Source organism: Sminthopsis crassicaudata, chromosome 3 (assembly GCF_048593235.1).
Source record: "Sminthopsis crassicaudata isolate SCR6 chromosome 3, ASM4859323v1, whole genome shotgun sequence".
NCBI lineage: Eukaryota > Metazoa > Chordata > Mammalia > Dasyuromorphia > Dasyuridae > Sminthopsis > Sminthopsis crassicaudata.
Window position 1 is genome coordinate 651,564,094 of NC_133619.1, and position 60,948 is coordinate 651,625,041.

Below are 60,948 nucleotides of genomic sequence, written 5' to 3' on the forward strand. Positions count from 1 at the left end.
TACCATAGGATGCATTAAGAGCTTTTGTCGCAAGGACTGCACTATCCCTTCCGGTTTTCCTTTTTAAAAAATTATTCCTTGCTATTAAACATTTTCATACAAGCTGGTATCCTGGGTCTTGCTGTGGGAGCGAGAACTCGTTAGGAGCAAATCATAAACCTTACCGGACGTAGCACCTTCTCCAAGGGGATGGATTTCTGCCAAGAGGAAAGTGGGAGCCCGGCCCCGAGGCTCGAGTCACAGCCATCTAGCCCCATAAACTTTGTAAGTTGAAGAGAAATTGTTTTTAGGTTCAAGTTACCTTCCTGATTACTATTCCTTTTTTTTTATCCTTTTTTATTAATTTTATAATTATAACATTTTTGACAGTACATATGCATAGGTAATTTTTTTTTATTCATTTTTCCAAATTATCCCCTCCCTCCCTCCACTCCCTCCCCCCATGGCAGGTAATCCCATACATTTTACATGTTTCAATATAACCTAGATACAATATATGTGTGTAAATACCATTTTCTTGTTGCACATTAAGTATTAGCTTCTAAAGGTATAAGTAACCTGGGTAGATAGAGAGTAGTGCTAACAATTTACATTCGCTTCCCAGTGTTCCTCCTCTGGGTGTAGTTATTTCTGTCCATCATTGATCAGCTGGAAGTGAGTTGGATCTTCTTTATGTTGAAGATTTCCACTTCCATCAGAATTCGTCCTCATACAGCATTGAAGTGTACAGTGATCTTCTGGTTCTGCTCATTTCACTCAGCATCACTTGATGTAAGTCTCTCCAGGCCTCACTCTATTCCTCCTGCTGGTCATTTCTTACAGAGCAATAATATTCCATAACCTTCATATACCACAATTTACCCAACCATTCTCCAACTGATGGACATCCATTCATCTTCCAGTTTCTAGCTACTACAAAAAGAGCTGCCACAAACATTTTGGCACGTACAGGTCCCTTTCCATTCTTTAGTATTTCTTTGGGATATAATCCCAATAACAGCAATGCTGGGTCAAAGGGTATGCACAGTTTGATAACTTTTTGGGCATAATTCCAGATTGCTCTCCAGAATGGTTGGATTCTTTCACAGCTCCACCAACAATGTATCAGTGTCCCAGTTTTCCCACATCCCCTCCAACATTCATCATTATCTTTTCCTGTCATCTTAGCCAATCTGGCAGGTGTGTTGTGGTATCTCAGAGTTGTCTTAATTTGCATTTCTCTGATCAGTAGTGATTTGGAACACTCTTTCATATGAGTGGAAATAGTTTCAATTTCATCATCTGAGAATTGTCTGTTCATATCCCTTGACCATTTATCAATTGGAGCATGGTTTGGTTTCCTATAAATCAGGGTCAGTTCTCTACATATTTTGGAGATGAGACCTTTGTCAGAACCTTTACTTTTAAAACTATTTTCCCAATTTGTTACTTCCCTTCTAATCTTGTTTGCATTAGTTTTGCTTGTACAGAAACTTTTTAGTTTGATGTAATCGAAATCTTCTATTTTGTGATCAATAATGATCTCTAATTCTCCTCTGGTCAGAAATTCCTGCCTCCTCCACAGGTCTGAGAGGTAGACTATCCTCTGTTCCTCTAATCTATTTATGATCTCATCTGATTACTATTCCTAAAGGGGGAAGGAGTACTGTGAGCCAGCTAAAGATAGCTATAGATATCAGTTTATATTAGGATATACACGGGTATATTTACACACACACACATCTGGGCTTTTGCTTCATTCTTCCCAAGACTTCCCTTCTCCAGGACAACCACTGACAGAGCTGGTCTGATTCATAAATACTTTCTAGTCAAACAGAACTGCTAGATGTTTCCTATAGCTGTATTCCTCTGTGTCTCTGTTTCTCTGTCTCTGTCTGTCTCTGTCTCTGTCTTTGTCTCTCTCTCTGTCTGTCTCTGTCTCTGTCTCTCTCCCTCCCCATAGGATTGGCCAGTATGGCTGCTGCCCGGGCTACAGCTTCTGGAAGCCCCAGGTGACAGCTGGGTGAAAGGGGCTGTCCAAGGCGGATGGGCAGCCCCGGGAGGGGCTTGTCAGCCCCCCTTCTCCAGGTACTTTCTGAACAGCCCCCCATACTCTTATGAGCATTCATATGTAGTGACCAATTAGCAAATAAACCCATTTGCTCAAGTCAACAGCGAACCAAATAAGAGAAAGTAAACAAGGGAGAATACATGTGGCCATACGCTTGTATACACACGCATACGCATGTACATATCACTAATGCAGAGGGAGAATAAATGCTCCTTTCCACTGAGAGGGAGATCTCCACCCAAGAGAAATTCCCCACAGTCTCTGGTGTGGTCAGCAGGGAGAGGGGCCGGCCTCATTACAGGGTCTTCTTTCTCAGGGCCATGAAGAACTGGTCAGGATTGAATGTTCAGGGTAATAGGGCAAGCTAAGGGTGAAGGTCTTCTCTCCAGCTAGATGATGCAGTAATGAACTATTTATATATTTTGTTTTTGTATCCCCGGCACTTAGCACAGTGCCCGGCACACATTAAGAGCTTAATAAATGTTTATTAATTTATTAATTTAGTGCAGTGGATAGAACACTGGGCCTGAATACAGAAGGATTCATCTTCTTGAGTTCAAATCTAGCCTCAGACAGCTACTAGCTATGGGAGCCTGGGCAAAACACTTAACCCTGCCTGAAAGAAGTTGGAAAAGGGGGGAGGTGAGGATTATCATGGATCACCTTCACCCTCTCACTCTTCTTTTGAAACACCCCACGTACCGATGTTAAAAGTGTGTTAGTATCCCCTCCTCAAACATTAATTAGAACTTTTATCAATTTGCCAATTTCTCGAGTATGGGGCAACACTTTAGTTTTGTTTTGTGTGCATTTATTTTATTTGTAATGATTTTGAGCATTCTTTCATGTAGTTTACACACACACACACACACACACACACACACACACACACATTTGCAGTTCTTTTGGAAACTTTTTTTTTTTCCCCTGAGGCACTTGCCCAGGGTCACACATCTAGGATGTGTTAAGTGTCTGAGATCAGATTTGAACTCAGGTCCTTCTGACTTCAGGGCTGGTGCTCTATCCACTGCGCCATCTAACTGCCCCTATATTCTTTTTTAATTAAAGCTTTTTAATTTCAAAACATGTGCATGGATCATTTTTCAACATTGACTCTTACCAAACCTTTCCCCCTCCCTCCCTCCCTCCTCCTCCTCCCCTAGATGGCAAGAAATCAAATACATGTTAAACATGTTAAAATATATGTAAATCCAATATATGCATACCGATTTATACAATTATTGTGTTGCACAAGAAAAGTCAGATCAAAAAGGAAAAAAAATGAGCAAGAAAATAAAATCAACAATAGAAGAGTGAGAATGCTATGTTGTGGACCACGGTTCTCTCTCTGGGTACAGCTGGCTCTCTTCATTACTGAACAATTGGAGCTGGTTTGGATCATCTCCTCGTTGAAGAGAGCCCCATCCATCAGGATTGTTGCCGTGTACAACGATCTCCTGGTCCTGCTCATGTCACTCAGCATCAGTTCCTGTCGGTCTCTCCAGGCCTTTCTGAAGCCATCCTGCTGGTCGTTTCTTATAGAACAATAATATTCCATAACATCATAGACCACAATTTATTCAGCCCTTCTCCGATTGACGGCATCCACTCAGTTTCCAGGAAAATTTAATATTCTTTAAATATATTCCCTGGCATGGTTTTGGGTCATCTCTGTTATGTTGTGGACACAAGACCATACTCAGATTCATTTAGTTGAGTGCTTCTTTATCTCGGCTCCATTAGCTTGATGTGTCCCCTTTTCACTTTTCTGTGCGATGGAGGAATCTGCTAACTTACAAGAGCACAGACAGACCCACCTAATCTGGGTCTGGGTCACTGCTCCCCCCCTCGGGAGCTTCCATCTGATTTGTTAGCCCAGCATGGATGGCCCTGAGATGGTTCCTTGCCTCTACCCTGGAGACTTTGACTACAGGTGCCGCTATACCTGGTCATGGGCCAGACACTGGGCTCCGGCCCTAGTGAATTTTAATGGCTGTGAATGTGATCTCCCTTGTAATTGCTATAAAGATCTTCTTGTCAGGCCAAATTAGGAAGGAGGAGACAAACTGAACAAATGAGTCATGATTTCTGTATCGGCGCTCTGGCCTTTTCTTTAGCAAGAGGTAAGTTTGGTGCCTTTTGCCACAGCCCAAGAAAGGGACCTGGAAGCTGGGGGAGTCTGAGTGTGGAGGTCCAAATGGCGGCTGGTGCAAGTTCGGAAGCTCCGAGCTAGCCCTGCCCCCTACGAAACGCACTTGCTTGGTGGACCCTTAGATTTGTCTACCTTTATGTCTCAGTGGCAACGGGAAGCAAGTGCTCTAGCAAGGAGAACATCCTAAAACAGCAGCCCCGTTCTCCCTTCTCTCTCCCCAAAGATCTGTGGTTAACAGTTAAAAATTTAACGAGTCAACAGGGCAAGATGGCAGGCAAAAATGCTAGCGGGCTCTTTGGCTGCACTAAAAATGTCAAAATTCCAGAATTGGAAAGGACCCCCACGGCGCTCCAATCTCCCCTGGATCTGTCCCCGAATGCTCCAATACACCCGGCAAATGGTCACACAGACTTTGCGCGGAGACCACCAATGGTGGACATTTTTGCGCGGAGACCACCAATGGTGGACATTTTTTCACTTTTCTTTTCCACAGTTACATGTAATTTTTTATACATTTCCATATGAATCAAGTGCAGAGAAAAATCAGAACCAAAGGGGAAAACTACAAGGAAAAGGAGTGAGCATAACCTGTGGGATTCACACTCATTCTCCACAGCCCGCCCTCTGCGTCTGGACGGCGTTTTCCATCCAGTTTCCCGGGCATGCCGTGGGTGGCCAGGCCGCTGAGGACCACCAGGCCTGTCCGGCGACCCTCCCCCGTCTCGCTGTTGCTGGGTACGTTTTCCTGGCTCTGCTAGTTTCACTCAGCATCAGTTCATGTGCATCTTTCCAGGTCTTTCTAAAATCACTCGTTCCTCATCTTTCACAGAACCACCTTCCATAACCTTCATGCACCAGCACGCATTGGGCCGTTCTCCAGCTGCTGGGCGGGCCTCCGGCTCCGGCTCCTGGCCACCGCACAGACATTCCTGCGCGTGTGGCTCCCTCTCTGTCCTCCAAGACTCTGGGCCCCGGGCCGGCAGAGCGGCCGCAGGGTCACAGGGCATGCAGAGTTGGGCAAGCCTTTGGACAGCGCCCCAAACTGCTCTCCACAGGTTGGATCAGTTCACAACTCCACCAACAAATCCCTTCCCACAGCTGTCCATATCTTGTCTACCTGATGGGTGAGAAGGGGTACTTCGGAGTGGTTTTAATTTACATTTTCCTCTATGGAGATAGATGGCGTTAATTTTTTATCTGAAAATTGTCCTTTGACCCTTTATCAATTGAGGAACGACTTGTCCATCTGACTCAGAAACACTGGCTCCATGGGCATTTATTAAGCACCTAGCATATACTCTGTGCACGTTTAAATCCAAGGAGACGGAGCACTCTGACCCCCTGAGTCCGTTCTCTCCCTCCTGAGGGGCGCTGGGAGACTACTGAGCACGTGCCAGGGGGAGCCCGCCCCCGCCGCCAGATGCCTCCGGCAGTGCCAGTGCCCACAGCCCCGAGGTCCGAGGCTGGGGTGGGGCTGCGGGAGATCGCGCCCGCGGCAGCTGCTCCGGAGGCCTGCAGGAGGCCCCGCGGCGGGTGACCGCTCTGCATCCACCCCCCTTCCCCTCCCCCTCCCTGGAGGCCCTGCGGCGCCGGTGCCCTGTCCGACCCTCTGGGCTCCCTTCCACGGGCCTGGAGCCCCTAGGGGGCGCTCTGTCCTTGCCCCCCAGGGTAACCCCGAAGGCGGCAGCTCCCACAGGGGGCGCTCTGTCCTTGCCCCCCAGGGTAACCCCGAAGGCAGCAGCTCCCACAGGGGGCGCTCTGTCCTTGCCCCCTAGGGTAACCCCCGTAGGCGGCAGCTCCCACAGGGGGCGCTCTGTCCTAGCCCCCCACCCCGGTAACCCCCGTAGGCGGCAGCTCCCACAGGGGGCGCTCTGTCCTTGCCCCCCAGGGTAACCCCTGTAGGCGGCAGCTCCCAGGGGGGGGGGCTCTGTCCTAGCCCCCCCAGGGTAACCCCGAAGGCGGCAGCTCCCACAGGGGGGCGCTCTGTCCTAGCCCCCCCAGGGTAACCCCCGTAGGCGGCAGCTCCCACTGGGGGCGCTCTGTCCTTGCCCCCCAGGGTAACCCCGAAGGCGGCAGCTCCCACAGGGGGCGCTCTGTCCTTGCCCCCCAGGGTAACCCCGAAGGTGGCAGCTCCCACAGGGGGGCGCTCTGTCCTTGCCCCCCAGGGTAACCCCGAAGGCGGCAGCTCCCACAGGGGGCGCTCTGTCCTTGCCCCCCAGGGTAACCCCGAAGGCGGCAGCTCCCACAGGGGGCGCTCTGTCCTAGCCCCCCCAGGGTAACCCCCGTAGGCGGCAGCTCCCACAGGGGGCGCTCTGTCCTAGCCCCCCCAGGGTAACCCCGAAGGCGGCAGCTCCCACAGGGGGGCGCTCTGTCCTAGCCCCCCCAGGGTAACCCCCGTAGGCGGCAGCTCCCACTGGGGGCGCTCTGTCCTTGCCCCCCAGGGTAACCCCGAAGGCGGCAGCTCCCACAGGGGGCGCTCTGTCCTTGCCCCCCAGGGTAACCCCGAAGGCGGCAGCTCCCACAGGGGGCGCTCTGTCCTAGCCCCCCCAGGGTAACCCCGAAGGCGGCAGCTCCCAGGGGGGGGGGCTCTGTCCTTGCCCCCCAGGGTAACCCCTGTAGGCGGCAGCTCCCAGGGGGGGGGGGCTCTGTCCTAGCCCCCCCAGGGTAACCCCGAAGGCGGCAGCTCCCACAGGGGGCGCTCTGTCCTTGCCCCCCAGGGTAACCCCGAAGGCGGCAGCTCCCACAGGGGGCGCTCTGTCCTTGCCCCCCAGGGTAACCCCGAAGGCGGCAGCTCCCACAGGGGGCGCTCTGTCCTTGCCCCCCAGGGTAACCCCGAAGGCAGCAGTCCCACAGGGGGCGCTCTGTCCTTGCCCCCCAGGGTAACCCCGAAGGCGGCAGCTCCCACTGGGGGCGCTCTGTCCTAGCCCCCCAGGGTAACCCCGAAGGCGGCAGCTCCCACTGGGGGCGCTCTGTCCTTGCCCCCCAGGGTAACCCCGAAGGCGGCAGCTCCCACTGGGGGCGCTCTGTCCTAGCCCCCCAGGGTAACCCCGAAGGCGGCAGCTCCCACAGGGGGCGCTCTGTCCTTGCCCCCCAGGGTAACCCCGAAGGCGGCAGCTCCCACAGGAGGCGCTCTGTCCTAGCCCCCCCAGGGTAACCCCGAAGGCGGCAGCTCCCACTGGGGGCGCTCTGTCCTAGCCCCCCAGGGTAACCCCGAAGGCGGCAGCTCCCACAGGGGGGCGCTCTGTCCTAGCCCCCCCAGGGTAACCCCCGTAGGCGGCAGCTCCCACAGGGGGCGCTCTGTCCTAGCCCCCCACCCCGGTAACCCCCGTAGGCGGCAGCTCCCACAGGGGGCGCTCTCAGGCGCGGAGGGGCTGCGGGGAGGCGGTTCTGGGCGGGACAGAGGCGTGACTCAGGCCCACTGGTGCTGTCTCCCGGGACCCTCCGGGGCGAGAGCGCCCACCCGCAGGCCACCGGCCGAGCGCCGGAAGGAGGGCGATCTCCCCGCTCCGGGCAGGTTGGGGGGGGGGGGGGGCCGGCTGATCGTCCCTTAGAAAGAATGACGTCACCGTCCCTGCTCCTCAGACTCAGGATGATCCGGTCCCCAGTCCAAGGCCCCGCCCCCGCAGCGTTTGTCTCCGCCTCGTTTAAGAGCGAGTTAGGAAAAGACCCTGCGCTGTGCAGACCGAACGGCCCGAGGTTCATCGGAAAAAATCTGGGAATCTTAGTGAACCACAAGCTCCTCCAGCCTCGGCGGCCGGACGGATCAGCCAAAGGCGCCAACGCTATCTGGGGTGAAGGGGGCCCCAGCCCGGAGAGACGGCCCATCCTCCCAGGTCTGCAGAACATTCGGTCCGCCTTCAGGAATGACAATGCGCAGGCGCAGGAGCTGGCCAGAGGTGCCCTGGCAAAGGGCCTCCAGTCCCTCCCCGGCGGGCACCGGTCCCTCCCCGGCGGGCACCGGTCCCTCCCCGGCGGGCACCGGTCCCTCCCGGCGGGCACCGGTCCCTCCCCGGCGGGCACCGGTCCCTCCCCGGCGGGCACCGGTCCCTCCCCGGCGGGCACCGGTCCCTCCCCGGCGGGCACCTGTCCCTCTCCGGCGGGCACCGGTCCCTCCCTGGCGGGCACCGGTCCCTCCCCGGCGGGCACCGGTCCCTCCCGGCGGGCACCGGTCCCTCCCCGGCGGGCACCGGTCCCTCCCGGCGGGCACCGGTCCCCACAAATTTTCAGGGGGCTAAGGGCCAGGCCGCCCCAGGCCAGCACAGCACAAACTACCGGCGGCCCACTGGCCTCTTTTATTGAACTTGGGCCTCTGTGGGCCGGGCTCAGAACTTGGAGGGGCCTGCTTGCGGATCCGACTCGTGAATGGGAGAAATCACGGGGAGCTCGGGATACAGATTTTTGGGCAGTGGGGACACGGTGGACTTCTTGAGACACTTGAACAGGCCGACCAGGATGGGCACGAGGGTCACAAAGGCCAGGCCAAAGGCCAGGATGACGGCCCACATCGGGTAGTGGAGCTGCAACATTGTGCCCTACGAAGGCAGACGTGGAGACAATCGCTGGGGTCCCGTGGGCCATGAAGACCCTGGGTGTGGATGGGGGCTTAGAAACACGGGCTTCTGGGAGAGGGGAGGTGATGAGGGAACGAGCATGCTGGGAACCTGGGCTGGGGGATGGGGAAAGAGTGTGCTGGGGAATCCAGGCTGGGGGATGGGGACAGCCCGTTCTGTGTCCTTGGAGGGGGCTGGGGACCCTCGGGGCTCACACTTTGCTTGTCCCAGGAGTTGTAGGTCTGCTCCTTCAGCACCAGCTCTATCATGCTGCACAGAGTCAGGATCACTATTCCCAGCAAGGTGAAGAAGCGCACCAAGTAATCGTGCATGAGGCTGACCCTGAAGCCTATGATGTCCTGCATTTCCTTGAAGAACCTGGGGGTCAAGCACAGGATGCTGAGGCAGGAAACTCTGGAAGCCCGGGGCTAGGGGCCAGCCTGGGGCTCCTCTCATCTTCCCAGCCCCCCCAGCCTGCTTCCCCCTGGCCCTGAAGGCTCAGCTCTTCCCAGCTTCCCCTTCTTTGGGGTCTCCCAGAGTCTCTGTGGCCCCTCCACACCGTCCCGGGGTCTCCCATGGCCTCTCTTGGTGCCCCGGGTCATTGTAATTCCCGGTCACCTCTTAGCACCGTAGAACCAGGCCACGCTAACGTTCTCAAAGAGGACCACGACAAAGAGAATCACAGAAACCACGAAATCATCAAAGAGGGTCAGGAGGTAGAGGCCGGAGCGCTGGGTGAAGAGGAGGCTGATCAGGAAGCCCAGGAAGCTGATGCTCACTGATGGGCAAGAGGGAGCCCCGTCATGTGTCAGGGTGACACAGTGGGAGGTCAGAGGTCAAAGAGGAAGGAAGATGGGGGAGTGGGGTCCAGCCAGGCATCAGAGAAAGTTTGGTCAGTGGGATGGGACTTCAGAGCCAGGGTCTCAGGGACGCTCACACTTTTTAAATTCTCCCCTCTATTCTACACCCATCTCATCTCACTACCCTGGCCCAGTCTCTCCTCCTCCAATCCAGCCTCAGATGAGATTGTCCCCTTCTGATGACATCATCCCCATCCTCTCCTCCTCCAATTCAGCCTCAGATGATATCATCCTTATCCTCTCCTCCTCCAATCCAGCCTCAGATGACATCATCCCCATCCTCTCCTCCTCCAATCCAGCCTCAGATGACATCATCCTTATCCTCTCCTCCTCCAATCCAGCCTCAGATGACATCATCCTTATCCTCTCCTCCTCCAATCCAGCCTCAGATGACATCATCCCCATCCTCTCCTCCTCCAATCCAGCCTCAGATGACATCATCCCCATCCTCTCCTCCTCCAATCCAGCCTCAGATGACATCCTTATCCTCTCCTCCTCCAATCCAGCCTCAGATGACATCATGCCCATCCTCTCCTCCTCCAATCCAGCCTCAGATGACATCATCCCCATCCTCTCCTCCTCCAATTCAGCCTCAGATGACATCCTTATCCTCTCCTCCTCCAATCCAGCCTCAGATGACATCATGCCCATCCTCTCCTCCTCCAATCCAGCCTCAGATGACATCATGCCCATCCTCTCCTCCTCCAATCCAGCCTCAGATGACATCATCCTTATCCTCTCCTCCTCCAATCCAGCCTCAGATGACATCATCCCCATCCTCTCCTCCTCCAATCCAGCCTCAGATGACATCATGCCCATCCTCTCCTCCTCCAATCCAGCCTCAGATGACATCATGCCCATCCTCTCCTCCTCCAATCCAGCCTCAGATGACATCATCCTTATCCTCTCCTCCTCCAATCCAGCCTCAGATGACATCATCCCCATCCTCTCCTCCTCCAATCCAGCCTCAGATGACATCATCCCCATCCTCTCCTCCTCCAATGCAGCCCAATGACTTGGTGACCTTCCTTGTCCCCAAGGATTCCGGCTCTCAACCCCATCCTTTCCAAAGTTCCAAACCAGCCGTGATCCTCAATACTCCATCTCAATCCCTCTGGCCCTCCAGGACCCCCAGATTTGGAGACCACTGCTCAACCTCAGCTCCATTTTTGGGAGAGTGAATTGTCTCTAATTTTGAGAATGACATTTGCAACAGGGGGATTCCTCTCTTGAGATGTTGGCCGGGGAGAGAGATGGGTTTGGCCCAGAAGATTTCTCCCCTTCACACGCTCCTTTTTCTGAGATTGAGCACCTAGTTTTTGCTTTGGAAAAGCGGAGATTTTATATGTAAGGGTGTCTCTGAGGGTGGGCAGCTAGGTGGCGCTGCAGTGGATTGAAATTGGGAAAACTCATCTTCATGAGTTCAAGTTCACCTCTCCCCCTGACATCTTTTTTTCCCCCCTCTTTTATTAATTTTATAATTATACATTTTTTGACAGTATATATGCATGACTAATTTTTTTTATAACATTATCCATTGTATTCATTTTTCCAGATTTCCCCCTCCCTCCCTCTACTCCCTCCCCTAGATGACAGGCAATCTCATACATTTTACATGTCTGACATCTTTTACTGACATCTCACTCTCCAGGTCATCCTTGACTCCTCATTCTCTCTCACCCCTACAGCCGAGTCCACAGCAATTCTCACAGCTGCCCCCTGGCCATTCTCTTAATTCAGACCTTCATCACCTTCTGCCTTAACCATCATGGTAGCCTCCTCAAGGCCTCCTTGTCACAAATATTCCTTCAGCCCATCCTCCACTCATTTGTCAAAGGGGTAGACATACAAGTATGCAAAGGGCCAGCTTGCCCAGCTGAGGGCGTCATCTTGGATGCAGTGTATTTTGGGTCCTGAGAGGCAATGGGGAGCTATGGAAGGTTTTGGAGCAGGGGAATGACCCAGTCAGACTTGGCCTTTAGGAGAATTACTTGGACAAGTCCCTGCATATGTACATCTAGAGTCCAGGCATTTGCAGGGGCTGTGCCCCCTGCCTGGCGTGCTCCGGCTTCCTCCGGGGCTCAGCGAAGGGGCCTCCCGCTGGCAGCCTTTCCCACTCCCTCTTTCCTCTTCCTCCTGCTTGCACATGGCTTCCCTGGTAGAATTATGAGCTCCTGGAGAGCGGGGATTGCTTAAGTGTCGTCTTTGTTTCCCCGCACCTGGCACAAGAGCCCACGTGGCGCAGGGTAGGGGTTTCATCCATGCTTCGTGGATTGAACCAGCCTACAGTTGGAGGTCAGAGGTCAAGGTGGAATGTGACACCTACTGGTGATGGTCCAAGAGGAGCTGCGAAGGCAGGGGAAGGTGTCCAGCAGGGGGACCCGGATAGCCTGCATCAGCGCCAGGGAAGTCGTCAGCCCCAGGCAGATGATCATCAGGAAGAAGACTGCCGACCAGATGGGGGTCGATGAGAACTCGTTTATCGCCTCAGCTAAGGCCACAAAGACCAGGGCGGGGCCTTCCTCCTCCTGTGGGCAGGGGAAGGCTGTGATGCCCAGACTGGTCCCTGGCCCCGCCTCTGCCTCCTCATTGGGGCATGAATGAGTGTGGCGGGGCCGCCCCAGCCTCAGCCCCCTCCCTCAGGACCCCCCCCCCAGCCCCGGCCCCACCAACATATATGAGTTCCTTGTCCACGTTGCAATCGGTCACGTGCTGCATAATCTTATCCCTCAGGGGTTTGTCAAGGTGGTAGAGCCACGAGGTGTAACTTTTGCTTGGCGTGTTCTGAATTTCTGGGGGGGGGTTCGCCTCTGGGGGCAGCTTCCCCATTTTGACCAGCTGCTCCAATTTCACAGTGTTCCTGTTTGGGAGGAGGGGGTCACTGTCTGGCTCTTCCCCTGGTCTTTCCTTCTCCGGGAAGTGCCTCAAACTGGCAGAGCCAGGAGGGCCCCGAGTGGGCATCTCTGCAGTCTCCGGGACAGGAAGGAATGGCAGGGCAGGGGCTGGCGCCTGGGCTGGGAGGGATGAGGCTGAATGGGGAGGGGTCCGCTGGAGCTGCCCTGGCTACTGGGGCTCCCCTCCCCCGCGGCTCCCCTCCCGGGGGCAGGGGTCCCAGCCACGCACTGGATGACACACTGGCGGATGGAGGTGGAGGCGCGGAAGCCCAGCATGCTGAACACCACCTGGGTGGCCAGCAGGCAGGCGGTCAGGCTGGCGAACACCAGGATGAAGGCGTCCTGGGCGCTGTTGCTGTTCCGGGTGGTGTAGGAGGCCAGGACCACGAGCGTGCCGAAGCCCAGCCCCAAGTTGAAGAACACCTGCGTCCCGGCCTCGTGCCACACCTTCACGGACGCCAAGGCGGACAGCTGCGGGGAGGGGGAGGGGCCAGGAGAGATGGGGGGCTGAAGTCTGCGGGGAGTCCGCCAGGAGGGGGAGGGGGGCCGGGGCCACCCCAGCCTGCCCCGTACCTCCCGGGGAGGGGCGAAGGGGAAGCCGCGGCGGAGCCGGGCCCAGTCTCCACAGGGACGGAACGGGATGGGGAAGTGGGGCCCCAGAGAGGGAGGCCCAGAGGGAGGCCGGGGCCCAGAGAGGGAGGCCGGGGCCCAGAGAGGGAGGCCCAGAGGGAAGCCGGGGCCCAGAGAGGGAGGCCCAGAGGGAGGCTCAGAGAGGGAGGCCCAGAGGGAAGCCAGGGCCCAGAGAGGGAGGCCCAGAGGGAGGCCGGGGCCCAGAGAGGGAGGCCGGGGCCCAGAGAGGGAGGCCCAGAGGGAGGCCGGGGCCCAGAGAGGGAGGCCGGGGCCCAGAGAGGGAGGCCGGGGCCCAGAGAGGGAGGCCCAGAGGGAGGCCGGGGCCCAGAGAGGGAGGCCGGGGTCCAGAGGGAGGCCAGGGCCCAGAGAGGGAGGCCAGGCCCAGAGAGGGAGGCCCAGAGAGGGAGGCCGGGTCCCAGAGAGGGAGGCCGGGCCCAGAGAGGGAGGCCGGGGCCAGAGAGGGAGGCCCGAGCCCCGCTGTCCCCAATGCCTCCCCCTGAGGGGCTCTGTGCGCCCACTCTCCAGCCCCGCCCGGCTGCTCACCCTGGTGAACATCAAGTGGCGGAGGCCGTAGATGGAGCCCTCCAGCAAGAAGCTCCGGATGAGGAAGCACAGCAGGACCAGGAAGGGGACTATCACCGAGAAGCTGAGGATCTGGGGGGGAGGGGCAGGGTCAGCCGCGGGCGCAGGCGGCGGAGCGCCCAGCGCTTTGCGCCCGGCCCCTTACCTTCCCCTGGCACTTCAGGCCCTGAACCGAGAGGAGCGTGACTGCCAGCCAGACCACCAGGATGCACAGCACCAGGCTGGGGACGAAGCCCTGGCTCTCCTCGATGCTGGCCGTGATCTCCAGGGTCCGACAGTACCAGAAATAGGCGGCCGGCTTGGTGCAGACGCAGCCAGGATCTGCGGGGGCTGGAGGGAGTGAGACGGAGCGGAGTGAGGGGGGAGGGGCAGGAGCGGAGTGAGGGGGGGCAGGAGCGGAGTGAGGGGGGGCAGGAGCGGAGTGAGGGGGGAGGGGCAGGAGCGGAGTGAGGGGGGAGGGGCAGGAGCGGAGTGAGGGGGGGGCAGGAGCGGAGTGAGGGGGGAGGGGCGGGACCGGAGTGAGGGGGGCAGGAGCGGAGTGAGGGGGGGCAGGAGCGGAGTGAGGGGGGGCAGGAGCGGAGTGAGGGGGGAGGGGCAGGACCGGAGTGAGGGGGGCAGGAGCGGGGTGAGGGGGGAGGGGCGGGAGCGGAGTGAGGGGGGCAGGAGCGGAGTGAGGGGGGGCAGGAGCGGAGTGAGGGGGGCAGGAGCGGAGTGAGGGGGGCAGGAGCGGAGTGGGGGTGGGGCAGGAGCGGAGTGAGGGGGGAGGGGCAGGAGCGGAGTGAGGGGGGGCAGGAGCGGAGTGAGGGGGGCAGGAGCGGAGTGAGGGGGGAGGGGCAGGAGCGGAGTGAGGGGGGGCAGGAGCGGAGCGAGGGGGGGCAGGAGCGGAGTGAGGGGGGGCAGGAGCGGAGTGAGGGGGGGCAGGAGCGGAGTGAGACCCCTCGGGGAGATGAGGGCACTCACGGGGCAGGCTGCTGTTCACTGCCGGGCACTGGCTCCAGGGCAGCGGGTACTGGAAGGAGTTGCTGAGGTAGAAGATGCCCCAGGCGATGAACATGTTATAGTAGACTATCATCAAGAAGCACACCTGGGGGAGGGGCAGCGGCTCAGCCTCGAGGGGCCCCCTCCCCCCCGCCGGAAGCCCGCCAGGGCCCCGGGCTCACCATGCTGCAGGCCAGGCCCACGCCCCACATCTTGGGGTGGATCTTCGTCCAGACGTTCACGCGAAGGTTCTGCCCCAAAGCCATCTCCAGGAACACCAAGGGGAAGCCCAGGGTGAAAAGCAGCAGCACGTAGGGGATCAGGAAGGCCCCTGGGCGGGCAGAGAGCGGCGGTCGGCGGCTCTTCCCTTGGTGGTCTCCTTCCCAGCCCTTGCTCTTCAGGGGCCCAAGCGGCTCTTCCCTCAACCCCCCCACTGGGGCCTGGGCATCCGCCTCTCCAGCCCCGCCCCCTTAAGGCCCCAGGGGTCTCTCTCCAGCCCCGCCCCCTCAAGGCCCCAGGGGTCTCTCTCCAGCCCCGCCCCCTCAAGGCCCCAGGGGTCTCCCTCTAGCCCCTCCCCCTCAAGGCCCCAGGGGTCTCTCTCCAGCCCCGCCCCCTTAAGGCCCCAGGGGTCTCTCTCCAGCCCCGCCCCCTCAAGGCCCCAGGGGTCTCCCTCTAGCCCCTCCCCCTCAAGGCTCCAGGGGTCTCTCTCCAGCCCCGCCCCCTCAAGGCCCCAGGGGTCTCTCTCCAGCCCCTCCCCCTCAAGGCCCCAGGGGTCTCCCTCCAGCCCCGCCCCCTCAAGGCCCCAGGGGTTTCCCTCCAGCCCCGCCCCCTCAAGGCCCCAGGGGTCTCCCTCCAGCCCCGCCCCTCAAGGCTCCAGGGGTCTCTCTCCAGCCCCGCCCCCTCAAGGCCCCAGGGGTTTCCCTCCAGCCCCTCCCCCTCAAGGCCCCAGGGGTCTCCCTCCAGCCCCGCCCCTCAAGGCCCCAGGGGTTTCCCTCCAGCCCCGCCCCCTCAAGGCCCCAGGGGTCTCCCTCCAGCCCCGCCCCTCAAGGCTCCAGGGGTCTCCCTCCAGCCCCGCCCCCTCAAGGCCCCAGGGGTCTCCCTCCAGCCCCTCCCCCTCAAGGCCCCAGGGGTCTCCCTCCAGCCCCGCCCCCTCAAGGCCCCAGGGGTCTCCCTCCAGCCCCGCCCCTCAAGGCCCCAGGGGTCTCTCTCCAGCCCCGCCCCCTCAAGGCCCCAGGGGTCTCCCTCCAGCCCCGCCCCCTCAAGGCCCCAGGGGTCTCTCTCCAGCCCCTCCCCCTCAAGGCCCCAGGGGTCTCTCTCCAGCCCCGCCCCCTCAAGGCCCCAGGGGTTTCCCTCCAGCCCCTCCCCCTCAAGGCCCCAGGGGTCTCCCTCCAGCCCCGCCCCTCAAGGCCCCAGGGGTCTCCCTCCAGCCCCGCCCCCTCAAGGCCCCAGGGGTCTCTCTCCAGCCCCGCCCCCTCAAGGCCCCAGGGGTCTCTCTCCAGCCCCGCCCCCTCAAGGCCCCAGGGGTCTCTCTCCAGCCCCTCCCCCTCAAGGCCCCAGGGGTCTCTCTCCAGCCCCGCCCCCTCAAGGCCCCAGGGGTTTCCCTCCAGCCCCTCCCCCTCAAGGCCCCAGGGGTCTCCCTCCAGCCCCGCCCCTCAAGGCCCCAGGGGTCTCCCTCCAGCCCCGCCCCCTCAAGGCCCCAGGGGTCTCCCTCCAGCCCCTCCCCCTCAAGGCCCCAGGGGTCTCTCTCCAGCCCCACCCTCCAAGGGCTCCAGCCCGGGAGACCCGGCCTCCTCAGCCTCTGCCCCAAGCCGGCCCTGGTCCCGCCGAGAGCCTCCAGCTCACCGCCGCCGTTCTTGTGGCACAGAGAAGGGAATCTCCAGATGGCGCCCAGTCCCACACAGCAGCCCACCTGCGCCATGACGTACTCGACTCTGTTGTTCCAGGTCTGCCTGTCGTCCAGGCCGTCCACCTCTAAACCGTGGGCCAGGGCTGAAGTGCCCGGCTCAGCCTCCATCCTATCAGAAGGGCCTGGAGGGAACATAGCCAGCGCCCACAGGCGGGTCCTCCAGATGCCCAGAAAGGGGCGGAGCTGCGGAGGACTCACACCGGGGACCCTTCTCCCACAGATGGCCACGGCCCCCAGTCGGGGCCCTGCTCCTCTTAGCTGGGAGAAAGCAGAGCCGAAGTCCTGCCTCTCCAAGGTGGGCGCCTTCTGTGCCCTTCAATCCCTGCACCCCAAAGGCTCTCAAAGGGCACTTGGAACCAAGGCCATCCCCAGCTGCACACTCCCGGTCAGGATCTAGAACTTGGAAACTAATGAGATGACCCCAGAATGGGGGGGGGGAACACCTCAAACATAAACACCTAGAAAGTGGGCCTGCAGAGTTCCCCTAGAACTAAAAAAACACTGACCTAGAACCCAGTCACCCATATAGCACCCAACACGGTCCTAAAACGAAAGAACCTGGAAACCTCTCCCTAAAATCTAAAGCCGACCCCTAGAAGCTAGGATCCAGTGTTCCCCAATCTCAAGAAAGTGTCGACCTAGGACCCCAAAGCAACTACTCCCTCCCACGAAACCCCAGACCTAGAATTAAGGACCTCGCCTCTGAGGAATTCCAAAGCCCTGACCTAGAACCTGAGAGCAGCACCCCCATTCTCCGGGCCACCTCTCAAATCTAGAATGGGGGCGGGTAAGGCTGCTCCAGACCACGGCTCGCCTGTGGCATCTGGGGGAGTCTTGGGTCTGGGCTAGACAGCCGATAATAGCATTTCTCCTGCAAAGCAGCAGAAGCTGAGACAGAGCTGGGGACCTCGAGCTACGGGGCGGGAGGGCCGGATCCAGCCCGTCTGCCCCAGTCCGGCGGCCCTCCCGCTGCTTGCTAAGGGAGGAGGGGAGAGGGGGGGAGAGAGGGAAAGCAGGGCATTCCTCGGACTGCTTACTCAATTGATTCACTCAAGATTATCTGACCTTTGGGATCAAATAAATTACCTTATACCCTATAACTACCCAAACACACACACATAATGATGTCAACCTTACATGTATGTTTATAATTACATGTGTAATCATGTGTCTAACCTTATATATAAAATAATCGTCACACTACCCTTAAATATGTGCCTTTACATGCTCTAACTCCACATGTCCCCTTGCCTACAGAAGTATCTCCCCTCACACACGTGTTATATATCTCCCCTGACATCTCTATCGGCCCTTGCCGCCCTATCCTGTTTTGCTCTCTAAAATAGCTTTTAGTGATATCTTTTGTTTTTTCCATTGTCCGGAGCCCCCCAACCCCCTCAACCCCCTTGCTCACTCCCCCTCAGAGACACATCCTGTCTGATTCACATTACAATGGGGTCTCTGAGCTGGCTTCCTCCAGATAAACCATTCTGTTGCCAATGGCGACTTCTTAGGGTGAGGGGTTATGTCCGAAATAACCACCCAGAATGCTCTTGGGAATCTGTGAGGAGTAAACGAGATCATACAGAACTTAGTATTTAATCAATGGCGTTTCCTTCTGCTTTGGCTCGGCGCTCTGGATGCAGTGCGTGGTCCTGGGTAAGTTACCCTCTCCGCCTCTGGAGATCACGGTAGCACGGAGGGTAAATCTCCGAATTATAGCTTAAGGAATATAAATGCTTCCCTCCAAGCTACATACTGTGAGCCCGGTTGGTGTGAGAGACAACTTTCCTCGCAGTGACTCGTGGACGGGAGGAGGTCCCCCCACCGCACACACCGCATGGCAATGGGCTTGTGTGGCTCACAGGGAGCCTCTTCTCCCCCAAACCCTCAAGGGAAACTTTAATTCCTGCCAGGAGAAGCAGGAGGATCAAGCCAAAGCCATTATTCTGCTCTTAGAGAGAATGGTACCATCCACTCCTCTGAAGTATGATTAGTCCGGGGGACACCATCAGGTTCAAGCTAACTCTTCACTGCTTCATTCATTACCGGGAGGAAGGAAGAGCCCAAGCTTTATAACAAAGACCTAAGCCCTTTCCCGTCAGACACCATTTCCACCATGAGCAGACATAACAGGTAGCCAAGAAAGCCCTTGGTCCAAATCAACGGTGCAACAGACAGGTAAACAACCTGGGTCCGGGGACTTGCCCAGAGTCACCCAGCAGGCAACTGTCTGGCACTCCCTGAGCCACATCATACCCACCAGATATCCAGCCACCGAACAGTATAATTCACGTACAAGTAAAAATGGGAGACGTGATCTAAAAAAATAAAAACTCAATTTCACGACAATGCAAAATAGCATTTAAATCAAGTGGAGTACTCTGTCTCTGAGGAGTCACAATATTTGTGCTTTTTCCTTGGTCGGTAGAATCACTACACTGATTCTAAATCATGAATCCCAACCCAGTCCCTTTTCCTCCCAGAGCGTTTCCTAACTTTTCTACCTGATCTGATAGGAAAGGCCGCTCGAATTTTTTGAAGGTCAGCCATCCCAAATGCCAAACGCGGTTGGGTATTCTTCAGGCTATACCTTAAAGTAGTCCGACTGCCTTCTTCAGTTCATCATTCAGACAAATATGGAAAGTCCCCACCCCACCCCCGCCCATGCCTCTAAGAACACTGGGCCAGGCTCCCTTAGATTCAGCAATCTTACTCCAAATTCTCTCTGGATACCGGATTTCCTACCATCAGTAGTCAAATGGGTTCCAGAGAAATCTAAGAGTTAAGACAAATTCGAGAATAGTGGTTCCAGTTGCATCCCAGGAGACCAGCTTAGCAGTAAAATCCCTCCAGAACAGGAGTTATTTTATCCATCTATCTACTCCTCCCCACAATACTTGAAAAGCCAAGCTAAGGACTGGGCAGAGAAATATCTGATTGCCTTTGTTGTGCATCCGAAGGAAAGCATCCCTTTTTGCTTTGGCAATTATACAATCCATCCCATCTTTCTGTTATTTGTGGAGGCGACTGGTTTTCTGGCATGCTGTTCCCGCAGTGATATGGGGGCCCTCTCCATGGGGGCACGCCGTCAGTTGGGAAACGTGCCTTTTTTGTCACAGTTTGCAAAGGGTTGGAGATTAAAAGCCGGTGAGAGAGCCAAGACTCAGGGAACAGATGATCCTTGCCCAGAATCTTTCTAGAAGCTGCCTCTGCCATATTAAGATGCATTTGGGGTTCTTTGTGAGGTAACATTTTTTGGAGAGAAGGGGAAATTTTCAGAGAAACCTTTGAAGACATGAATGAACTGATACAAAGCAAAGTGAGCCAAACACTATAGAATAATAACAACAGTGGAAAGAAAAGTGACTCAGACAGTCTTAGTGCTTCTGATCAATGAAAATATCAATTGGGATTCCAGAAGACTGATAACGCAGCGGCCTACCACCCATTCCCAGGCAGAGAGAGGATGGGCTCTCCAGGGGTAAAATGAAATGGAAATTTCCTGCCTCAGATGATGTGGGGATTTGTTTTAACAAAACTCTGTGTGTGTTTGTGTGTGTGTGTGTGTGTTTCCATTGGATGAGAAGTAAAAAGGAAATGTTAAAAACCAAAAGGAAAGAAAAAGTACATAATTGATACTTCATAAATGCTTGTTGACTGATTTTTGAGCTAGGAGAGAGTCACTGGAACAACTTTTTTTAAATGCCCAGAAGAGAAAAGAAAAAGACCAGAAGGAACCATGAAGGCAGCTAGCAGCTTCGGAGGTAACGTGTTGAATTTATCATGTGCTTCAAGGGGAAATCAAGCGCAATGTCACGGAGATTCAAAGTTTCATGTGCCATCCTGTTGATTTTTTAAAACACTCCTAGATGTGACACAAATCCTGTAACAGGTTGTCTCTGAGACAAGATGAGCACTTTGTTTAGAGTATAACCCTGTGTGTGAACTGAATCACAGAAGCTGGGCCGGGAGGGGGTTGTTTTACTAGAGGGATTTCTGGATGTAATATTTGGGCATGGGATAAATGGATTCTTTTCATGTGGAATAACCCCTCCTTCTCTCCGCCCCACCCACACCATGGTCAATAGAGGGAAGCTTAGATTGGGACAAAATCATGCATTCAAGAAGATCTGATTGTCCCAAGAGCCAATGATTCCAAAAGAACAATGGACAGCCGATTTTAATTTCCATGAGGAAATTTGGAAAAGATTGCTAGAACTCTGAAGCATAACTACTTAAAGCCCCTGAAAGAAAATGGGAGGAAATGCCTACGAAAGGCCTTAAAACAAAAATACCAGTGATCTTATGGATCAGAAGCAATCCTATTGTTTCCTCGCTAGTCAAAATACCAACCACAAAACATCTGGGAATTTGTGAGATTTTTTTTTTCTACCAGCACATTCTCCTCCCCATCTCAACTCCCCTAACCAACCCACTCCTCATTACTCAACAGAAGTGAAGGACCTGAGCAGGTCGGTGATTTTGATCTTCAATTGGAAAGGCTGAGGGAATCTTGCTTCCAGAAAGGCATGATGACATGGAATAGAAGGAAAGAAGCATCTATTAAGTGCCTACTGTGTGCCAAGAACTTGACAAATAGGATTTCCTTAGATCTGCACAACAACACATCTGTTATTATTCCTATTTTACAGTTGAAAAAATTAAGACAGATTGAAAAAAAGAGATAAAAAGAAATACCCCCAAAATAAGGAAGAAATCTTTTGGTTACTGAAAAACAAACAAATAAATAAAAGTTGAGAAGTTGTGTTAAATAATCATAATTTCGGGTGGTCCCCAAGGAAACAAACCTTGTTAAAAGTCTTTATAAGTAAATTTAAGTCAGGTTACAGATTAAACTACACAGAGACGTTCACAGTTTGAGAGGAGATTTTCATGCGTACAGCATGAGAATAATAACTAAGTCACTTTGGGAAGCTCAAACTCCCCTTTGCCTTCCTGTCTGAGAATTGTCAAAAAGCTTTCTCTTCACTTTACCGTTCCGTGAGTCAGTGAAACCCTCTGTTAACATTAATACAAGACAGTCCACCGAATATCCATTACAGACAAATAAACGCAGTGAGAGACTCCCATCACAATTCATATCTCCTTTGTTACGTTTGACCAAGGTGATAACCGTTGTGCCCCCCATGATGGGAGAATATGTTTGTACCTTCTCTTCTTCCTAAATCATGTCAGGAAATATCATTTTGTTAAAACGGACCGATGCGATGAAACTGGGGCCCTCACCGTCACTAACGTCGGAGAGGGCAGAGTACCTCTAGAACCCTGATCCGTGGGGGGGCCTGCTGGGACGTAGGTGGACGGGGACACTTGGGGATCACCACAGACACCTTGGCTCCCACCACGAGATCTTTTACCTGCTTCTGATGGTCTGGAAGGAGAAGAATCTCGACTCCAGCAGAAGGCCCCAGGGGTTTTCACCAGGCACAGGGTCATCTCGGGATTCTGCAGAGACTCTGTTTGAACCTCTTTCCCTTTGTGAGATCAGAACCTGAGTGGAATGCGCCACGATCCTGATGACCTAGGAAAAGCTGTGTTATGTCATGGAATGGATCCTGGAGGAAAAAGGCGAACCATTCTGTGGGAACCAGGGGACCGCTGGCGAGCCGGTTTGGCTTGCTCAGGGAGAAGAGGTGGAGAGAAAAATGCCCCTGATAAGACTAAAGGCAAACATAAGGAGGAAGAAGGGAGGCTTGTTCTGTTAAATTTTTCAGCCATGAAACTCCTCCAAGCTTCCTTAATGGAATTAGAGTTCAAGTCGAGTATTTATTTAATCCATGCTTTTCATTTCCTCCTAACTTGGCCAATCACAAGAAAATGGTACCTTATAATAATGGTACCTGATATTTATGTAGCGTTGATTATGTGTTAGGTACTGTTCTGAGAACTTTAACAACAAGAAGATAGCTAACATTTATATTTATATAGGACCTACTGTGTGCCAGGCAGTGTGCTAGGAACTGTAGTAGTGATAATAACAGCTAACATTTATATAGGACCTACTGTGTGCCAGGCAGTGTGCTAAGAACTGTAGTAATGATAACAGCTAACATTTATATAGAACCTACTGTGCGCCAGGCAGTGTGCTAAGAACTGTAGTAGTTATCGAATTTATTGGCATAAAGTTGAGCAAAGTAGCTCCTAACTATTGTTCTAATTTCCTCTTCATTAGTGGTGAGTTCACCCTTTTCATTTTCAAGACTATCAATTTGCTTTTTCTCTTTCCTTTTTTTAATCAGGTTTACTAAGGGTTTGTCTATTTTGTTGGTTTTTTCATAAAACCAACTCTTAGTTTTATTAAATTAAATTGCCCAGATTAACAGAGGAAGAAGTAAGTAGTCTAAATAGTCCCATCTCAGAAAAAGAAATAGACCAAGCTATTAACCAACTTCCTAAGAAAAAGTCCCCAGGACCAGATGGATTTACAGGTGAATTCTACCAAACATTTAAAGAACAACTAATTCCAATGCTACGTAAACTATTTGAAAAAATAGGGATTGAAGGAATCCTACCAAATTCCTTCTATGACACAGACATGGTACTGATACCTAAACCAGGTAGATCGAAAACTGAGAAAGAAAACTATAGACCAATTTCCTTAATGAATATTGATGCTAAAATCTTAAATAAGATATTAGCAAATAGACTTCAGAAAATCATCCCCAGGATAATACACTATGACCAAGTGGGATTTATACCAGGAATGCAGGGCTGGTTTAATATTAGGAAAACTATTAGTATAATTGACCATATTAATAATCAAATTGATAAAAACCATATGATCATCTCAATAGATGCAGAAAAAGCATTTGATAAAATCCAACATCCATTCCTACTAAAAACGCTTGAGAGTATAGGAATAAATGGACTATTCCTTAAAATAATAAGGAGTATATATTTAAAACCTTCAGTAAACATCATATGTAATGGTGATAAACTAGAACCTTTCCCTGTAAGATCAGGAGTGAAACAAGGTTGCCCACTATCACCATTACTATTCAATATAGTACTAGAAACTCTAGCCTCGGCAATAAGAGTCGAGAAAGAGATTTAAGGAATTAGAGTAGGAAATGAAGAAATCAAATTGTCACTTTTTGCAGATGACATGATGGTATACTTAGAGAACCCCAAATACTCTGCTAAAAAGCTATTAGAAATAATTCAGAATTTTAGCAAAGTCGCAGGATACAAAATAAATCCACATAAATCCTCAGGATTTTTATACATTACCAACACAATCCAACAGCAAGAGATACAAAGAGAAATTCCATTCAAAATAACAGTCGATAGTATCAAATATTTGGGAATATATCTACCAAAGGAGAGTCAGGAATTATATGAGCAAAATTACAAAACACTTGCCACAAAAATAAAGTCAGATTTAAATAATTGGAAAGACATTCAATGTTCTTGGATAGGCCGAGCGAATATAATAAAGATGACAATACTCCTCAAACTAATCTATTTATTTAGTGCTATACCAATCAGACTCCCAAGAAACTATTTTAATGACCTAGAAAAAATAACAACAAAATTCATATGGAAGAATAAAAGGTCGAGAATTGCAAGGGAACTAATGAAAAAAAAGTCAGAGGAAGGTGGTCTAAGTGTACCTGATTTAAAGCTATATTATAAAGCAACAGTCACCAAAACCATTTGGTATTGGCTAAGAAATAGACTAGTTGATCAGTGGCATAGGTTAGGTTCACAGGACAAGATAGTGAATAAAAATAGCAATCTAATCTTTGACAAACCCAAAGATCCCAAATTTTGGGATAAGAATTCATTATTTGACAAAAACTGCTGGGAAAACTGGAAATTAGTATGGCAGAAACTAGGCATGGACCCACATTTAACGCCACATACTAAGATTAGATCAAAATGGGTCCAAGATTTAGGCATAAAGAACGAAATCATAAATAAATTGGAGGAACATGGGATGGTTTACCTCTCAGACTTGTGGAGGAGGAAGGAGTTTGTGTCCAAGGGAGAACTAGAGACCATTATTGATCACAAAATAGAACATTTTGATTACACCAAATTAAAAAGTTTCTGCACGAACAAAACTAATGCAAACAAGATTAGAAGGGAAGTAACAAATTGGGAAAACATTTTTACAGTTAAAGGTTCTGATAAAGGCCTCATCTCCAAAATATACAGAGAATTGACTTTAATTTATAAGAAATCAAGCCATTCTCCAATTGATAAATGGTCAAAGGATATGAACAGACAATTTTCAGATGATGAAATTAAAACTATTTCCACTCATATGAAAGAGTGTTCCAAATCACTATTGATCAGAGAAATGCAAATTAAGACAACTCTGAGGTATCATTACACACCTGTCAGATTGGCTAAGATGACAGGAACAAATAACGATGAATGTTGGAGGGGCTGTGGGAAAACTGGGACACTGATGCATTGTTGGTGGAGTTGTGAAAGAATCCAACCATTCTGGAGAGCAATCTGGAATTATGCCCAAAAAGTTATCAAAATGTGCATACCCTTTGACCCAGCCATACTACTACTGGGCTTATAAACCAAAGAAATACTAAAGAAGGGAAAGGGACCTGTATGTGCCAAAATGTTTGTGGCAGCCCTTTTCATAGTGGCTAGAACCTGGAAGATGAATGGATGTCCATCAATTGGAGAATGGTTGGGTAAACTATGGTATATGAATGTTATGGAATATTATTGTTCTGTAAGAAATGACCAACAGGAGAAATACAGAAAGGTTTGGAGAGACTTACATCAACTGATGCTAAGTGAAACGAGCAGAACCAGAAGATCATTATACACTTCAACAATGATACTGTACGAGGATGTATGCTGATGGAAGTGGATTTCTTCAACATAAAGAAGAACTAATCCAATTCCAATTGATTGATGATGGACAGAACCAGCTACATCCAGAAAAGGAACACTGGGAAATGAGTGTAAACTGTTATTTTTACCTTCTGAATCCAATTCTTCCTGTGCAACAAAAAATTCGGTTCTACACACATATATTGTATCTAGAATATACTGTAATATATTTAACATATATAAGACTGCTTGCCATCTGGGGGAGGGGGTTGGGGGAGGAAGGGAAAAAATCTGAATAGAAGTAAGTGCAAGGGATAATGTTGTAAAAAATTACCCATGCATATGTACTGTCAAAAAAATGTTATAATTATAAAATAAAATTAAAATTAAAAAAAGAACTGTAGTAGTAATAATAATAATAATAATAATAATAGTTAACAATTATATAGCACCTACTATGTGCCAAGCAATAATAGCTAACCTTTATATAGCACCTACTATGTGCCTGACGCTATACTAACAACTTTAACAGCAAAAACAACATTAGCAATGTGCTAATAATTATAATAATAATAGCCAACATTTATAGAGTGCCTACTATGTGCCAGCACTGCTTTACGATTATTGTCTCATTTGATCCTCACAACTCTGGAGAGGGAGGTGCTATTATTATTCCCATTTTACAGATGAGGAAACAGAGAGTGAGGTGATTTGCTCAGTCATACAGCTAATAAATGACATTTGAACTCATGTCCTCCTGCCTGCAGACCCAGTGTCCTATCTACTAGGGCCACCTAGTTGTCCACAGAAGATAAGACGGCAAATAAATAAATAATATTTTTACCATTGAGATGTTTGATAAGAACTTAATTTATGATGCCACAAAATATAGGAAAAAAAACTTCTGGGTTTATGAATATGAACTTATAAATCGTGAGACCAAAAATCAGTTTATATATTGAATTTCTTTTAAAATGTTGTCTTTTATACTCCCCAAACTAATCTATTTATTTAGTGCTATACCAATCAGACTCCCAAGAAACTATTTTAATGACCTAGAAAAAATAACAACAAAATTCATATGGAAGAATAAAAGGTCAAGAATTGCAAGGGAACTAATGAAAAAAAACTCAGAGGAAGGTGGTCTAAGTGTACCTGATCTAAAGCTATATTATATAGCAGCAGTCACCAAAACCATTTGGTATTGGCTACGAAATAGACCGGTAGATCAGTGGAACAGATTAGATACAAAGGACAAAAAAGGATACATCTATAGCAATCTAATCTTTGACAAACCCAAAGATTCCAACATTAGGGATAAAAATTCATTATTCGGAAAAAACTGTTGGGAAAACTGGAAATTAGTATGGCAGAAATTAGATATGGATCCACACTTAACACCATATACCAAGATAAGATCAAAATGGGTCCATGATTTAGGCATAAAGAGGGAGATAATAAATAGATTAGAGGAACAGAGGATAATCTACCTCTCAGACTTGTGGAGGAGGAAGGAATTTATGACCAGAGGAGAACTAGAGATCATTATTGATCACAAAATAGAAGATTTTGATTACATCAAACTAAAAAGTTTCTGTACAAATAATACTAATGCAAACAAGATTAGAAGGGAAGTAACAAATTGGGAAAATATTTTTAAAAACAAAGGTTCTGACAAAGGTCTCATTTCCAAAATATATAGAGAACTGACCCAAATTTATAAGAAACCGAACCATTCTCCAATTGATAAATGGTCAAGGGATATGAACAGACAATTCTCAGAGGAAGAAATTGAAACTATATCCACTCACATGAAAGAGTGTTCCAAATCACTACTGATCAGAGAAATGCAAATTAAGACCACTCTGAGATACCACTACACACCTGTCAGATTGGCTAAGATGACAGGAACAAATAATGATGAATGTTGGAGGGGATGTGGGGAAATTGGGACACTAATACATTGCTGGTGGAGTTGTGAAAGAATCCAGCCATTCTGGAGAGCAATCTGGAATTATGCCCAAAAAGTTATCAAACTGTGCATACCCTTTGACCCAGCAGCGCTACTACTGGGCTTATATCCCAAAGAAATACTAAAGAGCGGAAAGAGACCTGTATGTGCCAAAATGTTTGTGGCAGCTCTTTTTGTTGTAGCTAGTAACTGGAGGATGAATGGATGTCCATCAGTTGGAGAATGGTTGGGTAAATTGTGGTATATGAAGGTTATGGAATATTATTGCTCGGTAAGAAATGACCAGCAGGAGGAATACAGAGAAGCTTGGAGAGACTTAAATCAACTGATGCTGAGTGAAATGAGCAGAACCAGAAGATCACTATACACTTCAACAACAATGCTGTATGAGGATGTATTCTGATGGAAGTGGAAATCTTCAACATAAAGAAGATCCAACTCACTTCCAGTTGATCAATGATGGACAGAGGTAGCTGCACCCAGAGAAGAAACACTGGGAGGGGAATGAAAATTGTTAGCACTAATATCTGTCTGCCCAGGTTGCATGTACCTTCGGATTCTAATGTTTATTGTGCAACAAGAAAGTGATATTCGCACACATGTATTGTACCTAGACTATATTGTAACACATGTAAAATGTATGGTATTGCCTGTCGTCGGGGGGAGGGAATAGAGGGAGGGGGGGTAAATTGGAAAAATGAATACAAGGGATAATATTATAAAATATATATATATATATATATAAAAAAAAAAAACAATAAAATGTTGTCTTTTTAATATGAACTTAATCATTAAGAAACACAAACATTCTAATATAAAAGTACAAGAAGGAGGACTGAATAAGAACTGTGGACGCCTCTCGTCACATGGCAGGGTGAGACTCGGGACACCGAGGCCCTTTCTCTAACTGGGCTGCCAGAGCGTCGGGCTGGCCATGTTGTCCACTGCCCAAAATGACTATTTTACGCAGACCCGGAATAGGCGGACAAAAAAGTGATCCGAGGACATTCAGGGTCTCTCTTAAGACCCCTAGAACTGGTTGTATGGCCTGGGCCGGCAGGGGACCGCCAGCATGGGGCGCCCTCCTCAGGGAAGAGGCCGGCTCTGGGATTAAAGCAGAATTCAGTGGGTGCAAAGTTGGGGGATGTGCCCCAAATGTCCTGGCCTGGGCCCAGCGCTTGGAGCCCTTTTGCTCTGATCAGCCAGTGGGACCCACAATTGGCCGCCATTTTGGTCCTCCTCTAGGGCAGAGGGCAAACCCCCCCCCCCACATCTCCACATACATTTGTAGGCGTTAAACTTCCAAAAGAAGCAACAAAATCCTTGTTTCCTTGGCTGCCCTTCTGTGACTGAAGACTTCCTTTCTTTCCACTTCCACTCCTTTCCCTCGTTCCCGGCACCTGGCCATCCAGCACTCCAGGTCCGATTTCTCAGGGGAGCCCCCGGATTCACCCGCTTGTCTTGTTAAGAATTTGAGCCCCCGAGGACTCCCCGCCAGCCTCTGTGCTCTCTTCTGACTGACCGAGTCTCTCCTCCCGGGCCGGGGGCTCAGAGGCCTGGTCCCCCAGCGTGGGCAGCCTGGTCAGCCTCTCCTGGGACCAATGCCCACCCATTGCCAAGGGGGGCAGAGAAGCCGCTTCTGATGTTCCGTCATGGCAGGGGCACGGACAAGCTCTCTAAGGGAAGCCCATGGGTGCCTTTTGTGTCCGGCCGTGTGCCCTTTGGGCCTGAGCCATCATTCTCACCCAGACTCCTTTCTTGGCGATTTTTGCTGCAGTGACTCTGGGCCCAGTGTGACTGAGGAGAATCCCGGCTCTTCACCCCTCAGCAGGGTTTATAGGTCAGGGGTGTGTTGTGGCTGTTTGGGAGTGTCCAGCCCTCCATGATCCCACCTTTCTTGGCAGAGATGCCGGAGCGGGTCATCTCTCCCATCTCAGCCTATTTTACAGATGTGGAAACTGAGGTCAACAGGGTAAGTGACCCCCGGCTAAGACGGTATTTGGGTTCAACTCTTCCTGGCTCTCGGCTAGCCGTCCCCAGCAAGAAGTATAGCAAGAGATAACCTCTTTCGGATGTGGCCAACGGACAGTGGTGGGGCTGGACTTGGTGGTAGCAAGGGAGGACTTGGATGGTTTGAGGGAAGGGGCGCTTGAAGCATAGTGGTAATAGCAATGGAACAAGCATCTATTAAGTGCTTACTGTGTACTGTGCATAGTGAAAAAGTGTTAATGAATCATCAAAAAGATAAAACCTAAGAGAAGAGCAGGAAATTCAGGAGGGGAGGTGGCCTTCAGCTAAGAGTCAGAACTTCTCGGGAAATTAGAATTGTCGATCTGTTTAAAAAACAAGCTGTGGGCTGGGGAGATTCCCCAGTCCCATCCCGGCATTTTCTGTCTTGATGTTCATGCTGTTGCTGGTTCTCAAGTTGTTGAGAAAAAGGAATATTTTAAAGGAAAAGAAATGAAGTGGGTCATGTGAGCCCTTAACCAAGTCAGTTAATTCTTACTTTGCTGAATAATGATTTATACCTTTCATCTTGGAGCTAAATCCTTTAGGTTTTGCTGGCTTCCCAGTGTAATTAGCCATGGTTTTCTGGGGTTTCCTCTCCCAGATTAATATTCTTGCGCTGATAAATCGGGCCATCTTTTGGGGGTCTCAATTCTTCCCCAGCTCTTGGTCCCATACTGAGTGTGGCCCCACCCAAATTGAAAACTGGGCAGGACCTGCATTTGGAAGGTCAAGATCACTCCCTGAATCCCAGAGGTGACCAGAGTCTTGAATTTTCCCCTGCCACTGGATCCCAGTGACTGGAGGAGAGAATCGGGCTGATGGCTTTTCAGCTCAGTCTCACTTACTTCCAATTCATCCCCCCAGATGTCACCGGTTCCCTCAGAGGACAAAGGATGAACAACAAAGTTTCCCCAATGTTCCAGGGAGTATTTTTTCTACTGATTCATACCCCTATTTCAAAGACATGTCGTACCTATATTACATACTTATAAAAACCAACGGAACACTCTCCTCCAACGTGAAAGATCTATCAGCGGACGAGGAGAATGCAGAACCCTGATAGCCCGGAAGGCTGAATTTAACAACAAACAAGCTAAAATGGAGAAGCGCTTTAGAAACGCTGATTCCAGCATTCGTAGTTTTATTTATTTATTTTATTATTTTTATTTTATATTTTATATTTTTTATTTTATAGTTATACATTTTTGACAGTATGTATGCCATGAGTAATTTTTTTTATAATATTATCCCTTGTATTCTTTTTTCCAAATGTTCCCCTCCCTCCCTCCACTCCCTCCCCCCGATGACAGGTAATCCCATATATTTTACATGTGTTACAGTATAACCTAGATACAATATATGTGTGTAAGTACCATTTTCTTGTGGCACATTAAGCATTAGATTCCGAAGGTATAAGTACCCTGGGTAGATAGACAGTAGTGCTAACAATTTACATTCACTTCCCAGTGTTTCTTCTCTGGGTGTAGCTACCTCTGTCCATCATTGATCAACTGGAAGTGAGTTGGATCTTCTTTATGTTGAAGATTTCCACTTCCATCAGAATTCGTCCTCATACAGCATTGTTGTTGAAGCAGCACTCGTAGTTTTAGAAAGCGAAGGGTCGCAGGAGTTAGTCCCATTCCAGCTTCACATGGACTCCAGTGAGAGGAAGATCAGTGCAAGGACTTGCTCAGGAGGGAGAGGAAGACTTCCCTCTGATGCTCTTCTTCCGCAGCTGCAAGGATGCTGCAAAGACATCTGCACCATGGACCAGAACTCCCGAGGGTTATATCTTTGTTATCTATTAGTTTTCTATTCCTTGAAGACCTCTTTCACTGATTGCCCGCGTAGCAGGATCTGCCTTTAAGCTTCCTACAGAACAATTTACAGAGAAACTGGGAGACGGCACTTACCAAAGTGCTTAATAAGTCAGTGTTCATTGACTCCTAATGGTTTGTTCTTTACAACCTGGCCCTTTCTAATGGTTTGTGTGTAATTTTACAGATACTGTAGTCAATACGTAGTATAAACAATACTTGAGGATAGGTCACCTTCTCCCTTTGGCAAATTATTATCCAAATATTTAAATGTTTGGAGACCAAGTTAATCTAAAATTTAAGAAAGAGCTGGTCTCCATCCAACTCCAAAGGATTCTGGGAAGTTGGAGGAGAAAGTTGGTAGATTTCAAGCTCTCTGATTTTCCCCAAAATTAGAACAAATTTGTGCCTCAGAGTGGACATTGACTGGTGAAAAATCAAGATTTGGGGCAGAACGGGTCCTCCTGGTACAACTAGCAGATCTGAAGGAAGACCCCTGGCCAGGGACTAATCGGGCTGAACCACAAGCCTCTGGCTAGCTCTCCACAAACCCCAGTGAGGACCCTGCGGCTTGCAGGGTATGGCGGAACCTCAGCAGGAACCAGAGGCTTTCGTCTGCTGGTCTGTCTGTGGAGTAGGGGTCTGAGTTCAGGAAGACCAAGTGACCTGGACGGACTGGGAGCATGGGGCTGTGCTGTAGGGACTCGGTCCTAGGCCGGAAGGAGCCAGCACAAACAGGGGGCAAGGGTGCTGCTGGACGTGGACACTTGCGGGAGGGGGGAGCTCTTGGTTTGGGGTTCCTGGTCAGAAGAGAGAGCTTAAGGGCAGGGGCACCCCCAACCCCCGATTAGAGGTGTTTCCATTAATACTTCATATTAAAAAAAAAAAAAAAAGGCAACTGGCAAAGAAGCTGATCTTATTCCCATTGAGATTTTCAAGGGGGGGGGGTCCACTGCTCATACAAAAGCTGGCTGAAATTTTCCGGGTTATGTGGCAAGAGAAGATTTATGTCGCAGAAGTCCAGTTTGCCTTCATTGTTTGTCTCTGTAAAAGTCAAGAACAGATTTTTTTAAGTCTGTTCTTTTTTCTATTATTTTATTTGTAAATCTGTTTATTGTAAAGAAAAGATTTGTCCTATGACAACCACAGGGGCTCTCCGTCATTTGGGGCAAGGTTCTTGCCCGTGCCCACCTTAGTAAGTGGATCCTTCGCCTGGAAGATGGCCGACCACCTGAGGACCAACATGGCTTCAGAAAGGGCCAAGGGACGGCCGAGATGGCGTGCGCTGCCCAGCAGCTCCTGGAGAAATGCCAGGAGGAGCTTGGGGCCATCTGACCAGTCCAGAGGCTCGTGGAGAACTGTGGAAAAATGGGGACGAGAAATTCGTCAATATTTGCATCAAGTTCCATGATGGTGCCTCCGGGTCAGGACAGTGGTCAGTACTCCTGAGCTTTCCCAGTCACCAACGGAGTGAAACCAGGCTGGGTGCTGGCTCCTGTGCTTGCAGAGGGAGGTTTCGGCCATGTAGTCAAAGGCCTTCAATGCAGTTGAAGACGTGTTATGGTCACTGAGGGTAAGTGATTTAACTTGAAAAGGCCCCGAGCCACGACTCCAGCAGGCAAAGGTCCGCCGTCCAGGGAACCCTCAGGTGCAGCAGATCAGAATACTGAGTACAAGCTCACCAGCCTTGGCAGGACCCAGGATATGCACACTGATAATGAAGTTGTCACAGCGCTGGAGGAGCTCATTGTCCGGGAGACTCGAGGAAAGTGGGGCAAAGAGGAGATATTAGACCCGACTCCAGGTGCTCTACTTTATCCACTGTACCAATTACCTAAGGAACCATCATGCTCCTTAATTTGGGGCACAGTCTGTAAATTGTTTCTAGATTCTGAGGAAAATTAGTATTGTGTCATATTATTTAATGAAAGGCAGCTAAGTGGTACATTAGGTAGAAATCAAACAGCCTCATCTTCCCGAGTTTGAATCTGGCCCAGACTCTTACTGGCTGTGTGACCTTGGGCAAGTCATTTAACCCTGTTTGCCTCAGTTTCTCCAACTGTAAAATGAGCTGGAGAAGGACATGATAAACCAGAATCTTTGCCCCAAATAGTCACAGAGAGTTGGATAGAACTGAAAAATCAAAAAGCTATTTAATGACCAATTCGTCCTTTTCCTTATTCTGAAGGGCAGGCAGTTCCTAAAGAGCATGATCTAATGATGTGATCATTCCTTCCCAAAGGAGACCCTCACTTCTGTTTGCCCCCTGAACAGAAACTGGCTCAGAGGACAGGTCTCCCCTGAGCCAGCTTTCTAGTCGAAGGTGGGGAAGACCTGGTCTTCAGTGGGGATGCCAAATCCAGGAGAAATCAGGCTTTTCGAGCCACAAGCGCTTCCACGTCAGAGTGCGGGGAGCCTTTCCACCCCTGAAGGCCTAGCCATTTATCAGTCAGGGTGTCCTTATTTTTGCCAGAGAAGATCCAATGGATGGACCATCGGATCAGTCAGAAGGAGAAAAGCTCACTCTTGATTTTTTGGCACAAATGACCTTTTAATATCAGCCTTCATGCCCCTGATAAATGATCATGTTAGATAGTAATATTAAATGTATGTTAAATGATATCTGGCTTGGGGAATTGCCTCAGTTTTCCTACTTGTTAAATTTCAACAATTCTCCTTTGAAATATTACTTTCTACTATGATTATTCACATTCATTATTCTTTCACAATGCTCCAATTTTTTTGTATTAATATCCCGCAGTTTACTTAGCCCCGTTTCAATCAATGGGCACCCACTGCATTCCTAGTATTTTCTTGTGTAAAGACAATCTGGCATTGGAGGGGATGTGGGAAAATCGGGACACTAACGCGCTGCTGGTGGAGTTGTGAACTGATCTAACCCTTTTGGAGAAAGATTTGGAGCTTGGCCCAAAGGGCCATAAAACTGTATATCCTCTGATTGGCCTCTAGCTCTGTAAAATTTTAAAAAGGCAGGGATAGGGAGAAAGCACCAGTTTGTACAAAATATTTACAGCAGCTTTTTGTAACGGCAAAGAAATGGAGATTGAGGCGATGTCCATCACCCAGGGAGGAGCTCAACAAGTTGTAGTGTGTGATTGGAAGGGTCGGCTGGCAGGTGGATTTCAGAAAAACCTGAAAATCTCACATAGACAGATGCAGAGCGACAGGAGCAGAAGCAGAACAGCAAACCCAGGAACAGCAGTACTCCATGGGATCACCTTTGAAGACAAGACAATGATCCAAGATAATTCCCAAGGACTTGGGATAGAAAATGCTATCCACATCTGGAGATGAGAACACTGATGGAGTCTGATGTAGACTAAACCTACTGATTCTTACTTTATTATTATTATTTTTTGCTGAAGCAATTGGGGTCAAGTGACTTGCCCAGGTTCACCCAGCCAGGAGTGTTAAGTGTCTGTGGCCGGATTTGAACTCAGGTCCTCCTGACTTCAGGCCTGGTGCTCTAACCACTGCATCACCTGACTTCCTCTTTACTTTATTTTTTCATGGTTTTTTTTTTTCCCTTTGGATTTGGGTCTTCTTTTATAACATGATAATATAGTAATATATTTTGCATAATTAAACATGCAAAATCTTTACCAAATTGCTTACTGTCAGGGAGGGAGGAGAGGATTTGGAACTCAAAATTTAAATAAATGAATGTTAAACATTGACTTTTCCTATAATTGGGGGAAAAATAAAAGTCAATAAAGCCATTCTGGCCCCTATGACCCACCTGGCCAAGAGTGGCAGTTCTGGTTAAGTTTGAGCGAAATCCTCCAACGCCCTAGCCCCCACCTTTCCAGGAACTATGAAACTAGTTTTGTTTTTCTGCCCTTTAAAAACAAGGTGTGATTATCACCACAAACTAAGGAAGGATTAGTCCAAGGCCCGCCCTTGTAAGGCATGTGGCAAGGGCTTAAGGGCTGCCTAAGACCCAAGGGATACCTTCTGGGGAACCCTGTCCTCAGCTGTCCCAAATGCAGGAGCTGAATCGCCTTGTATCCCCACAATGGTGGCCCCCAATCTAGGAGCTGTATCGCTTTGCGTCCCCCCAGTGATGGCTCCCATTCTAGGAGCTGGCTCACCTTGCATCCCCCAATAGCAGCTTCTTTCATGGCCCAGGATTCGGGCTTTCTTGTCCAGTGCCAGATTCGCTAGTGGTCAGTGCTGGCCACAGGCTTGGGACAGGCCGAGGCCCGCAACAATCCTCAGCCCCATTTTCACGTGTCCTAGAGAGTCTAGAGCAGGCTTCTTGCATTTTTTCCATTCCAGAAATTTTTACTGCACCCTGGGTATAGAGAAATGTAAATAAATATTCACATGGAACATTTACTCATAATAAATCAAAGATGTTTATTTTAAAACAATTCTTTGGCATAATTCTACCATTTATTTAAGAGAAAAGCAAATTAGTATACTGATGAGATGGATATTCTTGTTTATTTTACATACAGAATTAAACCTCAGTGGAAGATTTATATTTTTTAGCATTGCCAGATTTTTATGACCCCCATATGGGGTCATGACCCACAATGTAGAAAGCTTTGTTCTAGAGGCACAGGGAGCGTGTTGGGGTTCAAGGGGATTCAGTTTATAGGAGGGTGCTGGGACGTTCTCTCCCCTTCACTGCTCTGGAGGTGTGCAGGGCTTGGAGGTGACCTCCAGGGGTCATAAACCTCAGAGGGGAAACCCCAGCAGTCCGGGAGAGCAGCCTGCTCTCCCTCCCAAACAGAGGCCTCCATAAAGTACACCCCCCACTTCTCAGGAATGGGCGTGGGCATGGGCGTGGGGAGGAGGAGGGATAACCAGGCACTTTTGACAGGTGGCAAAGGCATTAAAGGTTGTTCCTCAACCACTGAGCTCCTGTAAGTCTGCCACTTTCTCCCTATGCCCTTGGAGTGGCTCCTGATTATGGCTATTCAGCATGAAAACAGAAATTACAATAACTAATACTATATATATATAGAGAGAGAGAGAGAGAGAGAGAGAGAGAGAGAGAGAGAGAGAGAGAGAGAGAGAGAGAGAGAGAGAGAGAGAGAGAGAGAGAGAGAGAGAGGTCCTCACAACATCCCTGGGAAATAAGTACTGTTATTATCCCCATTTTACAGATGAGAAAACTGAGATTGAGACTGATTCAGCATATATATATATATATATATATGTAAAGTCACATAGGGATTAAACAAAACCGGGAAGACTTATATGAATTGATGCAAAGTGAAGTGAGCAAAACCTGGAGAACATTGTATAGAATAACAGCAAAAAATAAGAATGATTAACTGATCAAGTCAACAGATAATTCCAAAGGACTCTTGATAAAAAGTCCTATATGCCTCCAGAAAGAAAGCTGATGAATTCTGAATGCAGTTTGAAAAAAGTCTATTTTTAAAGAAAACCTTTCTTTTTATTGTTTATATTTTTCTTTTGCAGCATGACAATATGGAATATGTTTTACATGATTTTACATGTATAATAGATGACAAATTGCTTCTCAAAGAAGGGAGAGGGATAGAAGGAAGGGATTTAATTTGGAATTCAACATTTTTTAAAATTATTGTTAATTTTTTTTTCATGTAATTGGGAAATATTTAACAAAATAAATAAAAATTGTTTATTAAATATAGTTGTGGCTCCCCATGCTAAGGATCTCTGTTCTTGAATTACATGCAAACTGTTTTAAACTGTGACCTTTTATTTAAGATTCTTTTTTTCCCTTCAGATTCTGAGACTGGATCTTCCTCTCTCAGCCAGACTAAAAGTACAGTTTCTATGTCACACGACACTGCTGAATCCACAGTATGTTGGAAGCAGCATCTCCTTGTCTAATCAGTCAGTTCCTAATGGTCGGCTTACCATTTCAGGTGTCTCCAGTTTCCGAATGCTGGCTGGTACCTGGAGACCATCAAAGAAAGGCAGCAGGTGAACCTTAGCTTGCCAGCCATTGCCCTTAGACTGATACTTGGCCAGTGCAAATTGGGGTGCCCTAGTGCACAGAGGTGGGGTGTGGAGTCTGGTGAGATGAATTTGCTTTGGCTCTCCATGGACTGCTAGTACTTTCGCTCGCTGCCCCCGTTTTCTCAGACCCTGAATGTGAAGAGGCCTTCAGAACCCTCTGCTTCCCCCGGGGGCTCTCGGCTCCCTCTCCAACACATGGAGGACTCTGTTCCACCCCATCTTCTCCAGAAGGCCTCCTTCCATCTCACTCACACTTTCACTGTTGCCCACAAACCTGACAGTGTCTCCTCCACCCTCACAAAACCGCCACTTGAGCCCTCCATCCCCATTCTTTCATTTTTAAAGCTTTTTCAATTTTCAAAACATATACATTAGTTTTCAATATTAACCTTGCAAAACCTTGTGTTCCAATTTGCCCACCCCATGCCCCAGATGGCAAGCAGTCCAGTATATGTTAAACTGGGTATAAGTATACTCCACCCCACTTCTTATGCCATCTCTGTTCTCCTAATTATAGTAAAGGGCTTGGTAAGGCTTCCTATAACAGCCTCTCCTCTCATTCTCTTAATTCTCCTGGGTTTCCAATGCCATCACTCCTCCAGGAGGACTCTGCAAAGTCCCTGATAGTCTCCTCTGGCCAGATCCAGTGACTTTTCCTCCAGCCTCATTCTCCCGAGCTTCTTCTGCCCTTGACGTCCCAATGCCTTCTTTTCCTTGCTCCTGTCCCCCGTTTTTACATCCCTCTCCCCCATTCTCCTTTTATCCGGCCGACTACTCCTTGGTCTCCTTGGCCAGGCCTTCAGCCCTGCCATGGATGCCAACCAGGACACCCCCCAGACTTCTTTTTTCCCTCTGGATTCCACTTGGGGATCTCCTCACTCCCACGGACCCCCAAGGCTGATGATTCTCAGATCTGCCCATTCTGCCCCAATCTCTGTTCCAGCTTCGCCTCTCACATCCCTACCCACCTTTCATCTCTTATGGCTGAAGGTAGCATTTCTAACACAACATTAAATAGTAATGGTGATAGTGGGCAACCTTGATCTTATTGGGAATGGTTCCAGTTTATCCCCATTACATATTTGCTTACTAATGGTTTTAAATAGATGTTACTATTTTAAGGAAGAGTCTCTAGTGTCTTTAATAGGAGTGGATGTTGGATTTTATCAAATGCTTTTTCTGCATCTATGGAGATGATTATATGGTTTTTGTTAATTTGGTTATTGATAGAGTCGGTTTATGCTAATAGTTTTCCTAATTTGAACCAGTTCTGCATTCCTGGTATAAATCCAACTTGTTCATAGTGTAATATCCTGGGGATGATTTTCTGTATCTCTTTGCTAATATTTTATTTAAGATTTTAGCATCAATATTTATTAGGGAGATTGGTCTATAATTTTCTTTCTCTGTTTTCATCCTTACTTGGTTTAGGTATTAATACCATGTCTGTGTCATAAAAGGAATTTGGTAAGAGTTCTTCATTCCCTATTTTTCCAAGTAGTTTATATAGCATTGGGGCTAATTGTTCTTTAAATGTGTGGTAGTATTCTCATGGAAATCTATCTAATCCTGGGGATTTTTGGAGGGGAGCAGATTAATAACGCGTTCTATTTTTTTTTTTTTTTTCTAAAATGCCTACCTGCCTTAAAAGCTCCAGTAGAGCTTTTAAATTCAGTGTGGCCAAAGCGGACCACCTTCTCCTTCCCTCCAAACCCACTGGGGCTCCCCAGCTGTCCTTTGACTGTGGGGGTACCAGTGCTCGGCTGATCATCCCATCCAAGGGCCCAGTTTCACCTCCACAACATCTTTCAGCACCTCAGGAAAAAGTTTTGCAAAAAGGCTCTCTTTTCTCCTCTGAAAAAACAAGAGTTCCTTGAACCTTTTCTTTTTCTTAAAATATACTATTATATTTTCTCCCATTGACACAGTTCCTAAACATTTTTTAAAAGTTTTGTGTTCCCAATTCTATCCTTCCCTCCCGCTTTCGCCTTTTTGTGAATCCCCTGAGAAAGCCCAGTGCTCAGGAAGCGTTTATTGGTGACTGAAGGGCTGCCCCCGTGCTGGCTCAGGCCCCCATCCCCTCAGACCTGGGAGGCTGGAGCCTTCAGTGGGCTGGAGGTCTCTCAGAGTCAGGGCTCTGTGCGTGCAAAGATCCCAACTAGGACTGACTGGCAAAGGCAGGATGAACAGAAAGGCCCTTTATCTCGATGGGGCAGTCCCTCTGCCACAAAGTGGCCCATTTCACAGAAGTCAGAAGCGCAGCGTAAGTTGAGGGTTACAGAAACCCTATTCGCCTCCAAGATCCTGTGAATCCTTTTAAAACCATTGGCCAACCCGACCTTTACTCCAGATTTGTCTCTGGGGTGTGGGTGGCCTTTGGGGAGCCGGGTCTCGGTTAAGCAATAAATGCTTAAGAAGAAGGGTCTGCCCTGCTTCAAAGGTAAGAAATCAGTATTCCGGGCGGGGTTAAAGGTCCCTGAATCGCCGAGCCTGGGACTGAGGGCTATCAGTCTGTTTCAGGCTTTTCTCAGTCAGCCTGCACCGGGCTGGGACTTCTGGGGGCCATCAAACAATGGCTCAGGTTTCCTAAGCAGATGAGTCAAGGTCGGGGCTTCTCTTACATGCGGTTTTCTCCCAGAGCCTCAGGATGGAGCAGGCCCTTGGCTGAGTCTTGGGCTACTCTAGACTCCATATTGGAGAAGTCCTCAGTTTCCCCTTTCACTCAGGAGTCCCCTCACGCCCAGGTCTGACCCCCCCCATCCCCACCCCCACCCCCCTGCAATAACCTCCTGCATCCAATGGTGTTCGAAGCTCTCAACGTGCCCCACTCCCCCCCCCCCCCTCTTCTTGGACTGGAAAAGTGTGGGAAGGATGGAAACACTTCCCCTGCCCCCCCATTTGGGGCACTTTCCCCGGCATCCCCCAAGCCTGGAATCTCCCCCTTGGCTTTTGTGGTTCCCTTCCCTTTCCCACAAATAGCCAGAAAGCGGCCCTGACCCCTGCTAATTCGGGACTTCACCTCGGTTAATTATTTCCTGTCTCTGTGTGTTTAGCTTGCAAGTTCCCAGCAAGCTGTCACCCATGAGCCCCAGGAGGGGAGGGAAGGGCTTTCTCCTTTCTTCTCTGGCCAGGCACACAGAAGGTGCTTAATGCATGCAGATTGCCTCCGACCTGCACAAACTCACTGATTTTATTCTGATCACAGTCTGAGTGGGGGCTGCCTCTCACTTTCCCCCTTGGCGATCCCAAAGCCAGGGAACAGCTGTGGGCTTCCTGGGGAGGGATGGCAAGGGTGTCCCCAGGGCCTCCCTATCCCGCCTGGGGCCCCAGAGGCGGCAGGCTCCCAGCCGGGTCCCAGCTTCTGGGCTGATGGCCAGAGCTGCGAACGAACGAATGTGGGTCCTTCTGGGGCCTCGGTACCGCCCGTCCGGCTGCCACTCCCAGCTCCTGCTGGCCTCCGCTCCTGACTTTCTGGGGCTCAAGAGCATTTCCCGGTGTTTTCCGGCCATGCCTCACTCTGTGAGCCCATGTAGTTTTTCTTGGCAGAGGTACTTCCTCAGCTCATTTTACAGATGGGGAAACTGAGGCAAACAGGGTCACACAGCCAGCAAATGTCTGAGGCGAGATTTGAACTCAGGATCGTGGCTATCTCTAAGGACATTCGCTGAAGACAGAAAGAAGAAATCCAGAAGCCACAGGAAGGTGGAGCGTGCGGGGGCCAAGAAAGGCCGAGGCATGGCTCCCCAGGGAGGGGACCAGTCTCTGCCTCCAGCTCCAGGGAGTGGAAGGAGTGAGTCAGGCCGGAGCGGCGGCTGACTAATCCTTCTGGACCCAGCCCAGGCTTCCTCTTCAGCAAGTCCCGGTCCTGGGCGGTTCCGGCCCACGTGGGCTTCTGCACTGGCCGGAAACCGGCTCATGTGTGAATCATTTACCTAGTGTGCCCAGGAAGGGTGGAGGCCAGTCCGAGGCAAATGCTTCCCTTAGGGAGAGGCCCTGGAAAGAATTCATTCCCAGGCTGTCCTCCCTCCCTCCCAGACTGTGCTCCACCTGCTTCCCAAACTGTGCTCCACCTGCCTCCTTCCCAGACTGTCCTCTCCTCCCAAACAGACTGTCCTCCACCTGCCTCCAGGATTGTCCTCCACCTGCCTCCAAGACTGCTCCACCTGCCTCCTTCCCAGGCTGTCCTCCCTCCCTCCCAGACTGTCCTCCACCTGCCTCCAAGATTGTCCTCCACCTGCCTCTAAGACTGTGCTCCACCTGCCTCCCAAACTGTGCTCCACCTGCCTCCTTCCCAGACTGTCCTCCCCTCCCAAACAGACTGTCCTCCACCTGCCTCCAAGACTGTGCTCCACCTGCCCCCCAGACTGTCTACCACCTGCCTCCAGGATTGTCCTCCACCTGCCTCCCAGACTGTCCTCCACCTGCCTCCAAGACTGTGCTCCACCTGCTTCCCAAACTGTGCTCCACCTGCCTCCTTCCCAGACTATCCTCCCCTCCCAAGCAGACTGTCCTCCACCTGCCCCCCAGACTGTCTACCACCTGCCTCCAGGATTGTCCTCCACCTGCCTCCCAGACTGTCCTCCACCTCCCTCCCAGACTGTGCTCCACCTGCTTCCCAAACTGTGCTCCACCTGCCTCCTTCCCAGACTATCCTCCCCTCCCAAGCAGACTGTCCTCCACCTGCCTCCAGGATTGTCCTCCACCTGCCTCCAAGACTGCTCCACCTGCCTCCTTCCCAGGCTGTCCTCCCTCCCTCACTGTCCTCCACCTGCCTCCAAGATTGTCCCCCACCTGCCTCCAAACTGTGCTCCACCTGCCTCCCAAACTGTGCTCCACCTGCCTCCTTCCCAGACTGTCCTCCCCTCCCAACCAGCCTGTCCTCCACCTGCCTCCAGGATTGTCCTCCACCTGCCTCCAAGACTGCTCCACCTGCCTCCTTCCCAGGCTGTCCTCCCTCCCTCACTGTCCTCCACCTGCCTCCAAGATTGTCCCCCACCTGCCTCCAAAACTGTGCTCCACCTGCCTCCCAAACTGTGCTCCACTTGCCTCCTTCCCAGACTGTCCTCCCCTCCCAACCAGACTGTCCTCCACCTGCCCTCCAGGATTGTCCTCCACCTGCCTCCAGGATTGTCCTCCACCTGCCTCCCAGACTGTCCTCCACCTGCCTCCAAGACTGTGCTCCACCTGCCTCCCAGACTGTCCTCCACCTGCCTCCAAGACTGTGCTCCACCTGCTTCCCAAACTGTGCTCCACCTGCCTCCTTCCCAGACTGTCCTCCCCTCCCAAACAGACTGTCCTCCACCTGCCTCCAAGACTGTGCTCCACCTGCCTCCTTCCCAGACTGTCCTCCCCTCCCAAACAGACTGTGCTCCACCTGCCTCTGACCCAGAAAAGCCATAGAACAAGATCCGCTTCTTGGCAATGACAGACCCGAAGCTAAGTGAGCAGAACCGCCAGGGTGTTGCCAGGGCGACAAGTACTGGACTGCCCCAGTCTGAGGAAGGGGGGGGATCTGAGCCCAGGATTTTTCTAGGGGATGTGAAAAGCAGCGCGTTAGAAATGCGAGCGCTGGGATGAGGCGCGGTCCTGGGTTTCGGACGCTCCCCGTGCAGTCCCCACGAGGCCGGCTGCGGGGTCTGAGGGGAGGCTCAGTCTCTCCACCTGCTAAATGGGCCATTAGCTCTTCCGTTAGCGGCCCGAGGCCTGGGCGTGCTCCTCCTGCAGCTTTAACCCCTGGGGGCCGTTTCCTGCAGGTCACTAGGCAGTTTTGTCACTCGAGGGCCGGCTCAGGGCCGGACCCTTTGGCTGGGCCTTGGGGCCGTTGGGAGTGAGCGGCCGGCCAGAGAGCTCGGGCCACAGGGGAGAGCCGCAGGGCCGGACGCGCTCCCTCCCCAGAGGACCAGGGTCTCGGCTCTGAACGCCCCAGGCCGGCACCCTTCGGCCGCTCCCCGGCCCTCGCCAGGGGGGCTCGCTTGTGTTGTCCGGCTGAGCGGCCCGAGAGCCCACGGAGCCCGGCCCCTGGCGGGGCAAGGCCAGAGATTCAGACACTCCCAAAGTGAGGCTTCGCCCCGGCCCGATCCCGGGTCCACAAACTCCCCTCGGCGCCCGCTTCTCGCGGGGATCTCCGCCGGCCGGGAAGGCTTCCCAGAAAGGCCTTTCTGCCCGTGGGGCGGCCTCCGGGAGCAGCACCCACCTGGAAAACTCCACCCGCCCCCCGGAGACCGGGGCCTAAACCTTCGGGGTCTGGGCGGCCCCTGGGCGCCATCTTGGGCTCTCCCGGCTCCGCGGTCCACGGATGCCGTGGGATTTGGCTCAGAAGCAGCGTCCGTCGCCGCCGGGTTCCCGCGGCTTTGCCCCCCGTGTGCCGTGGAAGGGCCCAGGGCTCTTGGTGCAGCACAGAGACTGTCTTTTGCACACAGTAGGTACTTAATAAATGCTTGCTGACTGACGATGAGGAGCCGCCCTGACACTGCTTGCTCCTTCCCAGGAATCCCCGCAGATAGCCTGGGCAGAGACTGGACTCCCCCCCGGGAGAAGGGACCCTTTTCTCCAAGCTGGCTCGGAAAGGCTCCTGAGGAAGTGGGGGGCTCCGGGAGGCACCCCGACTTTCTGGTGGTCTGGGGGCTTGGCAGCAGAGGATGCTGTGACCAGGTTTACTTGGGGTAAGGGAACCCCCTGGCTCACCACGGACGTCCTGAGCCCAAAGCAAAGGGGACACGGAGCCCTAACTTTGTCCCCCTGTGGCCCCAAAGGGGCGGGTTTGCCAGGGGAGTGGGGAGTACCGATGGGGGGAAGCCCAAACACGGGGGCTCGTGACCCCGTGCTCCAGGTGAGCCGGAGCGGTGACCGAGGACCCGTAAGTACCAGGCGGGGGCGCCGACGCTCTGGGCCCTGACCGGAAGCCCCCGCAGCGCCTGCGGTGCCAGTTTGAGGCTCCTTGGGAAGGTCACAGAGCAGAACCAAGGCAGACCTTGGGGGGTCAGGGAGGGCGCCAGACCTACGGGGAGCAGCTCCTGTGCCCCAGATTAGGAGCTCTCCCACCTTCCCCGCCACCTCCCTCCACTTCGGCCCCAAGACCGGAGGAAGTCGTGGCCCCGGAAAGGGGTCGCCAGGGCCCAAGGAGCCGTCCCGCCCCGGCTCAGCCGCCTGCTTGGGGGGGGCGAAGCTCTCCTTGGACCCTGGCTGGTCACTAACGTACCGCTGTCCGCGGTCAGTCCCCTCTCCGGGTCACCACTCGCCGGCCAAGGCCAAGCGCAGAACCTCGGGCACCGGCTTCTCGGGGCTCGGCTGCTGGAAGCCCCCCCCGCGCCCACCGCGCACTCCACCAGGTGCTTACACCTCCGCCGTCGTCCACGGCCATCGGCCCGCCCCCTCCCAAGAAGGAGGCGCCCCCGGCTCTTACAAACGGCTCTTTATTTCCGGCCTTCAGACACCGTGGACAGAAAGTCCCTGAGAGGTCCCGGGGTCCGGGGCTTTCTGGACCCATCTTGTTCCCGCCCCGTTGGGTAGGGTTAGGGGTCACTCTCGCTTGGACCTCCGGGGAGGAGGGAGGCACCTGGTGGTGGTCCTGGAGACCAGGAGTGGAGGGGCCGGGGGTCCCTGAGTCCTCTGGGTCCGTCCCCGAGGGGCTCATTCTGTGGGAGAGATGAAGGCGTCAGTGACCGGGGAGAGAGGGGCGGGAGCACGGAGACCCACAGCGGACACGGGCGGGGAGGAAGGGCTGGGGGCCACACGGCGGGGCGGGGGAGGCTGACCTTTGACCGAGGTGAGGGGGGGCGGCTCCGCTGGTGAGATCAGCTGGGAGTTTCTCAGCGCCTCCACCACCCAGGTGAGGAGCTGGTTGCATCGACGGACCTGGAAGGGGGGCTGGGTCAGAAGACCCCGGACGCACCCAAGCCCTCCCCAGCGGCCCCTCCCCAACTGCGCCCGGACCCCCTCTGCCCTGGGTCCACCCCTTCACCCTTCACCTCTCACCTCCAGCTCCATGGCCGCCAGACGATGCTGGTAAGCCTGAATCTGACTCAAATGCTTCAGGGCTGTGTCTACCCTGCGTTTGGGAGGGGAGGGGGAGAAAGCAGGGTCCCCTCAGAGAAGTTGGGGCAGAGGCCTCCCCCTCCCCCTCCCCCCAGGACCCTCCCTCACTTCTGGGACGTCCTCTTCAGCCGCTCCGTGTCGCTCTCCCTCTTGTCCCGGGCTTGGCCCAGGAGGAAGTTCTCCTTCTGCACCGACTCCCAGGTCTGCAGCTCGCGCTCCTCGGCCTGGTTGGACAGGTACAGCCCTGGGCGGGGAGGGGGAGCGAGCGGCCTGAGCGGGGCCCCTGCCCCCCTGCAGACCCCCCCACAGGAGCCCCCCCGCTGAGCCCCTGCCCCCCTGCAGACCCCCCCACAGGAGCCCCCCTGCTGGGCCCCTGCCCCCCTGCAGACCCCCCCACAGGAGCCCCCTCGCCGGGCCCCTGCCCCCCCCGGGCCCCCCACTGGGCCCCTGCCCCCCCCTCGGCCCCCCCCCGGCCCCCCAGCTTACTGGAGGCCTCGTCCGAGGCGGGGCGCTGCCGCCGGGGCCGGCGCTGGCGATTCACTTGGCTCAGCAGGAGGAGGACGTGGGAGACGGCGATGAGGGGCGGGGGCAGCGCCGGGCGGTTGTGGAACTCGCGGATCAGGCCGTAGCGCTGGAACTTCCAGTACTGGTCGCTGTTTCCCTGCACCTTCCCAAAGGTGTGGCTGGGGGACCAACAGGCAGGGGCTCAGAGAGAGAAGTCCCCGGGAGGGGCCGTGATCGGAGCTCGCGGGGGGCGCGGGGTCAGAGGTTATTCTGAGCGAGCGGTCGGCACAGCGACAGAGAAGCCCCGGTCAGGGCAGGGGTCCGCAGGCCGCGGACGTTTTCGTTTTGGGCAGAACCCGCCAGAAAGCAGGGTCTCGGGCTTGGGGGTCTGCGTGAGGGTCCGCGGGCCCGCGAAGGCGGCAGCGCGGGGAGGGCCGGGGGCTGGGCGGGGGCCCAGTGGGGGGGGCTCCAGGGGGGGGGCTGGGCGTGGGCGCACTCACGCCGGAGCGGGGGAGCCCCGTGAGGGCGCCAGGAGCACTGACAGCCCCAAAGGCCTGCGCACAGGGACTCGGGCCCTCGGAGGGGCTCGCTGCGGCGGGGCTGCCATGAGGGAGGCAGTATGGCGGAGCGGGGAAACTGAGGCACGAGCCACGTAGGGAGACCTGCCCCCGTGCGCTGGTGCAGAGTCAGGAGGCCCAGAAGGAGACAGACGGGGGGGGGGTCACCGGACAAAGGGCCACAGGATGGCGGGGCCGCGGGGGCAGCGAAGGAGCGTGGGGAGCACCAGCCCCGAGCTGGGGGGCCCTGCCGAGGAAAGAGCTCTGGGGGGGCCGAGCTCTGGGGGGATGGGCGGGATTTCAGAAGGGGCACGCCCGGGGTGAAGGGTCAGGGGTCACCTGAACATGGCGATGAGAAGGTTGAGCAGGAGCACGTTGGCCACCAGCAGGAAGACGACCAGCAGCAGCAGCACCAGCCAGTTGGCGTAGACGGAGACGCAGGAGCCGGACGGGCTCCCGGGGGGCTGGGCCCACGATCCCAGCTCCTGCGAGCAGTTCTCCTGCTGCATCAGGGTCACTGCGGGCACAGGGTCCGTCAGGCCGGGCCGGGGGGGGCGGGGGCCGGGGGGGGGGGGAGCACGAGGGCCGCTCACCGTCCATGTCCTCCTGGGGCACCTGGCCGAAGATCTGCAGGTAGGGCCGGTAAAAGACGCGCCTCAGGATGGCGAAGAGGTCTCGGTCCTGCGGCCGGAGCAGCCCCTCGGTGGCCACGCCGTAGGCCACGAGCCACACGCCCAGGAAGAAGAGGAAGAAGAAGACGTCCTTCATCTGCAGGACGGGGCGGGGCCGGGAGTGAGGGAGGGTCCGAGAGCCAGCCCCTGCCCCTGTGTCCCCCCCCCTTGCCCAGCCCCCTCCTCACCATCTTGTTCACGATCACAATCTTGGGTCCGAGCTGCTTATTGACCGTGAAGATGTGCAGGAGGCGGAGCGTGAAGACCATGAAGTCCAGGCAGAGCACGGCCCGGCCCAGCTGGTACAGCCCCGGGATCAGCCTGCGCGGGAGGGAGGGAAGCTGCCACCGAGAAGCCCCTGCGCCCGGTCCTGGGGCGAGGGGCTCCCGACCGTGGGAGGATGGGGCGAGGGGACAGCCCCTAAGGGGGGGGCAGTGAGGGGGGGGGCCCCAAGGGACGGGGGCAGTGAGGGGGGGAGGGCCCCAAGGGAGGGGGGCAGCGAGGGGGGCAGGCCCTAAGGGGGGGGGCAGGGCCCCAAGGGATGGGGGGGCAGTGAGGGGGGGAGGGCCCCAAGGGAGGGGGGGCAGCGAGGGGGGCAGGGCCCCAAGGGAGGGGGGGCAGCGAGGGGGGCAGGGCCCCAAGGGAGGGGGGGCAGCGAGGGGGGCAGGGCCCCAAGGGAGGGGGGGCAGCGAGGGGGGCAGGGCCCTTAGGGAGGGGGGCAGTGAGGGGGGCAGGGCCCTAAGGGAGGGGGGGGGCAGCGAGGGGGGCAGGGCCCTTAGGGAGGGGGGCAGCGAGGGGGGCAGGGCCCTAAGGGAGGGGGGGGCAGCGAGGGGGGCAGGGCCCTTAGGGAGGGGGGCAGCGAGGGGGGCAGGGCCCTTAGGGAGGGGTGCTGGGGGCCTGGGCTGGGAACACGCAGCGCCCAGGGCAGCATGGGAGGGGCCCAGGATGCCCCCGAATGGCGGGCCTGGCTCGGGGGGGGCGAGGCCGCCCTTGGGGTGCAGACCCCTCCGAGGCCCCGGGTGACCGGGGGGCGCACGCACCGGCAGCCGATGCCCAGCAGGAAGAGGCTGAGCGCCACCAGGTCGCACTGGTTCCAGGTGTCGGCCAGGTAGAGGCGCAGCCGCCGGTGCAGAGGCATCTTCCCGGGCTCCAGCACGGGGCCCCCGCTGAGGTTGCCCCAGCCCCCCGACAGCCCCTGCCGCAGCTCCTCGCACAGCAGCGTGAAGACCCAGGCGTAGAGCAGGAACTCGGTGGCGCTGGGCGCCGCGGGCCGGATCTCCAGCAGCAGGACCCGGGCGAAGAGCAGAAGGAACAGCAGGTAGCTGACCACGTTGCCCAGGAAGACCGTCACCGGCGCCGTCCAGAACTGGGACCAGCGCCGCAGGCAGCGCGCCCACCGCTGCCGGTCCCGCAGGCAGCTCCAGGCGGCCCCGGGCTGCCCCGGCGTGACCGTCCCCGGCTTCTCCGAGATGTCCCCCAGCCTGCGGGGGGGGCGAGGTGGCAGTCACCCGGGAGCCCGGCCCCCCACCCGCGGGCCCCCCGGAAGCCCCCAGCCCAGGCTCACCCCGAGGGGCTGTCCACGGCGCCGTCATCCACATTCGGCCCCCACTGTTCTCTCTTCAGCGGCTTCTCCTCCAGGGGTCTGCAGGCGTTTGGTTCGGGGAAGGACAGAGGAAAGCAATCAGGGGAAACTGAGGCCCGGAGACGTCCCGCGAGGGTCGGGGGTGACTGGAAAGCAGAGACCCAGGGACGGCGCGGGGGCCCGGCCCGGCATGGGGAAGCTCACCTGAAGGTGATGAGGTTGGTGTAGATGAACAGGGGGCAGAAGAAGGTGAGAAGCAGCGCCCAGACGGGGGTGTTGCTGTCCATCTCTCCCCACCACTTCTCGGTCAGCAGGGTCTGGGGGCAGGGCACGGGGGTTAGGGCCCTGGGGGAGCCACGGCCCCCAGGGAGGGGGGCACTCCCCGTGGCACTTCCAACAGAAAATGGGGCAGTCCTGCGCCCGCTGCTACGGCTCCAATCCATCCTCCCCTGCCTCCACCTCCCTCGCTCAGCTCTCAAAGGCATTTCCGGGGCTCTCCGGGCCTCCAGAAGGCCGGCCCCCCATGGCCTCCCGGCCCCCCATGGCCTCCCGGCCCCCCCATGGCCTCCCGGCCCCCCCATGGCCTCCCGGCCCCCCCATGGCCTCCCGGCCCCCCATGGCCTCCCGGCCCCCCCATGGCCTCCCGGCCCCCCCATGGCCTCCCGGCCCCCCATGGCCTCCCGGCCCCCCCATGGCCTCCAGGCCCCCCATGGCCTCCCGGCCTCCCATGGCCTCCCGGCCCCCCCATGGCCTCCCGGCCCCCCCATGGCCTCCCGGCCCCCCCATGGCCTCCCGGCCCCCCCATGGCCTCCCGGCCCCCCCATGGCCTCCCGGCCCCCCATGGCCTCCCGGCCCCCCATGGCCTCCCGGCCCCCCCATGGCCTCCCGGCCCCCCCATGGCCTCCCGGCCCCCCATGGCCTCCCGGCCCCCCCATGGCCTCCCGGCCCCCCATGGCCTCCAGGCCCCCCATGGCCTCCCGGCCCCCCCATGGCCTCCCGGCCCCCCATGGCCTCCCGGCCCCCACACCCTGGGTCATTCCGCAAGACTGGCTCCGGCTGTCAAACCGGCAACCGGGGCTTCCTGTGGTGCCCGCCGCCTCGGCCCGACAGAGAGACTCGGGGCCTCCAGGGGGAGGCCCCCGTGGCCGCAGGACCCAGGCCGCCTTCCCCGCGGGCTGGGGGATCTCCTGCCCTCTGTCATAATCGCACCCGGCGGGGAAAGGGGAGGATTCCGCTCCAGAGGACGGCCTTCCATCACGTCTTATTAAACTCGGGCCCTCGCCGCCCCCGGCCAGCGACGTGGCCTCTGATTCAGTGCAAGATTGTCCTCCCGGAGCTAGAGTTCCCACCTGTCCCCCCCAAATCCGTCTCTGCTGACCCGCCCCAAAGCGCTTCCTCCCAGGCCCCTCGCTCGTCTTCTCTACAGACCTGACGAGTAGGCCCGCCTTTCCTGTCCCCGACAGCCCCGACCCTGGGGGTCCCACGAAGGCCTTCCAGCCTGGCGTGGAATCACTCCCACGCCACCCGGTCCCCCCAGATTCTCTTAGCAAACTCGCCTGGCTCTTCGGCGCTCCTGATCTACCAGTTAGCAATGAAAAAAGGAGATGCTGTCTGTGGACTGAAGGTCACCCCCACCTGCCTCAGTTTCCCCAAGCGTAAAATGGGAATAACAGAAGCACCTCCCCCTCCCAGGTGGCCAGGGAATAAAATTAGCCAGCTGGAAAGCACTCTGCAGATCTCGGCGCCCCTCTAAGTGCCAGGCACTGCCCACTGACCTGGGCCCTTTCACTAAGCACCTTTAAAGCCATCCTCCCTCTGACTCGGACCCAAGTCCTGAGCAGTGTCTTCTGGGCTCCCTTTGGCCGCCAAGTGCTAATGCCCCTTGGGAGTCCTCTTGGAAACTGGCCCGGGGGCCCCCGCTGCTCCTCTCCTTACGGGGGGCCGGCCATTGGGAGCTCCACAGAGGGGCCGAGGAGGCTTCCCCTGATCCTCAGCTCTCCTGCTCCATGCTATTCTGTGGGGCTTTCTTTTCCTGTCTCTCTCTGCTCGTTTCTTTCTCCTCTGTTTCTTTCTCTTTTTCTGTCTCCTCCCTCCTTCCCCTTTTCCATCTCCTCTCTCTGCCTCCCTCGCTTCCCTCGTCTCTTGTCCGTCTCTGTCCTCCCCTCATCTGTTTCTCTGTTGTTTTTTTTGTGTCTATCTCTTCTCTCTCTTTCTATGTCTCTTTCCTATTTCTTTTTGTCTCTCCCTCCCCCTCTGTCCTTTCCTTTCTGTCTTTTGTCTCTCCCCCCTCCCTCCTTCCCTGTCTCGTCTCTCTCTGTCCCTCCCCCCTCTTTCTTTCATCCCTCTCTTCCACCTCCCAGGACCTCAGTTCCCAACTCAGGACTCCTTCCTACCTCTCTGGAACTTTGTTTCACCCAGACGTTCTTCCGGGTTTCCAGAGCCCCTCGCCTCCCCTGTCTCAGGAGGACGAGCAGCCACGCTTTGCGCCCAGACAGACCGCCGCCCTCCCATCCCTCAGATTCTCTGTGCTCTGTACGGGCTGAGAGGGAGATCTCCATCCTTGTCCATTCTTGGACGGTCGTTTCTGTGGCGAGCGGCTAAGGCTGCACTTAGCACACAGCAGGCACTTAATAAATGCCTCCTGACTGAGCGGAGGACTGCGACAGCTGACACGGGGCCTTGCATGCCAGAGTCCCCCCCTGCTCCGGAGCTCTTCCCCATGTGAACCTGACCCTTCATTTCCTCCTCTTCCAAACCGAATTTTTCTTCAGGTCCTCCGTGTTGTGGTATCCGGTTGGGTCCAATTCTGCCCAGCCCTTCACGCCCCGGCAGCCAGGCGGCCACCTCCCTCTCCGGTGAGGACCCCGGGGACCCCAAGGCAGCTGGCTAACCCCAGCCTCGGCAGACTCAGCGAGTCCTCCTGCTTCCTGCATTATCCCCTGCAGCGCCCCCCGCTGCCCACGTCCTTCATGGCTCCTCAAATTTCCGGTCCCAGACTGTAGCCTCTGTAGGTCCAGCTAAAGGCCAGCTGGGAAGTGGCCGGAGGGGCTGCCCGTGCCCTCCCGAGGGCTCCAACTTGCCGTGCTCCCCTTCCCAGCATGGCGCCTCAGGCCACCCTGGACTCGGGACCCAGGAGGACACCTTCTCTGCCTCTGGGAACCCCGTGGTCCCCGGCTTTCCCTTTAGCTCGCCCCCAGGGCCTGATGCCCCCTGCAGTGTTGGCCGTTTCTCCCCGTCCCTGGTACAGATATGTAAGACAGAAACGGCCGAGGAAGGGGGGGCTTCCTGGCTCTGTGCCCGGCGGGTGCAGGTTCCCTGCGGTGCCATGTACCTGCACCCCATCCTGGGCGAAGAAGGCCCTCGCATCCCCTTGCGTTGCCAGCTGGAGGCAGGTGGCCCCTCCCCAGATCGGGGTCCGGCGCAGGAGCAGGCGGGTGGTCCGGGACTCGCTGTTTTGGAGACACTCTGAAAACAGACCTACACAAAGAAAAACGGAGGTTGGGGGTCTTCCCTCTGCACCCAGGGGTCCCCCAATCCCTGGCCCGGGAACCATCAGAAAGGGCCTTGGAAGCCCTCTCGGTCTGAGGGCAGAGGGGCAAGGGGCCCGCCTGGGGGAACCTCTCCAGCCCCGGAGCTCCCGGAGCGGGGAATGCCGCCCTGAGCGCCATCCTGGCTCCACTCCGCTCCCGGACCCCCGAGACCCGGGCATACCCATGGCGAGACCCTCAAATTTGGCCGCCAGCTCCTTTCTCTTGGCAGTCTCGTCGGCCTCGGCCTCCAGGCGGGCCAGGACGCGAAGCAGGAGGCAGGAACCCAGGGCAGAGGCCAGAGAATCACTCCCCTAGAGGGGACAGAAGGATCAGAGGCCCCAGAACCCCACCCCGGACCCCGGGGCCCAAGGCCTAGACCTCACCATCTCCCAGAAGTACACGGCCATCTGAGCCCGATTCAGAAACAGGGCCCAGAGCAGCAGGTCAATCCAGGGGGCCTGCCTGAGGGTGGCGTCCGACGTGGCGTCGGTCAGGAGGCACATCTGGGGAGAAGAAGATGGCTCAGAGGGGCCAGGTGCCCCGCGGGGACCCTCCCCCCAGGGCCCATGTCCGAAGGGCCACCCTTACGTTTTCCCGACGGCTCCCGCTCAGGGCCAGCTCCAGGCTGTCCCCTGTGGTGTCCGCCTGGTACCGGGGCGCGCAGGTGGACCCGAGCAGGTCGTGAAGAAGCCGCCCCACGTCCTGCAGGTACACGTCTCGCAGCGGGGAGGTCGGGGGCACGCCCGGGGCGGCGGGCTCCTTGCGGCCTCCGTCGGCCGCGGGGCCGCGGGCTATCCGGTCCAGCAGGTGTCGCAGCAGCGAGCCCAAAGGGGCCGTGGAGTAGAGCTGGCCCAGCCGAGCCGGGGACAGGAAGGAGCCGAGGCTCAGGCCCCGGGAGATGAGCAGGCGCACGAACTCCGGCTGGTCGTTCACCAGAGCATCCTGGAGGGAGGCCTCCAGGTGGGAGGACTGCAAGGGGGGCACAGGCCGTCAGCTAAGGGGCGTGGGCTGGGGGAGGGGGGATAGAGGAAGGGGACAGAGCAGGTGGGAGAAAGATGGTGGAGGGAGGGGGGAACAGGCTAGGGACACGTCCAAGGACAGACAGACGGAAGGAGGGGGACAGGGAGCACACAGAAGGACGGGCAGAGGACAGACACATAAAGGGAAGAGCAGACCGGGCATCCGGAGATGGACGGGGCGCACAAGGCCCAGAGACCGGAGCGCGCCCATCAGGCCCCGCACAGACAGCCCCCCGCCCAGTCCCGTCCCACCACTCCCCCCCCACCTTCCACTTGATGTCCCCTCGAAAGATCTCGCTCTGCGCAATGTCCACGCGGTTCCAGGTCACGGCCAGGCGTAACTCGTCCATGTACGCGGACGCTTCTGAGCTGCCACAGGCTGCCAGGGGTGAGAAGGGGGGGAGGGGAGGATCAGTCCGGCCGCAGGACCCCGGCCCCAGCAGCAGGTGGGCCTGAGGAGGAAGCGATGTCGGGCCCTCTCCCGCCTCCGGCGCAGAAGGCGAGGACGGGGCCGTGGGCCGGGGCCCCAAACCAGGGGTTCTCTCAACAGCGAGAGCTCAGAGAGAGGGAGGGCACAGAGGGGGCACCTCGGGCTGAGATGCAGGAGGGGCAAAGCGCGCAGGGGGCGCTGCGGCCAAGGAGGCCGGGACGGGAGGGGGAGGAGCGCCTCACCCTTCACCAGGGCTCTCAGCACCACGGTCTCGAACTCCTCGGGCCCGTCCTCGGACGAGTAGACGGTCAGCATCTCCCGGCGCGTCATGATCCTCTCCACCTGCGCTAGACCCAAGGGGAGGCGCCTGAGCAAGGCCTTCGTTCCCGCGCCTCTGCTGGGCTCGGGCCCACCCCGGGGCCCCCTGGGGGGCGGGCTCCCCGCGCCTTCTAGGAGTCGGGCTGGGTTTTATTCCTACAACTGATCGGAGCCGTTGGGCGCCTTCGGGGGCTGAGAACCGAACGGCGGAACATTCAGGACAGAGATGCTGTTCCAAGTGGTGCAACAGACACAGAGCTCAGTAGTATAGGTTCCCAGCCTGTCCTCCCTGAGCCCCTCAGCCTGTCCTCCCTGAGTCTTTCAGCCCTTCTCCCTGAGCTCCTCAGCCCTCCTCCCTGAGCCCCTCAGCCTGTCCTCCCTGAGCCCCTCAGCCCTCCTCCCTGAGCCTTTCAGCCCTCCTCCCTGCACCCCTCAGCCCTCCTCCCTGAGCCCCTCAGCCCTCCTCCCTGAGTCCCTCAGCCCTCCTCCCTGCGCCCCTCAGCCCTCCTCCCTGAGCCCCTCAGCCCTCCTCTCTGCACCCCTCAGCCCTCCTCCCTGAGCCCCTCAGCCCTCCTCCCTGCGCCCCTCAGCCCTCCTCCCTGCGCCCCTCAGCCCTCCTCCCTGAGCCCCTCAGCCTGTCCTCCCTGAGCCCCTCAGCCCTCCTCCCTGAGCCCCTCAGCCCTCCTCCCTGAGCCCCTCAGCCCTCCTCCCTGCACCCCTCAGCCCTCCTCCCTGCGCCCCTCAGCCCTCCTACCTGCGCCCCTAGGGCCTCAAGATCGCCCTTGGGAAAGAAGCGCCGGATGCGGTCAGTGATTCCCGCGCTCTGGGTCATGAAGGACGAGGAGTCCCGAACCGCCGCGGCTTCCCCCAGGATCTCGGCCAGACAGTCGGCGGCGCCCCCGGACCCGGCCACCAGCAGGCAAGGCAGCTGAGCTCGGGTGGCGTCTTCCACGCGCTGCGGGTCGAGGGTCCTTAGCTCCCGCCCTCCCGGTCAGACCCTCGGCCGCAGCCCGGCCCCACCCGAGCCCGTGGGGCCCCTTTGCCCAGCTCTGCCCCCGACTGGCAGCCCTTCCCGGGAGCGCCCCCATACCTGTAGCATGCTCTCGTTTCCGTCAATGAGGAGCAGCAGGACGGGGATGTCGATGCCGGTGCCTGAGGGGACACGGGGAGAGCTCCGGACCACTGCGGCCCCCAGGGCCCCCCTCCCGAGGCGGCGCTCAGGGCTCACCTCGAATCCCAGTCTTCTGCCGGGAGATGTAGGACTCCAGCTTGGCCCGGAAGCGCGTCTCGCCCCCGAAGATGCCGTAGGTCCCGTCGTCCACCAGGAAGAAGGCCGAGTAGTTATAGTCCAGCGGGCACTGGGTGACGTCCTTCAGGCCCTTCTGCCAGTAGTAGCGGGCCGGGAACACACCCTGGGCGGGGATGCCGGGTCAGAGCCCCGCCCCTGCGACAGCCCCTCCCCCAGGACCGAGGGCCCCCCCCCCAGGACCCAGGGCTCTCCCCCCTGCAGAGCGGCCCCTCCCCCAGGACCCAGGGCCCCCCCAGGTGCAGAGCGGCCCCTCCCCCAGGACCCAGGGCCCCCCCAGGCGCAGAGCGGCCCCTCCCCCAGGACCCAGGGCTCTCCCCCCTGCAGAGCGGCCCCTCCCCCAGGACCCAGGGCTCTCCCCCCTGCAGAGCGGCCCCTCCCCCAGGACCCAGGGCCCCCCCAGGTGCAGAGTGGCCCCTCCCCCAGGACCCAGGGCCCCCCCAGGCGCAGAGCGGCCCCTCCCCCAGGACCCAGGGCCCACCCTAGGCGCAGAGCGGCCCCTCTCCCAGGACCCAGAGCGGCCCCTCCCCCAGGACCCTCCCCCAGCAACTCCTCCCCTCAGGAACCCCCTCGGGCGGGGCCTCACCTTGGGGTTGATGAGCATCTCCCGGTGCCGCACTACCCCCCAGGGGGCCACGCCCATGGCCACCACCTTGGTGGAGCCGGAGCCCGCCATGTTGTGGTCCTGCACCGCCACCCCCACGTGCCGGCTGATGCCCGTGTGCAGCCCCCCGGTCATGATCCAGGCCCCTGGCGGGAAGAGGGCGGGCTGGGGCTCAGGGCCGGGCCGCGGGCACACGGAGACAGAGACAGACACACACAGAGACACACAGAGACACGCACTCACACCCCCCAGGACGCTCTGAGGCATTCAAAGGGATCTGGGGGCGTCCCCTCCAACTCCCGCCCGGAGGCAAGGCCAGAGCCCGGGGCGCACTCAGGGCCGCTCTCGGTGGGGGGGGGAGGGAAGAGAGGCCAGAGCCCGGGGCGCACTGCTCTCTCTCGGTGGGGGGGAGGGAAGAGAGGCCAGAGCTCGCCGGCGCAGGAGCGGGAGGAGGGGCTCTGGGGGGGGTGGGGGCGGCTCACCGGTGCTGAGCGCGGCCCTCACCAGGCCTTGGCGCAGCAGGTCCCTGAGCCAGGGCTGCAGCTTGGAGCCCGCGGAGCCGCCCAGCACGGACACCACCAGGTTGGGGGCCGGGAAGCCCCAGGTGCGGGTGACCAGGGAGTAGGCCGCCGCTGGGTCTGTCCGGTCCGACAGCCGAATGAACTGCTCGGGGAGACAGAGGCGGCGGGCGCTCACCCCTGCCCCCCCCCCAGCTGGGCCAGCGGCCCCCTCCCCCCCGCCCCCTCCCACACGCAGGGCAGCGGCACCTTGCTGAAGCTCTGGCCGGTCCCGTGGAAGTCCAGGTCTCCATAGGCATCGGTGGGCTGCTCCGTGGTGTGGGCGTCGCTGTTCCACACGGTGACCACGGCGGCTCCGAAGGCGTCTTCCACGGCCACGGCGGAGTGGTACTTCCGATTCCGGCCACACTGGCACCGGCCGCTGCTGCGTGGGGAACAGGAAGGGGGGGGGACCGGACTTGGAGCCTGGGGCCCCTCGGACTTGGAGCCTGGGGCCCCTCGGACTTGGAGCCTGGGGCCCCTCGGACTTGGAGACTGGGGCCCCTCGGACTTGGAGCCTGGGGACCCTCGGAGTTAGAGACTCGGGGCCCCTCAGACTTGGAGACTGGGGACCCTCGGACTTGGAGCCTGGGGACCCTCGGACTTGGAGACTGGGGCCCCTCGGACTTGGAGCCTGGGGACCCTCGGACTTGGAGCCTGGGGCCCCTCGGACTTGGAGCCTGGGGCCCCTCGGACTTGGAGCCTGGGGCCCCTCGGACTTGGAGCCTGGGGCCCCTCGGACTTGGAGACTGGGGCCCCTCGTACTTGGAGACTGGGGCCCCTCGGACTTGGAGACTGGGGCCCCTCGGACTTGGAGCCTGGGGACCCTCGGAGTTAGAGACTCGGGGCCCCTCAGACTTGGAGACTGGGGACCCTCGGACTTGGAGCCTGGGGACCCTCGGACTTGGAGACTGGGGCCCCTCGGACTTGGAGACTGGGGCCCCTCGGACTTGGAGCCTGGGGACCCTCGGAGTTAGAGACTCGGGGCCCCTCAGACTTGGAGACTGGGGACCCTCGGACTTGGAGCCTGGGGACCCTCGGACTTGGAGACTGGGGCCCCTCGGACTTGGAGACTGGGGCCCCTCGGACTTGGAGACTGGGGCCCCTCGGACTTGGAGCCTGGGGACCCTCGGAGTTAGAGACTCGGGGCCCCTCAGACTTGGAGACTGGGGACCCTCGGACTTGGAGCCTGGGGACCCTCGGACTTGGAGACTGGGGCCCCTCGGACTTGGAGACTGGGGCCCCTCGGACTTGGAGCCTGGGGACCCTCGGAGTTAGAGACTGGGGACCCTCGGAGTTAGAGACTCGGGGCCCCTCAGACTTGGAGACTGGGGACCCTCGGACTTGGAGCCTGGGGACCCTCGGACTTGGAGACTGGGGCCCCTCGGACTTGGAGACTGGGGCCCCTCGGACTTGGAGCCTGGGGACCCTCGGAGTTAGAGACTGGGGACCCTCGGAGTTAGAGACTCGGGGCCCCTCAGACTTGGAGACTGGGGACCCTCGGACTTGGAGCCTGGGGACCCTCGGAGTTAGAGACTGGGGACCCTCGGACTTGGAGACTGGGGACCCTCGGACTTGGAGCCTGGGGACCCTCGGAGTTAGAGACTGGGGACCCTCGGACTTGGAGACTGGGGACCCTCGGACTTGGAGCCTGGGGACCCTCGGAGTTAGAGACTGGGGACCCTCGGACTTGGAGACTGGGGCCCCTCGGACTTGGAGCCTGGGGACCCTCGGACTTGGAGCCTGGGGACCCTCGGACTTGGAGCCTGGGGACCCTCGGAGTTAGAGACTCGGGGCCCCTCAGACTTGGAGACTGGGGCCCCTCGGACTTGGAGACTGGGGCCCCTCGGACTTGGAGACTGGGGCCCCTCGGACTTGGAGCCTGGGGACCCTCGGAGTTAGAGACTCGGGGCCCCTCAGACTTGGAGACTGGGGACCCTCGGACTTGGAGCCTGGGGACCCTCGGACTTGGAGACTGGGGCCCCTCGGACTTGGAGCCTGGGGACCCTCGGACTTGGAGCCTGGGGCCCCTCGGACTTGGAGCCTGGGGCCCCTCGGACTTGGAGCCTGGGGCCCCTCGGACTTGGAGCCTGGGGCCCCTCGGACTTGGAGACTGGGGCCCCTCGTACTTGGAGACTGGGGCCCCTCGGACTTGGAGACTGGGGCCCCTCGGACTTGGAGCCTGGGGACCCTCGGAGTTAGAGACTCGGGGCCCCTCAGACTTGGAGACTGGGGACCCTCGGACTTGGAGCCTGGGGACCCTCGGACTTGGAGACTGGGGCCCCTCGGACTTGGAGACTGGGGCCCCTCGGACTTGGAGCCTGGGGACCCTCGGAGTTAGAGACTCGGGGCCCCTCAGACTTGGAGACTGGGGACCCTCGGACTTGGAGCCTGGGGACCCTCGGACTTGGAGACTGGGGCCCCTCGGACTTGGAGACTGGGGCCCCTCGGACTTGGAGACTGGGGCCCCTCGGACTTGGAGCCTGGGGACCCTCGGAGTTAGAGACTCGGGGCCCCTCAGACTTGGAGACTGGGGACCCTCGGACTTGGAGCCTGGGGACCCTCGGACTTGGAGACTGGGGCCCCTCGGACTTGGAGACTGGGGCCCCTCGGACTTGGAGCCTGGGGACCCTCGGAGTTAGAGACTGGGGACCCTCGGAGTTAGAGACTCGGGGCCCCTCAGACTTGGAGACTGGGGACCCTCGGACTTGGAGCCTGGGGACCCTCGGAGTTAGAGACTGGGGACCCTCGGACTTGGAGACTGGGGACCCTCGGACTTGGAGCCTGGGGACCCTCGGAGTTAGAGACTGGGGACCCTCGGACTTGGAGACTGGGGACCCTCGGACTTGGAGCCTGGGGACCCTCGGAGTTAGAGACTGGGGACCCTCGGACTTGGAGACTGGGGCCCCTCGGACTTGGAGCCTGGGGACCCTCGGACTTGGAGCCTGGGGACCCTCGGACTTGGAGCCTGGGGACCCTCGGAGTTAGAGACTCGGGGCCCCTCAGACTTGGAGACTGGGGCCCCTCGGACTTGGAGACTGGGGACCCTCATATTGGAAACGCGGGTCCAGAGGCAGCTGCAGGGGCAGCAGCCCCTCAAGCACGGGGCGCCCACAATCCCGGGGCCCGGCGCTCCCTGCCCGGAGAGCCACAGGTGGGGGCTCGGGATTCCGGGCCAGCCTTACCCGGGGCTGCTGAGATCCGCCACGAAGGTTGTACAGATCTTCTTCTTGAAGATTCGTGGGATCCACCTCTGGGGACGGGGTGCGGACACCGGCTGAGCCCCGGACGCTCGGGCAACCTGCTCCCCGGAGACCCCTGGCTTCCTGGGGAGCCCCTCCCCCAACCTCCATCAGCCGGCAAGGGACTCAGACCATTCCGCGGGACTGGGGGCCCCGCCCCTCCCCCTCCCAGCTGCCGGCACCCGCGCCCGCCCCGTCCCCCCACCCCCACCCCGGCATCCGCGCCCTCGGGGCCCCGGGGGTCCCGCGCCCGCCCCGTCCCCCCGGAACCCCGGCATCCGCGCCGCCAGATCCAGCCCCTTCCACGAGGACGCGGCGCTGTGGGCCCCTCGCTCCTGCAGAGAGCCAGGCTTAGCGGGCGCCCCGGGCTCCGGCAGGGACCCGACCCGTACCTGCGCCTTCCCGGGCCCCGCCATGTCTCCTGGCCGTCTCCGCGCCGGCCTCGGGCCTCACCCTCCGCCGCCCTGCCCCGCCGGCCCAGAACCGGCTCCGTCACATCCAGCCCTCGCCAGCCTGCCTCCTCCGGACCTCCCCCGGGGGCGGGGACGGGGCGCGGCGTGGAGAACTCTGCCCCCAGGAGGAAGAGCTGCACATTGTGCCTGACGGATCGCGGGAGCGCTGCACGATGGGAGGGGGGGGCGCTGCGGGAGGTGGCCCGGGGAGGGAGGGGGCGCTGAGGGAGGTGGCCCGGGGAGGGAGGGAGGGAGGACGGCAGGAGGTGGCCCGGGGAGAGAGGGGGGCGCTGCGGGAGGTGACCCGGGGAGGGAGGGAGGGAGGACGGCAGGAGGTGGCCCGGGGAGAGAGGGGGCGCTGCGGGAGGTGACCCGGGGAGGGAGGGAGGGAGGACGGCTGGAGGTGGCCCGGGGAGGGAGGGGGCGCTGCGGGAGGTGACCCGGGGAGGGAGGGAAGGAGGACGGCTGGAGGTGGCCCGGGGAGGGAGGGGGCGCTGCGGGAGGTGGCCCGAGGAGAGAGGGGGCGCGGCACGAGGTGGCACCGGGAGGGAGGGAGGGGGCGCGGCGTGGAGAACTCTGCCCCCAGGAGGAAGAGCTGCACATCGTGCCTGACGGAGCGCGGGAGCGCTGCACGATGGGAGGGGGGGCGCTGCGGGAGGTGGCCCGGGGAGGGAGGGGGCGCTGCGGGAGGTGGCCCGGGGAGGGAGGGGGCGCGGCACGAGGTGGCACCGGGAGGGAGGGAGGGGGCGCGGCGTGGAGAACTCTGCCCCCAGGAGGAAGAGCTGCACATCGTGCCTGACGGAGCGCGGGAGCGCTGCACGATGGGAGGGGGGGCGCTGCGGGAGGTGGCCCGGGGAGGGAGGGGGCGCTGAGGGAGGTGGCCCGGGGAGGGAGGGAGGGAGGACGGCAGGAGGTGGCCCGGGGAGAGAG

At 56.2% G+C, this 60,948-nt stretch overlaps 2 protein-coding genes across 3 annotated transcripts; both read right to left on the reverse strand.

Moving 5' to 3' along the window:
• Positions 1-8,471: 8,471 nt before the first annotated feature.
• On the reverse strand, positions 8,472-22,123 carry SLC6A16 (solute carrier family 6 member 16). 2 transcript variants are annotated; one of them, XM_074308183.1, is made up of 12 exons: positions 21,984-22,123; positions 16,539-16,724; positions 14,879-15,027; positions 14,679-14,802; positions 13,864-14,048; positions 13,680-13,790; positions 12,736-12,977; positions 12,286-12,472; positions 11,939-12,140; positions 9,371-9,530; positions 8,968-9,130; positions 8,472-8,734 (listed from the first exon to the last, which is right to left on the reverse strand). In XM_074308183.1, the coding sequence occupies exons 1-12, from the start codon at positions 22,060-22,062 to the stop codon at positions 8,525-8,527; spliced, it is 1,998 nt and encodes a 665-aa protein (XP_074164284.1). In that variant the 5' UTR covers positions 22,063-22,123; the 3' UTR covers positions 8,472-8,524. The 2 variants fall into 2 exon arrangements, with proteins under 2 accessions (XP_074164284.1, XP_074164285.1); XM_074308184.1 differs by lacking the exon at positions 21,984-22,123 and adding an exon at positions 21,776-21,919.
• A 22,485-nt stretch (positions 22,124-44,608) lies between these two features.
• TRPM4 (transient receptor potential cation channel subfamily M member 4) lies at positions 44,609-60,108 on the reverse strand. Its single transcript, XM_074308192.1, has 25 exons — positions 59,959-60,108; positions 59,510-59,577; positions 56,535-56,709; positions 56,250-56,430; positions 55,750-55,913; positions 55,086-55,269; positions 54,948-55,009; positions 54,612-54,812; positions 53,782-53,881; positions 53,376-53,488; positions 52,679-53,059; positions 52,474-52,593; positions 52,272-52,401; positions 51,892-52,037; positions 48,765-48,877; positions 48,543-48,620; positions 48,019-48,459; positions 47,167-47,299; positions 46,901-47,075; positions 46,647-46,824; positions 45,733-45,929; positions 45,355-45,490; positions 45,187-45,259; positions 44,967-45,066; positions 44,609-44,846 (listed from the first exon to the last, which is right to left on the reverse strand). The coding sequence occupies exons 1-25, from the start codon at positions 59,980-59,982 to the stop codon at positions 44,842-44,844; spliced, it is 3,678 nt and encodes a 1,225-aa protein (XP_074164293.1). The 5' UTR covers positions 59,983-60,108; the 3' UTR covers positions 44,609-44,841.
• Between the last annotated feature and the right edge of the window lie 840 nt (positions 60,109-60,948).

What these genes read in the sequence shown, in the direction of transcription:
- SLC6A16 (XM_074308183.1), bottom strand. Translation starts at nt 22,062, where the DNA reads ATGACCCTGTGCCTGGTGAAAACCCCTGGGGCCTTCTGCTGGAGTCGA. An exon ending in GTGCCACAAGAACGGCGGCG is followed by an intron (nt 15,028 to 16,538) that starts GTGAGCTGGAGG and finishes CTGCCCGCCCAG; the next exon opens with GGGCCTTCCTGATCCCCTAC. An exon ending in ACTCCTGGGACAAGCAAAGT is followed by an intron (nt 8,735 to 8,967) that starts GTGAGCCCCGAG and finishes CTGCCTTCGTAG; the next exon opens with GGCACAATGTTGCAGCTCCA.
- TRPM4 (XM_074308192.1), bottom strand. Translation starts at nt 59,982, where the DNA reads ATGGCGGGGCCCGGGAAGGCGCAG. An exon ending in GCAGAAGACTGGGATTCGAG is followed by an intron (nt 55,010 to 55,085) that starts GTGAGCCCTGAG and finishes GTGTCCCCTCAG; the next exon opens with GCACCGGCATCGACATCCCC. An exon ending in TCGCCCAGGATGGGGTGCAG is followed by an intron (nt 48,878 to 51,891) that starts GTACATGGCACC and finishes CCCTGCCCCCAG; the next exon opens with ACCCTGCTGACCGAGAAGTG.